This window comes from Hordeum vulgare, chromosome 6H, assembly GCF_904849725.1.
Source record: "Hordeum vulgare subsp. vulgare chromosome 6H, MorexV3_pseudomolecules_assembly, whole genome shotgun sequence".
Lineage (NCBI taxonomy): Eukaryota > Viridiplantae > Streptophyta > Magnoliopsida > Poales > Poaceae > Hordeum > Hordeum vulgare.
The window spans coordinates 100,514,421-100,586,509 of record NC_058523.1 but is presented as its reverse complement, the minus strand read 5'-3'; the positions used below and the strand labels follow the sequence as shown (position 1 = coordinate 100,586,509).

The window sequence follows — 72,089 nt, the reverse complement described above, 5'->3', positions numbered from 1 at the left end:
TCTCTCGTAGATATGAGATTGTCCATCTACATCATGTCATCTTGCTTAAGGCGTTATTCTGTTCTTTTGGACTTAATACACTAGATGCATGCTGGATAGCGGTCAACGTGTGGAGCAATAGTAGTAGATGCAGAAAGTATCGGTCTACAAGTTTTGGACGTGATGCCTATAGATATAATCATTGCCATAGATGACGTCACGACTTTGCGCGGTTCTATCAATTGCTCGACAGTAATTTGTTCACCCACCGTCTACTTGCTTTCATGAGAGAAGCCACTAGTAAACACTACGGCCCCGGGGTCTATTCACACCTATCGTTTCCACTTTTGCTTTTACTTTGCTTTGTTACTTTGTTGCTTTTAGTTCTCACTTGGCGAACAATCTATAAGGGATTGACAACCCCTTCATAGCGTTGGGAGCAAGCTTTTTGTGTTTGTGCAGGCTCTTGTGATACTCCTTCACTGCATCGATACCTTGGTTCTCAAACTGAGGGAAATACTTACCACCGTTGTGCTACATCACCCTTTCCGCTTCGAGGGAACACCAACGCAAGGCTCCAAGGCCACGGGGGAATCCTTTGCATATTTGCCTAGGAAGTCCCTTAAGGCATAGCCGTAGCAGAAGGATTCCTGGTGTCGTCGACACACCTATTTCTGGTGTCATTGGAAGGTCTTTTGTTGCAGTAGCAGAAGTATTTCTGGCGCCGCTGCCGGGGAGGAGAGATCTATCCAAGTAGGTCTCACAGACTCATCTCTTGCATTTACTTTTTTTGCCAGTTGCCTCTCGCTTTCCTCTCCCCACTTCACATTTGCCGTTTTCATTTGCCTTTTTCCTTTGTCGTTTCTTTTTGCCTTTGCCCTTTTCCTTTGCCGGTTTTCTTGCTTGCTTGTGCGCTTGTTTGTTTGTCAAAGTCATCATGGCTGAAAACACCAAACTTTGCGACTTCTCGAGTACCAATAATAATGATTTTATTAGTACTCCGATTGCTCCCGCCACTAGTGCGGAATCGTATGAAATCAACGCAGCTTTGCTGAATCTTGTTATGAAAGAGCAATTCTCTGGCCTTCCTAGTGAAGATGCCGCATCCCATCTCAATACCTTCATTGAGCTTTGTGATATGCAAAAGAAAAGAGATGTGTATAATGACGTGATTAAGTTGAAACTTTTTCCTTTCTCGTTGCGAGATCGCGCAAAAACTTGGTTTTCTTCTTTGCCTAAAAATACTATTGATTCTTGGGATAAGTGCAAAGATGCTTACATATCCAAGTATTTTCCGCTGGCTAAGATCATCTCCTTATGTAACAATATCATGAATTTCAAGAAACTTGATCATGAACACGTTGCACAATCTTGGGAGAGGATGAAGCTTATGATTAGAAATTGTCCCGATCATGGCTTGAGTTTGTGGATGATTAGACAAATCTTCTACGCTGGCTTGAATTTCACTTCTCGCAATATCTTGGACTCCGCCTCAGGTGGAATGTTCATGGAAATCACGTTAGGAGACGCTACAAAACTCCTAGACAATATCATGACCAACTACTCTCAGTGGCATACTGAAAGGTCACCTGCTAGCAAAAAGGTACACGCTATAGAAGAGATTAACTCGCTTAGTGCTAAGATGGACGAGTTGATGAATTTGGTTGCTAGTAGAAACGCTACTGTAGATCCTAATGACATGCCACTATCTTCTTTGATTGAAAGTAGCAACGCTAGTTTGGACGTGAATTTTGTTGGTAGGAACAATTTTGGCAACAACAATGCTTTTAGAGGAAACTATGTTCCTAGGCCTTTTCCTAGTAACCCCTCTAACAACTATGGCAATTCCTACAACAACACTTATGGAAATCACAACAAATTACCCTCTGATTTAGAGAGTAATATCAAAGAGTTCATCAACTCTCAAAATATTATCAATGCGTCCATAGAGGAAAAACTACTCAAAATTGATGATTTGGCTAAGAGCGTTGATAGGATGTCTTGTGATATTGATGCTTTGAAAGTTAGATGCGCTCCTCCCAAGGTCAACTTGGATGAAACTTTGAAAGCTGTGTGTGTCTCCATGAATGAGAGCAAAGAAAGAACCGCCCAAATTCGCGCTAGGCATGAATGGTTTAAAAGGTTGCGTTCTAGTGATGCAAATCACGAAGATCGTAAAGTGCTTGGTGTGTCTCCTCTTGAATCTTTGTTTTCGCGTGTCAAACCTATTGATGGAGGGGCTGGATATGAATCCACTTTGGTTGAAAAACGCCCCAGTGATTCGGAGTCCACCCATCTTGATGATAAAGGTGTGGAGAGTGGAGTAGTAGAAATCAAAATTTTGGGTAGTAATGAAACTCCCACTTTGGATTTCAAGGAATTCAATTATGATAATTGCTCCTTGTTTGAATGCATTTCTTTGATGCGATCCATTGCAAACTCTCCACATGCTTATAGCCAAAGCAAAGCCTTTACCGCGCATATCGTAGATGCTATGATGAAATCTCTTCAAGAGAAGCTCGAACTAGAAGTCTCTATACCTAGAAAACTTTATGATGAGTGGGAACCTACTATCAAAATCAAGATCAAAAACTATGAGTGCAATGCTTTGTGTGATTTGGGTGCTAGTGTTTCCGCGATTCCAAAGTCTTTATGTGATATTCTTGGTTTTCATGAGATTGAAGAGTGTTCTCTTAATTTGCATCCTGCGGATTTTACTATCAAGAAACCCATGGGGAGGATTGATGATGTTCTTATTGTTGCAAATAAGAACTATGTACCCGTGGATTTCATTGTACTTGACATAGATTGCAATCCTTCATGTCCCATTATTCTTGGTAGACCTTTCCTAAGGACTATTGGTGCTATCATCGATATGAAGGAAGGGAATATTAGATTTCAATTTCCTTTAAAGAAGGGCATGGAGCACTTTCCTAGAAAGAAAATAAGATTGACTTATGAATCTATGATGAGGACTACTTATGGTTTGAGCACCAAAGATGACTATACGTGATTCCATCACCTTTTGCCTAGCTAAGGGTGTTAAAGAAAAGCGCTTGTTGGGAGGCAACCCAACGAATTTATCCTTTTTCTTTCTGTTTTGTGTTTTCCACACTTTCATAATTCTGTTATGATTGTGTTTTTTGTGTTTCTTTTTGCGTTTGTGCCAAGCAAAACCATTATGATTAGTCTTGGGGATGATCGTTTGGTCATGCTGGAAAAGACAAAAACTTTCTGCTCACGAAAAGAATTTTAATTTTTTTCTGTAAGAGCTTTCGAGTTGATTCTTTTTGCTTCTGATTGCTACGAAAATTCTTCAGAATTTCGTAATTGTTAGGAAGTTTTGGAGTAACATAAGTATACGAAATATACAGATTGCTACAGACTGGTCTGCTGTTAACAGATTCTGTTTTTGTTGTGTTGGTTGCTTATTTTGATGAAACTACGGATAGTATCGGGGGGTATTAGCCATGGAAGATTGAAAATACAGTAACGCAACATCAGCATAAGTAGAATTTAAGTACTCTTCAGTACCTAAGGAAGTGGTGGTTTGCTTTCTCATACTAATGTTATCACGAGTTTCTGTTTAAGTTTCGTGTTGTGAAGTTTTCAAGTTTTGGGTGAAGTTCTTATGGACAAAGAGATAAAGAGTGGCAAGAGCTCAAGCTTGGGGATGCCCAAGGCACCCCAAAAGATTCAAGGATGCCGTGAAAGCCTAAGCTTGGGGATGCCCCGGGAAGGCATCCCCTCTCTCATCTTCAATCCATCGGTAACATTACTTGGGGCTATATTTTTATTCACCACATGTTATGTGTTTTTGCTTGGAGCGTCTTGTATTGTAGGAGTATTTTATTTTTGTTGTGTCACAATAATCCTTGCTGCACACCTAGAGAGAGAGAGGCATGCACTCACCGTGATTTTGTCGAGCTTCACTTATATCTTTTGGTAGACAATTCAGCTCACATGTGCTTCACTTATATCTTTTGAGCTAGATACTTTTGCTCTGTGTGCTTCACTTATATCTTTTAGAGCACAGCGGTGCGTGGCTTGGTAGTTGATCTATGCTTTGAAAGTAGTCTCAAAAGGGGTAGTTATCCAAAGGGATACGAAAACTTCCACCTTCATGTGCATTGAATAGTTAGAGAAGTTTGATTCATCTCAATTAGTTTTGAGTTGTGGTTTTGGTAATATTGAAGTTATGCTAGTAAGGTGTTGTGGATCTAGAAATACTTGTGTTGAAGTTAGTGATTCCCGTAGCATGCACGTATGGTGAACCGCTATGTGATGAAATCTGAGCATGATTAGTCTATTGATTGTCATCCTTTGCGTGGCGGTCGGGATCGCGCGATGGTTTATACCTACCAACCCTTCCCCTAGGAGTATGCGTTGAATGCTTTGTTTCGATTACTAACAAAACTTTCGCAACAAGTATATGAGTTCTTCATGACTAATGTTGAGTCCATGGTTTAGATGCACTTTCACCTTCCACCATCACTATCTTCTTAGTGTCGTGCAACTTTCGCCGGTGCACAAAACCCACCATTAGGCTCCCTCAAAACAGCCACCATACCTACCTACTATGGCTTTTTCAAAGTCATTCCGAGATATATTGCCATGCAACTACCACCATGACATGTGCCATTACGTCTACATTGCCATTGCATGATCTTAAGATAGCTAGCATGATGTTTCCATTAATGTCTATGCCATGCTAGATCATTGCCACGGTACACTACCGAAGGCATTCCATATAGAGTCATAGTTGCTCTAAGTTTTGAGTTGAAAGTGTGATGATCATCATTGATGGAGCATTGTCCCATGTGAGGAAATAAAAGAGGCCAAAGAATCCCACCAAAAAAAGAGAGGCCAAAGAGCCCACAAAAAAAGAGAGAGAAAAAGAGATAAGGGACAATGCTACCACTTTTTCCACACTTGTGCATATTAAGCACCATGATCTTCATGATTGAGAGTCTCTCGTTTTGTCTCCACCATATAGATAGTGGGAAATTTTCATTATATAACTTGGCTTGTATATTCCAATGATAGGCTTCCTCAAAATTGCCTTAGGTCTTCGTGAGCAAGCAAGTTGGATGCACACCCACTAGTTTTCTCTAAGAGCTTTCACATACTCTTAGCTCTAGTGTATCATTTGTATGGCAATCCCTACTCATTCACATTGATATCTATTGATGAGCATCTCCACAGCTCATTGATATGCCTAGTTAATGTGACCATCTTCTCCTTGTTTTGTCTTGCAACCTCCACCACACTCCCACACCATCTATAGTGCTATAATCATGGCTCACGCTAATGTATTGCGTGAGAGTTGAAAAGGTTTGAGAAAGTAAAGGTGTGAAACAATTACTTGGCCAATACTGGGGTTGTGCATGATTTAAATTCGTTGTGCAATGATGATAGAGCATACCCATACTATATGCTTTTGTAGGGATAACTTTCTTTTGGCCTTTTTATTTTGAAAGTTCATGATTACCTTGCTAGTTTGCTTGAATTATTATTGTTTCCACGTCAATAGCAAACTATTGTTTTGAATCTAATGGATCTGAACATTCACGTCACATAAGAGGGGTTACAAAGGACATCTATGCTAGGTAGCATGAAAGCATCAAAAATTCATTCTTTATCACTTCCCTACTCGAGGACGAGCACGAGTTAAGCTTGGGGATGCTTGATACGTCTCAAACTTATCTATAATTTTTGATGGTTTCATGTTGTTATCTTGTCATCTTTGGATGTTTTATGTATATTTTATATCTTTTTTGGGACTAACTTATTAATTCAGTGCCAGTTCCTGTTTTTTCTATGTTTTTTGGCTCTTTTCAGATCTGATTTTGGAACGGATTCCAAACGGAATAAAATCCCCGAAACGATTTTTTGCCGAACGAAAGAAGATCACGGAGCTTGTGGGCCAAGGCAGGAGGGCTACAGGGAGCCCACAAGCCCCCACTCCGCCACCAGGGGCGGCGGTGGGCAGGCTTGTGGCCTCCCTGGTGCCCCCCTGACCTAGATATTACGCCTATATATTCCCTAAAAAACATAAAAAAATAAAGGGATCCACAAAAATACTTTTCCACCGCCGCAAGCTTCCGTTTCCGCGAGATCTCATCTGCAGACCCTTCCCGGTGCCCTGCCGGAGGGGACTTTGGAGTTGGAGGGCTTCTTCATCATCATGATCGCCCCTCCAATGACTCGTGAGTAGTTCACTTCAAAGTAACGGGTCCGTAGTTAGTAGCTAGATGGCTTCTTCTCTCTCTTTGATCTTCAATACAAAGTTCTCCATGATCTTCATGGAGATCTATCCGATGTAATCTTCTTTGGCGGTGTGTTTGTCGAGATCCGATGAATTGTGGATTTGTGATCAGATTATCTATGATATATATTTGAGTATTTGCTGATTTCATATATGCATGATTTGATATCCTTGTAAGTCTCTCCGAGTCTTGGGTTTTGTTTGGCCAACTAGATCTATGATTCCTGCAATGGGAGAAGTGCTTGCTTTTGGGTTCTTACCGTGTGGTGACCTTTCCCAGTGACAGTAGGGGCAGCAAGGCACACATTGTGTAGTTTCCATCAAGGGTAACAAGGTGGGCTCTCTCGTAGATATGAGATTGTCCATCTACATCATGTCATCTTGCTTAAGGCGTTACTCTGTTCTTTTGGACTTAATACACTAGATGCATGCTGGATAGCGGTCGACGTGTGGAGCAATAGTAGTAGATGCAGAAAGTATCGGTCTACAAGTTTTGGACGTGATGCCTATAGATATAATCATTGCCATAGATGACGTCACGACTTTGTGCGGTTCTATCAATTGCTCGACAGTAATTTGTTCACCCACCGTCTACTTGATTTCATGAGAGAAGCCACTAGTAAACACTATGGCCCCCGGGTCTATTCACACCTATCGTTTCCACTTTCGCTTTTACTTTGCTTTGTTACTTTGTTGCTTTGAGTTCTCACTTGGCGAACAATCTATAAGGGATTGACAACCCCTTCATAGCGTTGGGAGCAAGCTTTAGTGTTTGTGCAGGCTCTTATGATACTCCTTCACTGGATCGACACCTTGGTTCTCAAACTGAGGGAAATACTTACCACCGCTGTGCTACATCACCCTTTCCGCTTCGAGGGAACACCAACGCAAGGCTCCAAGGCCACGGGGGAAATCCTTTGCATATTTGCCTAGGAAGTCCCTTAAGGCGTAGCCATAGCAGAAGGATTCCTGGTGCCGTCGACACACCTATTTGTGGCGCCGTTGGAAGGTCTTTTGTTGCAGTAGCACCTATATACACATGATCATTGTCGTGGAAATCGCATAACTATTCGCTTTTCCGTCAATTGCCTAACAGTATATTGTTTACCCACCATATGTTGCTTTCATAAGAGATGCCACTAGAGAACAGTATGGCCCCGGGTCTATTCACTTATATATTCAGAAAACTTATAATTTCCTCGCTGTTCTTATTTGTTTTTTATTTTATTTTGCAAGTTACAATTCTCTACAATTATCTAAACACCTCATTCGCTTGCAACTAACGAGATCAAGGGGATTGACAACCCTCTTGCCCACGTTGGCTGTAAGTTGTTTGCTCCTTTGTGTGCAGCCGCTGAAGACGGTTGGGGATTGATATTCCTATTGGTTCGATAAACCTTGGTTTCTTAACTGAGGTAAATACGTACCTATATTGTGCTGCAACTTCCAGTTCCTCTTCACGGTAAACCCAACGCAGATCACAAGTATCAGGAAGGATTTCTGGCGCCGTTGTCGTGGAATACCATCACCAACTATCAAGTAACTTCACAAAAATTATCATTCACTTGTTCTTCTTTTTATTTTCTGTTATATTTAGCTTTCTTTAAAATAAAATCAAAAATACAAAAATATTTACCTTTGCTTGTCACTAGTTTACTCCTTTGCTCGCTAGTTCACTTTTCCTGCTTGTTACTTTGATTGCTCGGTCACCATGTCTCAAGATACTACTAAGTTTTGTGACTTCTCAAATACTAATAATAATGATTTTATTATTACTCCTATACCACCCGCAACTAGTACGGAGGCTTTTGATATTAATGTTGCATTGATAAATCTTGTCATGAAAGAACAATTTTCGAGAAGTCCTAGTGAGGATCCCGCTGCTCATCTTAATACCTTTGTTGAACTTTGTGATATGCAAAAGAAAAAGGACATGTATAATGATATTGTGAAATTCAAATTATTTCCTTTTTCACTAAGAGATAAAGCTAAGGCTTCGTTTTGATCTTTACCACATAATAGTATTGGAACATGGATAAGTGTAAAGATGCTTTTATTGCCAAGTATTTTCCTCATGCTAAGATCATCTCCCATGGAAATCAAATAATGAATTTTAAACAGCATGATCATGAACATGTTGCACAAGCTTGGGAGAGTATGATATTAATGATTAGAAATTGTCCTACTAATGGTTTAAACTTTGGGATGATTATCCAAAACTTCTATGCTAGACTAAACATTGTATCTAGAAATGTTCTAGATTTTTCCGCAGATGGTACCTTCATGGAGGTGAACTTAGGAGAGGCCACCAAACTTATGTACAACATCATGGCCAACTATTCTCAATGGCATACCAAAAGAGCTCCAACTAGTAAGAAGGTAAATTTTGTTGAGCAAATCACTACTTTGAGTGAAAAAGTGGATGCTCTTATGAATTTGGTTGCTAATAAAAATGCTCATGTTGATCCTAGTGGCATGCCCTTGTCTACTTTAATTGAGAAAAATATATAATTCCATAGATGTGAATTTTATCTCGCAAAATAATTTTAATAACAATGCCTATAGGGGTAATTTCAATGTTAGGCCTTATCCGAGTAATCCCTCTAGTGGTTATGGTAATTCTTCTGGCAATTCTTTTGGGAATCCTTCTACCAACAATAATAAGTTCTGCTCTGTTTAAAACACCATTAAAAAATCATTAATCCTTAAAAAATCAATACTATGGTAGAGGAAAAGCTACACACAATCAATAATTTGGTTAAAAACATGGGTAGAATTGCTCTTGATGTAGAAAATCTTAAAAGTAAAGCTTTTCCACCCAAGAATGATTTTAATTATACTACTAAATCTATCCAAATATCTATGAATGCAAGCAAGGACAGGACCGCTGAGTTGAAAGCTAAGCGGGAATTCCTAGAAAAAGCTCCCCCACTTGATTCTAACCGGAATCATGATGAAGACCTTAAAATGATTGTCACTTCTCCAATTGATTACTCATTTACTTATTTGAATAAAAATTATAAAGGGTCTGGATATGAGTCAACTTTAGCTAGAGAGCATGTCGTGTGCTCAGAGGGTGATGATTCTAATGCTAAAATTCAAAAAGTGGGTTTGGAGAGGTCAAAACTTTAACTTGCGATATTCCCACCATCTTGGATTACAAGGAATTTAATTACGAAAGTTGATCTTTAGTATAATGTATTTCCTTGTTTCAAACCATTATTACATCACCCAATGCTTATGAACAAAACAAGGCTTTCACTAGTCATATAGTCGAAATAATGATAAAAGCATATGATGAGAAACTTGAACTTCAGGTTTCTATTCCTAGAAAATTGCATGATTTGTGGGAACTTTCTATCAAAATAAAGATAAATAAATATTAATGCAATGCTTTGTGTGATCTTGGTGATAGTGTTTCAACAATACCCTAATCCCTTTCTGATGTGCATGGTCTCACTAATATTCAAGAGTGTTCTCTAAACTTGCATCTTGCGGATTCTAAAATTAAGAAACCCTTGGGTAGAATTAATGATACTATCATTATTGAAAATAAAATTTATGTTCATGTAGATTCATTGTGCTTTATATTGATTGCAAACCTAATTGTCCAATAATACTTGGAAGACCTTTCCTACGAACTATAGGTGCAATTATTGTTATGAAAGAGGGATCCATAAGGTTCCAATTTCCATTAAAGAAAAGGATAGAACACTTCTCTAGAAACATAATAAAACCACCTTATTAATAATACTTATGGATTGAGTGTCAAAGATGACAACACTTGATCATATACATTATGCCTAGCTAGGGGCATAAAAGAATAGCGCTTATTCGGAGGCAACCCAATAGTTATCTTAATTTTTTGTTTTTACTTTAAGTCTTGATGTGATTACATGTTTATTTCCTATGTAATTAATGTGTTGTTTTGTTTAAATTATTTTTTGTGCCAAGTAAAATCTTTGGGATGACTTGTATGATAAGTAGAATTGATACGATGCAAAAACATTAACTTTGACGTCCAATGCAAAATTTCTTCGATTTTACGGGAACGTCTTTTTAAGCTGGATTTTTTACAAAGTATTTGTGTAAAAATTCCTCAGGTCTTCCGAATTGTTGTGAACTTTTGGATTTATGAAAGTTACAGAAGTATATGTTCATGACAGATAACTACAGACTGTTCTGTTTTAGACAGATTCTATTTTTACTTGCATAGTTTGCTTGTTTTGATGATGATATGGATTATATCGGCAGGGGGCGGGGGGGTATAATCCTTGAGGAAGTTATAATATAGGACCTATTATTCAATAATGAAATATGAATCAATTTATAACAGTACCTAAGTATTTGATATGTTGCTTATACTAATGTATCTCACGAGGTTTTATTGAGTTTTGTGTGATTGAAGTTTTCAAGTTTTGGGTGTTGTAGTGATGGACAAAGGAATAAGAAGCGGCAAGAGCCTAAGATTTGGGATGGATAAGGCACCCCAAGGTAACATTCTAGGAATACTCATGCGTCTAAGCTTGGGGATGTCCCGGAAGGCATCCCCTCTTTCGTCTCAATCCATCGGTATGACTGGAGCTACATTTTTATTCGTCACATGATATGAGCATCGTTTTCTTTAGTTTGATTTTTATTTTTAGTTTGCCACAATCATCACTAGATGTACATACCAAATTTAGAGAGACACACATTCATCGTGATTTGTTAGAATACACTATGTGCTTCACTTATATCTTTTGAGCTTAGCACTTGCTCTAGTACTTCACTTATATCTTTTTGAGCACGGTGGCGTGTAGATTTTATAGAAATTTTTGCACTCTCGTTCTTCACTTATATTTGTTTGAGAGTTAATAAATACTAATGATAACTTGCATGGGTCGTCAGGCTAGTCCAAAAATAACAGGTATTTAATGAATGATAATCAAAACCATCATGTAGCACACAAATATAAATTGTGGGTTCATGATATTGATGTGGTAATATGAAAAGGTGTGAGTGCATCATTATTGATTAGTAGAACTATCAGTATTAAGAGGTGTTAATTCTTGTTTGTCTGAATATTAAAAATGCATGGCGGGTATGTGTGAGCATTTCTATTCCTCATTGAAATCCTACTGTTATTTCGAGTCGGAGGCGCGCGATGGTTAACTCCTCCCAACCCCCTCCCTGGGGGCATGCGAGTAGTGCTTTGATTTGTGACGAAACTAACAAAACTTTGCAATAATTATATGAGTTCTTCATAGCTAATGTGAATCCATGGACATACGCAATCTCACCTCCTCTTGCTAACCTCTTCGGTACCGTGCATTTCCCATTCTCACCTCAAGGATCGGTGCAAACTTCACCGGTGCATCCAAACCCCGTGCCATGATACGCTCTGTCACACATAAGCCTTCTTATATATTCCTCAAAATAGCCACCATACCTACCTATCATGGCGTTTCATAGCCATTCCGAGATATATTGTCGTGCAAATTCCACCGTTACATCACATGACTCGTTCATTCATCATCATATTGCTTTGCATGATCATATAGAGCTGGCATAGAATTTGTGGAAAACCCCCCCATTCATTATATTGCTGATACATGTCATGCTAGATCATTGCACAGCCTGGTACACTGCCAGAGGCATTCATCTTCAGTCATATTGCTTCATATTGAGATTTCATTGAGTTGTAAGTAAATGAAAGTGTAATGATCATCATTATTAGAGCATAGTCCAAGTGAGGAAAGGATGATGGACACTATGATTCACCCACAAGTAGGGATGAGACTTCGGACGAAAATAAAAATGGGGGAGGCCAAATGATCCCACCATAAAAAAATGAAAAATGAAAAAAATATATGAAAAAGTGAATGAGAGAAAAAGAGAGATGGGACTTTGCTATTATCCTTTACCAAACTTGTGCCTCAAAGTGGCACCTTGTTCTTCATATATAGATTCTCATGATATGTCATTTTTGTATGCTAATGGGAATCAATTTTCCAGTATTATAAATTTGGCTTGCATATCCCGATCACGGGCTTCCTCAAATGCCCGAGGTATTCTTGAGAAAGCAAGTTGGATGCACTCCCCACTTAGCTTCATTTGAGATTTCATACACTTATAGCTCTAGTGCATCATTTGTATGGCAATCCCTACTCCTTGCATTGACATCTATTCTGCTGTATGCTATGTCCATAAGGGAAGCATGGTCATAAAACACCAGAAGAGAGTATGCGAGGAAAGCGAATAAGCAAAGAACATAATTATACAAGATAACCCAACATTATACATGGCAAGCTAGTATGGGGAATATCATGACTAGACTGCTCATACGGCAGTTGACATATGCAAAGATGCATGCTCAACAACTCCAGCCTCTACTCTAGTGGCGTGGATGGCAGGAACAGTGATAGACTGAAGACTCCTCGTCATCTGATCCTGAGTCTGAGTCGGAATTGATGATGTGGATCTCATCCTCCGGATCAAAGGAAACACGACGATGTTGTTGGGACGGTTCTCCTTCCGGGGAAGAAGGAGCATGATGCCTCAGCATCGGAGCAGCTGGAGTGGCTAGGAGTGAGGCCCACTTTGTGGGTGTCTCGCGGCGGCTGCCATACGAACATCCTGGTGGCACCGTAGAGCTAGAAGGAACATCAAACCTGGGTGGAGGTGGAACTGGTGGTGGATATAGAGGTGGGAAGATAGGTTGAGGTGAAGGTGGCAGTGAAGTCGTGGCAGCAAGTGCCGCCTAGACACAAGACAACTCCTTAGTCAAGGATACAATCGTACAATAGTTGGCGTTCAGATAGCAAGACAGCACATCAGTCGCACGATCACATGCCGGGTCAACATGAGCAAAAAATGACTCGCCCTATCGTAGGCGACAGGGTGGGATAGTGGAAGAAACCTGGATGAGTCTGCATCTCAACCTCGTGGAAGTGCAAGTCAGTGAGAGACTCCATCGTGGCAAACTAGATTGCCAACTCCGGAGTAGAAGCCGTTCCGCCCTTAGCAGAGCTAGAATAGCTACCAAGGTTCGAGCTTGCAGCCAAGTAAGCCTCTGCGTGGTACTCGTACACGGACTCAGCAAGCTGCTCCAAAAACACTTGGTACACTAGATCTTTGTCGTGAGGGTACAGTCAAAGTCAGACGTTCCGGAGCAGTACTGGAAAGGTGGATGGTGCAGGCTCATAATGTAAGTGCTATGGAATTGGTGCCTTCTACACTCACAATGCCAATGGTTAGTAAAACAATGAATCATGATGCATGCCATGCAGTAATCAAATGCAGCAACAAAATGCAGCAATCATATGCACACTCAAGGCCCTATACTACTCGTGATGCTAACGCAGGTTAACTAGGGTGTCCTACAGTCAGCGTGGCTCTGATACCAAGCGTTGTGGAACCCCGGCTCAGATAACCGGATTACCAATGTTTCCGGCCCAAAGATCATGTCTTCTAGAAACAAACAACAACCTGGAACATAATTGAACTGACTTTATTGATAGCTTTCGGGTACAAGCTCATATTTTACAATGGTAGCCAGGCCAAAGGCACTCTCGGTGCTGCGACAGTATCTACATTATTTATGAAGCATAGCGGGGCCTCAAAACTACTAAGTACTTCTACGGCGTAGCAGAACATAGCGGCAACTCCATCCACAGGGACATTGTTGTGGACATATCCTGGTTAGCGTAGTACGAACCATCAGGACCTCCGTCCTCGACTTCTCCTGCGTCTGGCATGACACGCCAGGTAAGTACTTTGAATGTACTCGCAAGCTCACGACAACCAAGTAATGAAGTAAACAATAGCATGGAAATCAATATGTTAATTACTAAAGGAACTTACTAACTATATCAGTTACCAACTTACTCTCATGCGGTTGTCCCACAACACCCGGAATACTCATCGAGCATCTCCGATCATGCGAAGAGTTCTTCCATCATTACTAACATCGATATGGTTGACCATCTACTGAGGTATGGACGGGCTGTCCAATACCGTGGACACGGCTATTCGAATAGATTTTTCACTCTGTAGAGGTTGCACACTTTACCCACACCATGGAGCGTCTGACCTCGTGTCCCATTCGTGTAGACCAGTGTTGCTCCAACGAAACTTGTCTAACCCGTGACTCTCCCATCGTACCACCAGCATTCATCCTCCCCTAGAGTCCTGCCTTGGGTGGCCCCTGTGTCCTCATGACACCTGCCACCGTCGTGGCCAAACTAAACTGTCCCAAACGGGGACGGGCCCGAACAACTCAACTGGGCTCACAGGGTTATCACCGCCTACCAGATGAGGGTAGCGTGCGTGCATAACCCTCCCTCTTTGGAGGTATCGGTGAAAGAGCACGCGACCAGACCAAATCACGGTCGTCCCATACCGGCAAATGCGGTTGCATGGTTAAGCCCGGAGAGGTGACTCAAGATCAACCACTAGGTTTATTTCAAATATAGTGGTTCATAACAATGAGCAACTAAGTATTTAAATAATTTACTATGAATTATCCTATAGCAAATAAATAGGTATAATGTATGAAAGTATGCAATGCTATGGAAATACTACATGGCATGGGTATCATGGCTTGCCTTGCTCTGTTGAGTTGTTCAAACACTCGTGGTCTTCAAAATCACCAAAGTTCCCTTCTGAAAATATTTTTGAATTGCAAAGAGGAAATGTCACATAATGCATTTTTGTTAACCACAAACTCTGCAAATATTGGAAAATACCAACTTTGGTCATAAAATAAAAGAGTTCAATACAAACTCAATGCAAAAAGAATCAACTCGATTGGACCAATAAATAAAAAGTTAGGTGTGGTCAAAGTTATTGGTCAAACCTGTTTGAAATTGGATTTAACTAAATAGAGAAAAACCCACAGCTGGCCACGTCAAAGGCATAAAGTGGAGGGGCGTCTCCACTTACCGCTTCAAGCGCGCGGGGCTGAGCCGCTGTTAGGTGGGGTCGGCCCTTTTAAAAACAGAGGGAGAGAGAAGGGATCGAGGCGGGACGATGCTCCGGTGACGGTCGCCGGCGATAGAGAAGGCGACAGCGCTCGGAGTTGAGGGGGATAAGACGAACACACACGTATCCGCAGCGTGACGGGAGATGGCCGGATGGCGTTGTCCCCTTCCTCTCCAGCGGCGGCGGCGTTTCGGGTGGTCGTCGGAAAAGACGATTCCGACGATGATTGGCTTGGGCACTGGGTCTAGGAGCACCAGGGGAATGCCCTGATCTCTAGGGTGAGGTTAAATGGGCTCGGGGTGGAGTAGGGATGTTGGCGACGAAGTGGCTATAGGCGGCAGAGCTCCGGTGAGACTCGAGGCCACAGGGCCTCTTGGCCGTGGCTCGCTCCTCGGGAGGAAGATTGATGGTGGAGGAGGACAGTTGCCATGCTCGGAGAGGCTGGGCACGACCTTGAATCGACCAGCAACGAGCGTTGCCGATCTCTCCCGAAGCGGCAAGGCTTGGGCCTGCCACTGGAGAAAGGACAGCGAGCTGGCTGTCGTGGCATGGAGGTGAGGTGATGGAGGATGGTAGGGGAGCGACAGGACGGGTCCGGCGCCATTAATGACTCACGGACGACCACAATGGCCGAAGCCCACTATTCTGCCCATGGCGAAGCGACGGCAGCCTTCTCCGGCAACCCGGAGGGTTTGGGAGACGCCACGCGTTCGCCAAGGAGGCTGTCATCACCAATGACAAGGGGGCAGCGAGGGACGGCTTGGGCGAGCGCATCCGATGTTGGCACCGTGCAGAGCGCGCGTTGTGGCATGCTAGCACCATGCTCACCACGGGTGCAGCTAGCAGGAGGCCACGTAGGGCTAGCGCACCCTGTCCATAGTGTAGTCCCTCGACCATCTAGCCTCCCTATACCACTGGCTCGACCAGATACACTCTCCTGTGAAGTGTAGCCTAAGTTACAGCTTCTGCCAGCAATCTTGAGGAGGTTCTGAGGTGGAAATGAGATGGATATGGAGCTTGAGGATATGTCTAGGGTTATCTACCTTGGAAGGACTACAAACTCGCAAAGTTTGGAGAGATTTGAAGGAGATTTGGACATAGCTCCTTTGGAAACCACCATTCTGGTCCAGAATCAAAATGAGCTTGAGGCACTCTCATGAGTGCCCTACTAAGGATGAAACATGGTGGAGGGAAGTTATTTGGTAGTCCACACATGCCATAAAAAATTTAGATCAATTGTGCACCCCTAGCTGGTACTTCCTTCACAAAGGTTCAAAATCAGCAGAAACTTGACACGGTCCTACTGCTCAAAATTTGTACTGGACCAGATGATGTATTTGGATATTGTGGCTATATAGGATCCCTAGGAGCTTGGGGAATTTATTGGGAATTTTCTAGGATAGGAAGAATGGGGTTGCTTCACAATGGGGCGATTCTGGCCAAACTTTTTTGCATTGGGCAATGGAATATTTTTGGAGATCTTGGAATCATATGATGATAAGAAGATGTGGAAAAAGTTTGGGAATTTATTGATCATCCAAACTATAGGTTGCTTCACAACCCATAGTGATGCCATAATTCCCCAACTAAAGGAAAGAGCTTATTGGAAAAGCCTAAATATTGAAAATTGATTAGGGGAGATGTAGACAGGTTTTGGCAAGATGATGAGGGTTTGGTGTTACTTGGAAAAAGATTCAAAGATTCACAGATCCAAATCGGTTGAAAAGATTTGAAAATCAACCAGGTTTGCACGTAAAACCCAAAAGGTTTTGGAAAGAAAAAGTTGCGAAAAATCAGGGTGTCACGATCCCAGTGACAGAAGGGGACAAGTTGCATCTTTGTGTTGTTACCACTAAGGATAAAATGATAGGGATTATTCATATTGGTTGAGTTTACTTTGTCTACACCATGCATTACTCTGTTTGTCATGAACTCAATACATAGAGAGGCAAGCATAGAAGCGCTCTTAAAGTGGAGTAATAGTAGTAGGTGCACGCAGGAGTCGACCTATTTTCTTATGGACGTGATGCCTATATACACATGATCAATGCTGTGAAGATCGGATAACTATACGCTTTTCTGTCAATTGCCCAACAGTAATTTGTTTACCCACCATATGTTGCTTTCATGAGAGATGCCACTACAGAACACTATGCCCCGGGGTCTATTCACTTATATATTCAGAAAACTTATAATTTCCTCATTGTTCTTATTTGTGTTTTATTTCATCTTTCAAGTTACAATTCTCTACAATTATCTCCACACCTCATTCTCTTGGAAATAACAAGATCAAGGGGATTGACAACCCTCTTGGCCGCGTTGGGTGCAAGTTGTTTGCTCTTTTGTGTGCATCTGCTGAAGACGGTTGAGGATTGATATTTCTATTCGTTCGATAAACCTTGATTTCTTAACTAGGGGAAATACTTACCCATATTGTGTTGCAATTACCCGTTCATCTTCATGGAAAACGCAACGTAGATCACAAGTATCAAGAACACTTGATACATGTCTTGCATGTGGATACTTGTAGTGGCAATGGGTTATTCTATTGAGTGATTTGATGTATGTTTTGGTAATCGACTTGCTGATTCCTAGGACCTTGGGGTGATCTATGCATATGGGTTGATACACGTTCTTGTCCTACTTTTTGCAATATAAATCACAGGGTACTCTTTGAAGTTATGTGTGTTGTATTGAATATGATGAATATGAAATTGTCTGATGCACATGTTGAATAATCAACTCACGGATACTTGTGGTGACATTGGAGTATCTAGGTGACATTAGAGTTGGTTGATGCGCATCGTAGGTGTTATTCTAGTATGAACCCTAGGGTTGTTTGTGCACTTATAGGAATAGGTCAATAGATTGATTGAAAAGGGTAACTTTGAGGTGGATCTAATACCTACAACAATTTCACCTTATGTTCTCCGCTATATAGGAAATTTGGAGTGATTCTTTGTCTCATGTTGAGGGATGGTTATATGATTCAGTTATGCTTCATCATTGAGAGATTGCACTCGTGAAAGTATGAACTCTAGGCCTTGTTTACAAGCATTGATATAACATTTTCCTTGCTGTCTACTACTTCTTACCTTGCTTCTTTTATTATTTCAGATTACAAAAACCTATATCTACTATCCATACTACATTTGTATCAGCATCTCTTCGCCTACCTGGTGCACCTTTATAGTTTACCATTGTATTGGGTCTGCTCGGGACACAAGAGATTTGTTGTATCTGATTGTAGGGTTGTTTGAGAGAGTCCATCTTCATCCCACACCTCCCACAGATTGATGAACCTTAGTTCATCCACTTGTGGGGAATTTGGTGTTGTCCTACAAAACTCTACACTTGAAGGCCCAACAACGTCTACAAGAATAGAGTTGTGTAGTAGACATCAAGCTCTTTTCTAGCGCCATTGTTGGGGAGGTGAGTGCTTGAAGGTATACATTTAGATCTTGTAAATAAATCATTTAGATTCTTGTTTATTACTAGTTTGGTTCATAAAAAAACTACAAAAATGGAATTTAGGTTGCCTCAAATGCTTCGTATTTATAATGTCTTATGTGAAAATGATGGATCGAAAAATTATGCCAAAGTGTTAAAAGAAGAGTTTAATAAAATATTTGGCATTAAATCCTTGAGTGATAAGCATGATTGTTTTAGTATGAGTTCTATGAATATAAATAGTAATAATCATGATTGCAGTAGTAATGACAAAAATGTTCCTTATAATCATGTCAATTTTTGCGGAGTGCATAATGTTTGTGAAAACATGCTTTATATGGATGATAGATTTTGTAATAAGCATAAATATGATAAACCAATTGACGGCTTAAAGTGATAGATGAATGTTTTATAAAATTATGCTCTCTTCATCATATTACTTGTGAACTTTGCAATAGGGTTGACCATCTTAATTTCCAATGCATACTTTTTCATGATCGAATCGTGACCAAATATTGTAATAGATTGATCACCCTTGAAATTTCTAATGAACATTGTTTATTTTTGGGGTGTAAACAATTTTCAGAAAAAATAATAGTTGTCTTGAGTCATTCCTATTCACAGATTATACTGAAAGTAATCTACAGGAAATCTATATGTTTTGTGTAGTAAATTGCAATGAGAATGCTTATATTGCCAACTATAGACAGACGGGAAAACCAATAGATTATAAAAGGAATAATAATGAAATGGTAAAAAATTCCAATTTCCCTCGTATTGTCTCTCATGATGAAATAGGTGACTAGAAGGAGCTTCCTATCCAACCAATTTCATCAATAAAAAGCTCGGAAAAATTGATTAAACCCACACATGAGGTGGTGAAGAAGAAGAAAAGAATAAAAGTAGAGGTAAAAGGGTAAATCTTCCAAATAATGTTGCTCTTATCATTGTTGAGAATGAATGTGATAGTATTGTGGATGATGATACACTTGATGATTTTGTTATGCATATGATTTGTCATGATAGTTATGATTGGGAAGACAATGATACTCCTTATAATATTGAAAATCTTTTTGGCACCAACTTGGGAAATTATGGTGATAATAATTGCTATACTGTTGGTGCTATTGCTAATGATATGCAAACCCACAAGCTTGGGGATGCTATGTTTGATGAGAACGACATGTTTGGGAATTTATTTGCTGCAAATAATGTTTGTACCAAGCTTGGGGATGTAATGTTATATGAATATGATCTTTTTAGTTCCCCTACTTTCAATGATCAAATTTATTATGATGATTGCATGCCTCCTATTTATGATGATTGCAATATTTATGAAAGTGGGTTTGGAAGAGTGTAAACTTTAGGTGATTATTATCCTACTATATTCGAGGATGTTGAATCTTATTATGATGATAAAAGTGGATTTATATAGGTCATGACTTTATTTAGTAATGAATCCACTATCTTGGAAGAGGTTCAATTGATTATGATGAGAACAAAGTTGCTACTTACGACAATTATTGTGATGATACTCATGTTATAAAAAGTAGCGATGATTATCATTATAAAACTTGTCATGATTATGAATATCATTTTTTGAGCATTACTATTTTAATGTGGAAACAATATTTAGTATTCGAGTTCATATGATACTCACACTATTATGTATGATACATTTGCTTATGTGGAGAGTAATGAATTTTCTATGCTTGTGGATCATGAAGATAATCTTTATGTGATATTTATATTGTTTAATTCCTTCATGTTCCTACTGAAACTTATTATGAGGGAGGTACATATTCTTGTAGGTATTGCAATAATATCAAGTTTTCTCTCTATGTTTTAAATTTTTTGAAGTTATGCTTGTTTTGCTTTACTTTGCAAGTTGATTCTTGATACAATAAATTGTTTGCTTCCAAAATACTTATGCATAGTAATTGAGTTAGACTTAAATGCTCTTGCCCTGTGATTCATGATTCTCTCTTGTATGTTTCACGTACTATCCTTATGTGAGCATCATTGAAATCATCATGCCTAGCTAAAAGGCTTTAAGAAAAGCTCTTGTTGGGAGACAACCAAATACTTATAGCTACTGTTTTTGTGTGATCACATGATTAATATACTGTAATAATCATGTTTTGTGTCTTTTATTTCAATAATGTGCCAAGTAAATCCTTTGGGATAGTGTGGATACTTGTTAGTTTGGTTCTATGCAAAAACAGAAACAGTTTTGTGTCCAGTCTAACAATTCTCAGATTTTACTAGAACATCGAAATATTCTGAATTTTTTACATAGTATTTCTGCAAAAATTTCCTACATTGTCCCAATTTTCCATAACTTCCATACATAGGTAAGTATGGTTTTAGTCCAGATCTTTAGTGACTTTCTGTTTTTGTCAGATTCTTTTTTGCTACATAGTTTGCTTGTTTTAGTGTTTCCATAGCATATATTTAGTGATATAAATTATGGGAATGATATAATATAGTAGGTATTATGTGATAAAAAAGTATTAATATTTTCATTACAGTACCTAAGTGAATGATCTCTCTTTATTACACTAGCCCATCTCACGAAGTTCCGTTAAGTTTTGTGTCATTAAACTTTTCACGTTTTGGGTGAGATACTAATATGAGGAACATAAGGAGCAGAAAGACCCCAATATTGGGGATTCCCAAGTCACATCAAGGTAATATCCAATGAATACTCAAGCATCTAAGCTAGGGGATGCCCCAGAAGGCATCCCCTCTTTCATCTTCAACACTATCAGTATATTTTACTTGGAGCTATATTTCTATTCGTCACATCATATGTGTTTTGCTTGGAGTGTCATTTGATTTTTATTTTTACTTTCTTGATGTTATTTATACTCATGTTTTTCAATAAAAAGTACTAATAATTGTCTTGAGGATGCTTGAATTGCATGTTTGTTGTGTGCTATATAAAGACAGAAACTTTTGGTGTATGGTTTAAATTTATTTATTTTACTCGAATGTGAAAAAATTCTGAAATTATTACATGGTACTGTTAGAAAATTTATTTATTATTTCCTAAATTTTCATAATTTTTGGATATACATAAAGTTTTTGAATTAATTTCTACAAATTGTTCTGTTTGGACAGATTGATATTATAGTTTTGTTATCTACTTATCCTAGAGCTTTCATTGCTTATATTGGTAGATATAAATTGTGAAAATGATAGTATACAATACCAATTTTTTTAGAATTATTATGCAACTTGTCTTGGCGGTAGATGAAATGTTGATTTATTCTTATGTGTATTAACCTATCTCGCGAGTTTTTTTTAAGTTTTGTGTGGATAAAGATTTTGAGACTTAGGTGAAATCGGGATATGAGACGAATTAACAAGACACATAAGATCAAGCTTGGGGATTCCGAAGGATCCCTAAGTCAATATTACAAGAAGTCTCAAGCATCTAAGCTTGGGGATGCTACGCATCCCACCTCTCTTCGTCAACAACTATCGGTTAGCCTATGTTGATCCTAAGCTTCTATTTGTTCACTTGATATGTGCAATTTTGGAGTATCCTTTGTTTTCTTTGTTGTTTGAAATAAATCTCAGATCTGAAAGTCTTTATTGAGAGAGAGAGAGAGAGTCCTCACATAGCTACTTGATTTTTTGACTACTTATTGATCTTCACTTATATCTTTTGCGAGTAGTTTGTTGTTTACCCTTGTGCTTCACTTATATCCTAAGACTAAATTGTGAATAAATAAAATATCATAACTATGAAATCACCCATGTGGTTTATGCTTAGTAGTAGTTTCACATTTGGTTTAGATAGTAAAATCTATTGAAGTTTGACAATCGCAATATTGTTCATGCAAGCAATTCATGAATGATTAGTATAAGGAAGAGATCTTTCGCATACAAATACATTATCTTGGACATATTTTATGATTGTGAATACCCATTAATTATTTTCAACCTTGATCAAATTAGTTGAAGTTGGACAAGGAAGACAATGTATGAGTTATTTTTGGGTATATTTACATAGAAGTTATATTTTTATGGATCCTCCAACATGTGGTGCTTGTTCAGAAACTTTTGCTAGCCAAAACTTCATCCTAAGTGGAGATACTACTTGTGCATCCAAATCCTTGAGCAAAGTTTCTTTCATGAGAGTCCACCATACCCTACCTATATATGCTATTTCACTGCCATTCCAAGTAAATTTGCATGTGCCACCTCTAAACCCTTCAAATAAACATCCGTTTTGTGTGTCATACCACTCATGGAGTGATCAGGGCGATCAATATCTTCCATGCTAAGCGGTTTATTCTCATGATAAGTGTTTATTCACTTGTCCTTGCACGAGAGAGGCTGATAAAAAGGATGCCCAGTAATGCATAATACAAAATTAAATAAAAAATAACTCCCTCTAGAAAGTCAATTGTTTGGAGGGCACCCGTGGATACGACTAGCCATGGCATGTGTTCTAATGGTTGAGGAGGAGTAAAATTTCAATTCTATTCTCGAACCACCAATAATGTGATAAGCATGGAGGATATTGAAATCCCTTGTCGTGACATTGACAGGAAAGGCACGCCACCCAAAATATATTCATCTCTGTTCTAAGCAATGAGCTTTGGCATCTCTACAAATCCCCGCTTCCCTATGCAAAGGGACAATCAATTTACTTTTATGTTATTTAGTTTCATGTTATTTACTTTTCATGTTGAGACAACTTCTTATTTCAACCTCAACATATTATATTAGTTGGAAAGAATCATGTGGTGGGTAAATATCCAGTCATATATATCCATTAAAATAAATTTGATCATGAGTCATTATTCTTGATAATAATCTTTATGATAAGTGCATTAGGAGGCGAAACATTAAGCTCATATCTTTATCTGTGTTGGCTGGATGATGTTTTTTCTAAAAATATGCTTTGAGTATTATCAATCATAGAATATTATATGATAATTGTGTACGTGGAGCTCTTACTTAGACTTTGTTGAAAATAATATGCATTGTAATTGGTTGGTGATTAAGAACATAGGTTGTTAAGTTGTAAGAGAATGCATTGTTGAACCATAACATGTGAATTGATTGCTACTTTATCATGATGAGTTTTATAATGAAGAGTTGTTGTTATGATGCTAGAAAAGTGATTGAAATTATCATTGATTAAAATTATTTACTATGCTAGCATTCACACTTCATAAATTACTTCGTTTATCATTTACATACTCGAGAACGAGTAGGAATTAAGCTTGGGGATGCTGATACGTCTCCAACGTATCGATAATTTATGAAGTATTAATGCAATTATTACCCATGTTTAAAATAATTTTGGATGGTTTTGATGCACTTTTATATGATTTAATGGAACTAACCCAGATTGACGTTGTTTTCGGCATAATTACTATGGTGTTGCTTTTGTGCACAAAATAAAAGTTCTCAAAATTGCCCGAAACTTTTTGACGGTTTTTTCAGGAAGGAAAAGGACCCAGGAAGAGGGTGTACCAGAAGACCTACAAGGGCCCCACAAGGTATTTGGGCACGCCCAGGGGGTGGCCGCGCACGGATACCTTGTGGCCCCCCTATGGTACGTGTTGGCTTGATTCCAATACTGAAAAATCCTATATATTCGGAAACCCCCAAAATTTAAACTAGAACTTCCGCTCCACCGCTTCAAACCTCTATTTCCAAGCGATCCCATCCAGAGCCCTATTCTAGCACCCTCTCAGAGGGGGGAATCACCACCGTAGGCCATGTTCATCATCTCGGTGGTCTCCATGATGGAGGGAGTAGTTCACCCTCAGGGTTGAGGGTATGTACAAGTAGATATGTGTTTGATGTCTATCTCTCTCTCTCTCTCTCATGTTCTTGAGATGGCATGATCTTGATGTATCATGGGCTTTGGTAATATAGTTGAATCATATGGTGTCCTTCCCTTTCTATCTTGATGTGATGAATTGAGTCTTTCCCTTTCAGGTTGTGTTATGCTCGATTGGTTTGATAACACTTGATGTATGTCTTGCATGTGGATACTCGTAGTCACAACAGGGTATTCTATTGAGTCACTTGATGTATTTTTTGGTAATCAACTTGCGTATCCCCGTGACCTTGGGGTGATCTATGCATATGTGTTGATACACGTTCTTGTCTGACTTTCTCCAATAGAAATCTTGGCGTACTCTTTGAAGTGCTTTGTGTTGCATTGAATATGATGAGCCTGAAATTGTTTGATGCATGTAGAATAATCAACTCACGGATACTTTTGGTGACCTTGGAGCATCTAGGTGACATTAGAGTTGGTTGATGTGTATCATAGGTGTTATTCTAGTATGAACTCTAGGGTTGTTTGACACTTATAGGAATAGCTCAACAGATTTATCGAAAAGGATAACTTTGAGGTGTATCTACTACCTACAACAATTTAATCTTATTTTCTCCACTAGATAGGAACTTTGGAGTGATTCTTTGTCGCACGTTGAGGGGTGGTTATATGATTCAATTATGCTAGCATCGTTGAGAGCTTGCACTAGTGAAAGTATGAACCCTAGGCCTTGTTTCCAAGCATTAATGTAACATTTTTCTTGCTGTCTAATAATTGTTACCTTGTTGTTTTTATATTTTTCATATTACAAAAACATATATCTACTATCCATACTACACTTGTATCACCATCTCTTTGTCGAACTAGTGCACCTATACAATTTACCATTGTATTTTGTATGTTGGGGACACAAGAGATATCTTTTATTTGATTGCAAGGTTGTTTGAGAGAGACCGTATTCATCCTACACCTCCCACGGATTGTTTGAAAAAATTCACTCCAATAATAGCACATATCATGTGAACAAATACTTAGGCTCAACATAGGCTAACCGATATTTGTCGATGAAAAGAGGTGGGATGCGTAGCATCCCCAAGCTTAGATGCTTGAGACTTCTTGAAATATTTACTTGGGGTGCCTTGGAAATCCCCAAGCTTGAACTTTTGTATCTCGTTCAATCCTCTCATATCCCGGTTACACCTAAGTCTCAAAAACTTCATCCAGACAAAACTTGGAAAGAACTCGTGAGCTAAGTTAGTACACATAAGAATAAATCAACACTTCATGTCTTGCCAAGACAAGTTGCATAATAATTTTCAAACATTAGGTACTGTATACTATCATTTCTAGAATTTTTATCTACTAATATAACATATGCAAACTCTAGGATAAGTAGATAACAAAACTATGGCGGCAATGTGTCCAAGCAGAATGGTGTGTAGAAATTTATTTAAACAGTGTACTTCTACAAATCCAAAAATTATGAAAATTTAGGAAATGACAAAAAAAAATTATTACATAACTGTAAAATTTAAGAAACTTTTCACATTCCAGAAAAATCTGATAATTCAAATACTACAGCAAAAGTTTCCGTTTTTGTAGAGCACACATCACACATGCAATTCAAGCATTCTAAAGGCAATTCTTGAAATATTTTATTGAAAAGCAAGATTTAGAAAAAATAACAGATAAAAACAAAATAAAATGATGCTCCAAGCAAAACTCATATTATGTGATGAATAAAAATATAGCTCCAAGTAAGATATACCGATAATGTTGGAGACGAAAGAGGGGATGCCTTCCGAGGCATCCTCTAGCGTAGACGCTTGAGTTTCCTTGTATATTAACTTTGGGGTGCCTTGGTAATCCCCAAGATTGTATTATTTATGCTCCTTATTCTCCTCATATCGATATCTCACCCAAAACTTGAAACTTCAATCACAAAAAACTTAAAGGAACTTTGTGAGATGGGTTAGTGTAATAAAGATAGATCATTCACGTAAGTACTATCAAGACAAGATTCATAATTTTATCACATAATAGCTACTATATTATAAAATTACCATAATTTATATCACTCGATATAAGCTATAGAAACACTTAAAACAATCAAAATGTGTATGCAAAAACAGAATCTGTCGAAAATAGAACAATCCGTGAAGATCTCAATGAATGCCATACTTCCCTGACCCTAATTTTTTTGGAAAAATAGGAAAACTCGGAGAATTTTCATGGAAAAAATGTGCAAAAATTTCAGATTTTTTGACTCTCCAGTAAAATCAGAGAAATTCTGAACTAGACATAAAAGTTTTTGTTTTTGCACAGAATCAAACAAGCAAGTATCCACACTAACCCAAAGGCTTTACTTGGCACCTTATTGAAATAAAAGACACAAAACATGATTACTACAGTATCTTAATCATGTGAACGCACAAAACTAGTAGTTATAAGTATTGGTTTGTCACCCGACAAGCGCTTTTCTTTAATGCCTTTTAGTTAGGAAAGATGATTTCAATGATACTCATGTAAAAAATAATGAACTGGAACACAATGAGCATCATGAAGCATATGACAAGCAAATTTAAGTCTAACCCACTTACTATGCATAGGGATTTTGTGATCAAACAATTTATAGGAGCAATAATCAACTAGCATAGGAAGGCAAAACAAGCATGACTTCAAGATTTTCAACTCGTAGAGAGGAAACTTGATATTATTGCAATTCCTATAAGCATATGTTTCTCCCTCATAATAATTTTCAGTAACATCATGAAGGAATTCAACAATATAACTATCACATAAAGCATTATCTTCGTGACCCACAAGCATAGAAAATTTATTACTCTCCCCATAGGCAAACTTCTCATACATAATAGTGGGAGTATCATGCGGAACTTGAATACTAAAAATTGTTCCCACACTAAAAGAGTAATGTTCAGAAAAAGGGTATTCATAATTATGACAAGTTTTATAATAATAATCATCACTACTTTTTATAACATAAGTATCATCACAATAGCCATCATAAGTAGCAACTTTTTTCTCATCATAATCAATTGAAACCTCTTCCAAGATAGTGGAATCATTACTAAACAAAATCATGACCTCTCCAAATACACTTTTGTCGTTATAATAAGATTCAACACCCTCCAAAGTAGTGGAATAAAAATCACCTAAAATTGACACTCTTCCAAACCCACTTTCATAAAGATTGCAATCATCTTAAATAGGAGGCATGCAATCATCATAAAAAAATTGATCGTTCGAAGTAGGGGGGTTACAAGGATCATATTCCTTAAGAATAGCATCCCAAAGCTTGGTACAAACATTAATTGCAGCAAATATATTCTCAAACATATCATGCATAACATCCCCAAGCTTGTTGGTTTGGATATCATTAGCATAATCACTCTTATGATCAATAGTAAGGATGGCACCAATAGTACAAAAATTATCATCACAATTTTCCACATTGGTGCCAAAATTATTTTCAATATTATAAGTAGTATCATTATATTCCCAATCATGCTCATCACAACAAGTAGTAGGCATAACAAAATAATCATCAAGTGTGTCATCGTCCACACTACTTTCGTATTCATTCTCAACGATTATAGGAGCAACATTACTTGGGAGAGATACATTTCTACATTTACTTTTCCTTCTTTTCTTATTCTTCACCACTTTATGTGTAGGTTTAAGTAATTTATCTGATCTTATTATTGAAGATATGGGAAGCTCCTCCTTGCAACCTTATTCATTACAAGAAACAACAAGGGGTATTGGGAGACCTTTCCGGTTGCATTAGTATTCCTTTTATATCCTATTGGTTTTCCCGATTTTCTATACTTCCAAATATAAGCATTCTCATTGCAATTCACTATGCAAAACATACAGATTTCCTGTATATTATTTTCATTATTATTAGTGATAAGAACTATATCAAACCAATCATTTTTATGTTACAATTCTTCACACCCCAAAATAAACAAACTTCATTATAGACTCCACGGGAGATCAGATTATCACAATATTTGGAAATGGTTTGATCATGAAAATGCATGCATTGGAAATTAAGATGACCAACCCTATTTCAAATTCACAAGTAATGGGATGGAGATAGAATAATCTTGTGGCAAATTCATCTATCAGATTAAGCCACAAATTGGTTTTATCATGTTTATGCTTCTTACAAAATCTATCATCCCCATATGGCAAGTTTTCACAAATTTTATTCACTCCACAAAAATTGACATGCTTATAGGAAATATTTTTATAATGACTAGTGCAATGATCATAAGCATCATGGATATTCAGAGAATTCATACTAACAATATTTCTATCATGCTCGTCATTCAAGGAATTCACATTAAGCATTTTTATAAATCCTTCCGCTAACAATTGAGCACAATTTTCCGAATCCTTATTTTCACAAAATACATTATAAAGATGAAACAACTGAGGCAACCTAAACTCCATTTTTTTGTAGTTTTCTTTTATAAACCAAACTAGTGAAAAACAAGAAACTAAAAGATTAATTGCAATATCTAAAGGTATACCTTCAAGCACTCACCTCCCCGGCAACAACACCAGAAAAGAGCTTGATGTCTGCTAGGCAACTTTATTCTTGTATACGTTGTTGGGTCTCCAACTGCAGAGTTTTGTAGGACGGCAAGAAATTTCCCTCAAGAGCATGACCTAAGGTTTATCAATCCGTGGGAGGTGTAGGATGAAGATGGTCTCTCTCAAACAACCCTGCAATCAAATACAAGAAATCTCTTGTGTCCCCAACACACCCAATATAATGGCAAATTGTATAGGTGCACTAGTTCAGCGAAGAGATGGTGATACAAGTGTAGTATGGATAGTGGATATGGATTTTTGTAAGCTGAAAATATAAAAACATCAAGGTAGAAAGTGGAAAACGGTGAGCAAAACATTGTATAAATGCCTAGAAATAAGGCCTAGGGTTCATACTTTCACTAGTGGAATCTCCCAACAGTGCTAACATAGTAGAATCATATGATCAACATGGAACAAAGAATCACTCCAAAGTTCATAAGTAGCAGAGAACATAAGATGAAATTGGTGTAGGTAGTAGAACCACCTCAAGGTTATTCTTTCCGGTCAATCTTTTGGTATATTCCTATATGTATCACAAACAGCCTTAGAGTTTGACCTAGAATAACACCTATGATACGTATCAATCAACCCTAATGTCACCTAGATACACCAATGTCACCTCAAGTATATGTGGGTTAATTATACGACATGCATCAAACAATTACAGATTCATCATATTCAATCCAACACAAAGAACTTCAAAGATTACCCCAAGATTTGTATCGGAGAACGTAGTATGAAAACATGCGATCAATCTGTATGCATAGATCCCCAAGGTCACTGGAATCCACAAGTTGATGCCATAACGTGTATCCGCATGCAAGACATACATCAAGTGCTCCCAAATCCAATGTTCCCAAATGTCACTACGGGTATTCACATGCAAGACATACATCAAGTGTTCCCAAATCCAATATTCAATCCAATATAACGAGATTTCAAAGGGAAAGATTCAATTCATCACAACAAGATATCAAGGGAAGAACACCATATGATCCAACTATATTAACAAATCTCGTGATACATCAAGATCGGGATATCTCAATAACATGACAGAGAGAGAGAGAGAGATTGAACACATCGCTACTGGTGCATACCCTCAGCCTCGAGGGTGAACTACTCCCTCCTCGTCATGGCCTCCGTCGGGATGATGAAGATGGCCATCGGAGATGATTTCCCCCCTGATACTCGTAATCTGCGTTGGGTTTTCCATGAAGAGGAACAGGTTATCGCAGCACAAAGTGGGTAAGTATTTTCCTTAGTTATGAAACCAAGGTTTATCGAACCAATAGGAATATCAACCACAACTGTCTTCAGTGGCTGCACACAAAAGAACAAACAGCTTGCACCAATGCGGGCAAGAGGGTTGTCAATCACCTTGGTCTCGTTATTTGCAAGCAAATGGGGTGTGTTGATAATTGTAGATAATTGTAAAACGCAAAATAAAATAAAAGCAAATAAATGGCAGCAAGGTACTGGAGGTTTTAGCAATATGTTGTGAATAGACGCGGGGGCCATAGCTTTCCCTAATGGCATCTCTCATAAAAATAGCACACGGTGGGTAAACAAATTATTGTTGGGCAATTGATAGAAGAATGGATAGTTATGTGATTTTCACGGCAATGATCGTGTAAATATAGGCATCACGTCCATAAACAAATAGGCCGACTCCTGCGTGCACCTATTACTATTACTTCACTTCAAGGGCGCTTCTATGCTTGCCTCTCTATGTATTAAGTTCATGACAAACGAAGTAATGCTTGGAGTAAGATGACATGATATAACTCAACCAATATGAATAAACCCCATTGTTTTACCCTTAGTAGAAGCAACACAAAGAAGCAGCTTGTTCCCTTGTGTCACTAGGATATAGAAACTTGCCACGTTGAACCTACTACAACGCACCTCTCTCACCGAAGAAATATCAATCTAGTTGGCCAAACTATTTCAAATAGATTGGAGAGAATTACGAAGCTATCACAATCATGCACATAACAATCATATTATATATTAGAGGCGACTCAAATATTTATCATGAATAATCTGAACATAAACCCACAATTCATAAGATCCCAACAAACGCACCGTACAAAAGAATTACATCATATGGATCAAAGCGAAGATGCGATAATCATTGTATTGAAGATCAAAGAGAGAGATTGCCATCTAGGTACTGCTATGGACCCGTAGGTCTATGGTGAACTACTCACACATCATCATGAGGGCAGTAAGGTTGATGAAGAAGCCCTCCATGATCGATCCCCTCTCCGACATAGTGCCAAAACGGATCTCTAGATGGCCTCCCGTCGGAATAGAGACTTGCGGCGGCGTAAAAAGTGTTTTGGTACCTCCCTCGAAGGTTTTAGGGTAGATAAGAAATTATAGGCGAGAGAATGGAGTTGGGAGAGCCACGAGGGGGCCACAAGCCATCAGGGTGCCCCCAGGTCGTGCCCTGTTGGCTTGTGGGGGCCTCGTGTGCCCTTCGGCCTTCTTCCGATGCTCTACGGTATTGTTTTGGTCCAGAAAAATTGACAAAAAGTTTCACGTCAATTGGGTTTCGTTTCGTACTAGAACGTGAAAAGTGGAAAAACATGCAGAAAACAATAATTGGCACTGGGCATTGGGTCAATAGGTTAGTGCTAAAAAATAATATGAATTGCTAGATAAGTGAATAAAAAGTGTTCTAAAATGATAACATAATACATGGAACAATCAAAAATTATAGATGCATTGGAGACGTATCACCCCCCTCCGGCAAGGTACTAGAAAGGCTCGAGATGAGTTTTTCATCAATACAAAGAGTTATGGCGACGGAACGGAAGTTCTCTGTTTATTTCTGAGGGTTTCTGTATATATAGAATTTTTTGGCGTCGAAAACACGCTAAACGGAGCTATGTGGGTCCCACAAGCCATCAGGGCGCGCCCTGTTGGCTTGTGGCCCATAGGTGGCTCCCCTCCGGTGGTTCTTCGCTCCAATATTGCTTTCCACAAAAAATTGTCAAAATTTTTTGGGCGATTCCGAGAACTTCCATTTTCTGCACAAAAAACAGCAACATGGTAATTGTGCTGAAAACATCGTCGGTTCGGGTTAGTTCTAAATAAATCACCAAAAGTGCATCAAAGCCATATAAAAATATTATAAACATAGGTGAATATGGCATGAATACTTCATAAATTATTGATACGCCGGAGATGTATCATGCGACCTTGGAGCATGGGCCTACCACAGTTGACGCCTAGTGTGGTGATAAGAAGATCGAATCCGAGCTCAAAGTCGATTCCGAGGAGAGACTCGATGTGAGCTTCAGATATGCGGTCGAATCCATGTTTAAATCCACGGCTTGTGTGGAATTCTCGAGTTGGTCTAATATCCTGCTTTAGAGGGATAGATCACCACGGGAATCAACAACATACTCCATGCTCCCAAATCTAATCGTCTTGCATGAGGCGAAACTTTTGACTCGGTCGAGGTGGCCGGCCGGATATGCATGGAGGGCGAAGTTGTCGAACGCGAAAAGTTGGATGGAGACAAATATGCCCAACATCCAATTTTATTGTTGATGTGAAGACGAGTCATTGATCCTTTGTGACAACACATCGGGACTTGTATGGGCCACCATTGTCGGTGCTAAAACCGGCGGATCTCGGGGAGGGGGTCCCAAGTTATGGATCTAGGAACGATGGGTAAAAAGAGATAAGGGAGACACAATTTACCGAGGTTCGGGCCCTCTCAAAGTGGTAAAACCCTACGTCCTAGTTTGATTGTATTGATTTGATATAGTACAGGGTACAAGATGATCTACCTCGAGATCGTATGATTGTGTTCTAAACCCTAAGGCAGGTAATCATGCCTCTAAAGACTAAACCCACAGCTTATATATGCACTGTGGGTACCTACGTTACACATATGGTCGGTTACCAAGTAGAAATAAGCAAGCTGACTACGAGTGATACTCCTTAACGTACACGCCAAGTCTTCGGTGGTTTTCGTCCTTATCACGCCGAGGATCATAACTTCGGCTGTCATTTCTTCATTGGTCGGCCGGTCATCAGCCCGACCCATCAATGACAGGTCGTATAGGTTAACACCCCTTAGTCCAAGACATCGTCACACATGGCTACTGGTCGAACCACTATGAGCTTCCTATAGGCAAGTCAAGCTACTATCTCGCATAAAGAAAGACATAACTCTGTCGCGAGGATACAACAATCGAGACTCACTAGCTGGCGGTACCCCTACAGCTGTCTCCCATCCGGTAGTGCAGGGTCCACGCATAGCTGCCACATGTCGTGTGTGGGGCACACCTCGCAGGAGCATGGTTTAGAACAAATTGCACGCATTTTCATGATTCTTTTTTGTTGTTTTTGGCTTTTTTGGTTTTGCCTGGTTTTTCGCGGGTTTTGGTGAAAATATATGTTTTTTGTGAAGTGTATTTTTGCTTCTTGAAAAAAAAAACATATTCTATATTTCTCATGGAAGTACAAATTTCCTTCCATGAGAAACACTCACTATGCTTCATGGAGAGGGAAAAGCACAATTATGCTTCCGTAAATAAAAGGAAAGCACAGTCGATGCTTCTATAAAAAAACATTACTTTGCTCCTGCGAGAAGTATGGTTTGTGCTTCCCTAAAAAAGGGAAAAGCATAACTTCAACTTCTAGGAGAAGCACAATCATGGTTTCGCAAGAAGCACAACATGTGCTTTCTCCAAGAAAACAAAAAAAATAGCTTGTGCTTTCCAATAAAAGTGAAAACCGCAAACCATGCTTCCCAGCTTCTGCATTCTTCTTTCAGTTATTGTGCTAAACATTTTTTTCCTCGATTGCCCCCTTTTTAATTTTATCTATTTTTTATTTTTCTTTTTGTGATAAAAATCTTGTCAAAACGTATAAACATGGAATCTAGCTGAAAGATCTCAAAGCAAGAAATCATACAATGAACAAGTTGAATATTTGGGCGCTCGGTTCAAAAGTAAAACATTATGAATAAATGAATCTATATAAAAAAAAAATGGTTGCAACAAGTGGTGCATAAGAAATGCATCATTTTGTCTTCACCTGAGAAGGTGAGGAGTGAGAAAGCTAAACGTTAACTAATGATTTGGAGATGCATCTCTCACTAAGCGACCAAACGAGCCCATGAGCACTAAAAGGAAGAGAAGGGAAGATTTCAGAAACAAACAGATCGAATCAACATTATCGCTTGGCCACGACAGCTCTGAAGGTCGTTTAAGACCTTATACAGTGTAAGGTGTTTAGAGAAGGTGTTTAGCAAAACAAATTAATTTTTTTTCTAAACATCAATGCTTATCTCTATATGAAAGGTGTTTAATTAAGTGTTTACTCTATACAAATAGACACCGATGTTGTAAAAAAACCAATTCATTTGTCTAAGTATCATCCCTAAGCACGTTGAATTATACGCGGCATAAAGGCCATTTAAACACACGAACCAACCCAATGCAATTAGCATTCTCGACCACGGGCCGCTCCAAATCTGAATATTTACAGATGCATAAGGAAAAGCCTATTTAACGCATTTTGCGTCAAATAGTCGGGGTTCCGCACACCTCGTCCACAAGACTTGGGCCGCCCAGTTTCGTTGCAATCGATTTTGGCGTGGTGATGCTAGCGAGCAAAAGCACAGGAACTGCAAGCAAGGGACGGCCCGTTAGCACTTTCATCGATCCTAGTTTTGGGAACCTTCTAGATGTTTCCAGCTGGTTATTTTATTTTGGGGACTTTCTAAAAGATTCCCTGAACCGGTTTTTCTTTTTTTCGTTTTCTTTTTTCTTTACTCTTTTTTGCTTTTTTTCTGTTTCTGTTTCAAAAATATTTTGGATTTTGGAAAAATATTTTAGAATTTGAAAAAATGTTCAGGAATATGAAAAAATATTTTGGAATTTGAAAAAATGTTTTGGCATTTAAAAAAATGTTCCGGATTTCTAACAAATGTTCCGGAATTTTAAAAAATGTTTCGGAATTTGAAATAATGTTCCGTAATTTGAAAAAATGTTCCAGAATTTGAAAACATGTCCCGGAATTTGAAACAATGTTCCTGAATTTCAAAAAATGATCCCAATTTTGAAAAATGTTCCGGAATTTTTACAAAAATGTTTTAGATTTTTGGAAAAAATTGTTCCAGAATATGAAAACATGTTCCTGTTTGTCGCAAAATGTTTGTAAATTTTGAAAAATGCTGATAGTTAGACTTTTTTTAGTAGTCCATAAAAAATGTTTATGTTTCTATTTATTTTCCTATATTTTTCTATCTTTCTCTTTCTATTTTTGGTTTTTTTTAAGGAAATGAAAGTCATTCATAGGGGAATATCGCGAAATAGTAGGTTCTTAAATAGATTAGCGATGCGATATTTGTTCACATCTAGTGAGTCGATCTGGTGGCTATCAGCGCTTGTGGTGGAAACCGACGATGTGGGTTCGATTCCTCTAGATGCTTCAATTTTCGTTTTTGCGATTTTTAGGCTGCAGACACACTTCGCAACATTTCTTAGTGGGCCGGCCCAGCCGCAGGCCTTCTCTGTGCGTCTCAGCGGCTTCTCGCCGCAAAATGCGGCACATAGGTGGTCCTGGTGCACAAGGCATTCCCTATTCGGTGCTGAAGGCATCTGTTAATGCGTATATTGTTAACGGGCGCTGAAGGGCCTCTTACCTGGACCGACTCATATTCATCTTATTTTCTGTAAACTTTAAAAAAGGTAACCATATTTGAATACGCAACTTCTTTGTTCATAGTGAAGTATAATAACCACTAAGACATCAAACCATTGTTTTAATTTTATTTCTTTACTCAGTTCGTGGTTTTTTTTTGGCCGTTTTTATTTGGTTTTTCTTTTTTTACCTTTTTATTTATTCCCCAATTTAATTTTTTATTTATTTCACCTTTTTATTTTTTCTCAAATGCCTGGTTCCTTTTATAATTCTTGAACTTTATCTTAAATTTTGGTGAACCTTTTTCCAAATCCATGAAGTTTATTCATATTTTTTAACTATTTTCTAAATTCGTGAACATTTTTCAAGATCAATTTTTTCTCAATTTGTGATTTTTTGAAGTATGAACTTTTTTCCAAATTCAATGACTTTTTAAAAATAGTGATGAAGTTCTTTTAAAATTGAATGAACTTCGTTCAAATCACTTAATTTTTTCCAAATTCATTTTAATTTTTGCAAATTCATGAATATTTTTTCAAAAACAATGATCTTCTTTCAAAATCAATGAATTATTTTTCAAATTGATGAACCTTTTCAATTTGTGAACAGTTTTCTTAAATTTCTGCACTTTTTTTCAAAACTTATGAACTTTGTACAAATTTGTGAATACTTTTAAAAATTCCTGAACTGTTTTTAGAATTGATGAACTTCTTTCAAATTTCTAAACTTTTTGCAAATCCATAAAGATTTTTTAATTCACGTGTTTTATTTTATTTTATTCAGACTTTCTTTTTGAACTTATTCAAAAGTGAACAGTTGAGCATTGAACTGGTGGATTCTTCTTTTCTTTTGCCATTAGTGAATTCTTCTTTTGAGCGGCCTGAGCGAGTTAGCGTCTTATGCCAGCGAAGGAAACACTATTTGGGCCGGGCCACGGGAGCGGCTGCGAAAGCGCCAGCCAATTAAGAGCATCCAAAGCACACCCCTCGGGTTTTCTTCCAATGTGAATAAGTGATTCAAAAATGATTTAATTTTATATTTATGATTTAAAAATGATTTAACTTTATATGAAAATTAATGTAAAGTTAAGTCATTTTTAAATCACTTATTTTAAAACGGAAAGAGTATATGTGTTTAAATGAACTATTAAGGACATTAATAAAGTTAGCAATTAAAACATGTAATGCATAGATGCTTAAATTGTTGTTTCTAAACTTATTTCATTAATTGATTTAGCAACTAAACTCTTGCATGCATTGGTGAACTTCCTTCATCGACTAGGTTTACGTGTTTAACATTGTTTTTTCTATTCATCTCTTTCCTGTTAATTATCAAACTGATCATTATTTTATTAATTATCTTGTTATATTAATTTTTTTGCTGCATGACAACCTTAACATCGATATAACATGAAGCACGGAGAAAGTCCACAGAAAAACGAGAGTTCTTATTTGAGAACCCCACAGCCCCAGGCACCCTGTTGGACTGACCAATGCGCAGGGTGGGACACCAATTTTTATTTTTATTTTTTTTCTTTTTTTATTTCTAATAATAGTCCAGGATTTCAAATTTGTAAATAATTGCGAATTGAAAAAAATCAAGAAATCATAAAATAATCGTAAATTCATAAAAGATGTTCATGATTTCGAAAATATGTTAAAAAATCATAATATATTCATGCATTCAAAAAATGTTCATGATGTTAAAAGAATGTTTGGATATTCAAAAACCGTTCATGATTTTGAAAAATGTTTGCGTTTTAAAAAAATTACATGAATTTACACAAAACCATTCATGATTTTGAAAAATGTTTGCGTATTTTAAAAAATTACATGAATTTACACAAAACCGTTCATGAATTGTTTTAAAAAAATGTTCATGATGTTAAAAGAATGTTTGGATATTCAAAACTGTTCATGATTTTGAAAAATGTTTGCGTATTTAAAAAAAAATCATGATGTTAAAAGAATGTGTGGATATTCAAAAACCGTTCATGAATTGTTTTAAAAATGATCACAAAAAACAAAAAATATTCAAGGATTTCAAAAATTGTTCCCAAATTTCGATAAAACTTCATCAATTCAAAAAATGTTCGCTGATTCAATAAATGTTCATGCATTTGGAGAAAATGTTCATCAGAACAAAAAATGTCCGTGAATTTGGAAAAACCTTCCCAAATTTCAAAACATAATCATGAGTTTCAAAAAATGTTCACAACTTCAAAAACATGTTCACAAATTTGTAATTAGAATCACGAATTCTAGAAGTGTTCACATTTTTTATAAAGGTTCACTACTTCAAAAATGTTCACAAATTTGAGAAATGTTCGCAAAATCGATAGGAAAAGAAAATAGAAAAAAGGATAAATTGAAAAGTAGAAGGAAAAAGAAAAAGAAGTTTCAGAAGTAAGAAATGTACTCCCTCCGTCCCAAATTAAGTGACTCAAAAATGACTCAACTTTGCACTAATTTTAGTACAAAGTTGAGTCTTTTTGAGATATTTATTTTGGGACGGAGTATGAGATAGTCTATGCCAAAAGGAATTTCAGAAGAAATTACTTCTATTATCATGTGGAGCCACTTGAAGAACAGAAAAAAAAAAAAAGATCACAACAGACTACTAGATACATCAATGGATCTTCAATTCTTTAAGATGCCAGTCAATATGAACATCCAAATCAATATCCAAACCGGAGCTTATCAAATTTACTCTGTAACAAAATAATATTTCGCAGTACAATGTACCATATCAGGCCGAAGAAGGAAACAATTGCAACAAATGAGTGTACAACACCAGCGGAAGAAGAAGAACTAGTATATCTTCTAAGGTCATTTGTATTCTTGGAAATTGACATGGCCGGTGGCTTGCGCGTGTTCCACAGCTTCCTGCGACGTTTAAGGGCTTTCAGTATCCCGATAAAAAAGGTTTCCCCACAGATTGGAAGAAATGTTGTGCGGTGAAGGCATTAAGAGTCTCACCTTTTGACCAATGACACCAATTTGGCACACGCCGCAGCGCAATGTAAAGTTTGCGGTGTCGGTGTAGCTCCTCTTCCTACAAATTGCATGCCCAGCCAGAAGTCAGTAACATTTCTACCAAAATACTATCATGGTTTCTAGTCAGCTGACAGATTACAGATGCTTTCTGACAATCTAGAGACCAGAAGAGGTAAGCTAAAACAACCAGGAAGACAGATTAAAAGGACTAGGAACTAAAACTATTTAGCACCACATTGATTACAGAACAGGTCACCCGCATTTATTTTTAATTATTCTCAGTGCGAATTTTACAACGGGTTACAACGCCCTCCATATGCATTACTCATTAGAATGTTCAGTTCAATTGCTGACCATTGACCATTAGCCACAATCAATGTTTGAAGAGTTAAGAATACAAAGGTTACATGCTGAAATAAGCATTACGTTTCGGAACACTTAAGTGATAATAGACGAATACATACCTATGTGCCTCCTTCGCTAAGTCAAGAGCAAGGCCTTCTGCTGGACCAATGGAACGGTTCTGGTCAACAACGTAGATGGTCTGATCAAATTCTTCTGGTGCCCCTTCAGCTGGAGACATCTGAATTTTTGTTGATAAAAACAGATAAGTTAATACCGCGTTGTGTCGTTTTCAATAGTGGGTTACTATCACAAAAACTTACTGCTAAAGCATCGTAATGCAACCCATCATAAATGAGCATTGCCCTCTCGTTGTAGTTCTTCCCCTGTATCAGTGGATGTAAAGCTAAGAACTAGCAAAAGATTCTGAACAAACAGATGCAAACATATAGAGACACCGACCTGACCATACAGATCACAGCGTGTTGTCTGGATGTCATATGCAGCAATTTCACGCCCATAATATTCTGACAGAATTGAAAGTTCTATGGCACCTTTACAACGAAAAAAGTGAATTAGTGAACTAAGCAGCAGCACACACTGACATCTGATGAAAACTGCAATCGAAGAAAAACTTATATGAAAGTTAGTGTTTGGGCCTGTAACAGCTGTAGAACAGATACACCTCCACTGACCAACAGGAGTGCTAATGTCATGTTGCAAGTGGTTGCCTTGCACCGCAAGAATAACAGAACGTATGAACTAATTACTGCTACCTCTGTAACTAAATATAAGATGTTTTTGCAGTTCAGTTTGAACTGCAAACACGTCTTATATTTAGTTGCGAGGGTAGTAGTATATTACTAAGGGAGGCTTATAGTTTTATGGTAGAGATGCCTAACGAGGAATACTGAGTTCTTGAGTCCTGGCAATTTTCTTAGGACAAGGTCCCCATATTATGTTTTTCTCTTGGGGCAAAGAGGATGTAATTCTGGGAGATGATATGACTGCATCGCTACCAGTCTTCAAACAAAATTGCACAGGAACACTTCAAACTAAGTAGTTTCAGCATCGATATTGCTACACATGAATCATAGCGCTGAAACTCACCTCCCCACTTCTCAGGGTCCAAAATCCAAGCACAATACGCTTCATTTGGTTTGCCAAGAAATGCTTCGTTGTACTTTTCAGGATCACTTGCAACTGCTGCTGCTATGACCTTCAAGCAAACGGGAAATAAAAAGTAGCAAAGTCAGCACTGTAAATTCAGAAAGGTAAGCAAAAAGGCGATAACAAGTACAATCCAACAATTTGTAATACTCCCTCCGTTCCTAAATATAAGTCTTTTAAGAGATTTCACTAGATGACTACATACGAAGCAAAATAAATGAATCTACACTCTAAAGTATGTCTATATACATTCGTATGTAGTCCTCTAGTAGAATCCCTAGAAAGACTTATATTTAGGAACGGAGGGAGTAACAGTTTCTAGCTAAAAGGAACATCATGGTGTACATAATAATGTTTTATTGCTTCATTTATCTGACCTACAGTAAAGTCGTCTTCAATTGTGTTGGCTTTTGTTTTCTACAGATAGATTGTATGGACAGAACACATCTAGTTTATTTACACACATGATTTGAAGGACAAAATATCGCGGAAGTAATTGAAGGACTTGGATGTTTTGAAGCTGCTGGTATGTGAATGATGCATAATAACTTCCGCATTGAAGGACTGAAGCTTATCATTCCAAAATCAATCTAGGGTACTTGATAAGCATGCTATGCTCTTTACACTGTACATTAAATGACCCGTGGTCTCAATTTTCTGTCAAAACCAGTTGTGTGATGACTTGCAACTGCATTGATTGGAACAGCTTTTCTGGACGAGACGGTCTCATGCCGTTTTGACAAAAATACTGAAATATCTTAGAGCCATATATGAAATGCTGGACATCAACTGAACAGATATAGATAAAATTCTTCTAGAACTTATATAATGGCATCTTTTGATCAACTGATGCGATAAGGTTGGCTCTGACAACACAACAGTTTTGCCAAATTGCTAAACAGATATCAGAAGCAGTTACCTGTCTGAGCTCAGGAGCCTTGTTTTTGTTATTCTCCATCACGTAACTGCACCAGGAGAGGTGTCGAGAAGCACAATCAGCGACCACATCATCTGCGAAATCGTTTCCTTGCCAGTACAACATATCACGACAGGCGCAGAATCATACCCGACGGCATTGAAGAGGCAACTGTTGTCCGAAGGGATCACTCTCCTCACGACAGGGCCATCCATTTCCACGCAGCTAGGAAACACGCCTGAATCACTGAAACGGCGAAAATAAAGATTCAGAACCGCGCTCAACTAGGGCTGGTACTGCACGCATCCCAATCGACATTTTCCACTTGGAATCAGACGTCAGATTGAAAAATAACAGCAAATACATAGTACATACATACATGCTACTGGAGACGAGCGTACATTTTCTTTCACTTAGAAAAGGAAGAAGACGCCCAGGTTGACATCGTGACGCAACAACAGCAGGTATCGCGAACGCGCGATCTGCTAATTCGAACCCCCGCGTACTGGCGAGGGACGCCTAAACGACGCCTGCTACCGGCTCGGCGCTATAACGAGGCAAATGAGACGGTGTACCATAACAAGGCAACCCACCCGCTCGCCAACAACCACCAACAAACGAGCAATTCGAACCAATCCCGCACTATCAGGTGGCATGGCAGGCGAGAGGCGTCAAGGGATTGGGACCCTCGCGAGCTGCGGCAGACGAGAAGCAAGCAGGCGGGTTTCAGCGCCGCGGAATCACACACACACATGCACAGGCGCGCGCGCGCGCACACACACACACACGCACACACCTCGCGAGCTCGCGCGCGCGCACACACACGCACACACCTCGCGAGCGTACGTACCGGGAGGCAGGGCGAGGGGTTCGGCTCGGGCGCGTGGCCAGTCGGCCTTCCGGGCGAGGAGGAGGACGAGTCGGCGGCGGCTGCGTCGGAATCCTCGGAGCTCTGAATTGGGGGAGGGGTAAGAGGAGCGCGAGGGAAGGGGAGGGAGATGTATGAAAACGGGCGAGGGACGGAATGGGAAATGAAGAAGGCGACGGGAGGAAGCAAGGAATTAATAACCTGATCTGGAGAGAGGCAGGCAGGGAGAGGCAAGTTGGGCGGATCTGGCACGCCTCTGCTTTTGGTTTTGGTTTTGGTTTGCGCCTGTGGGCGTGGGGCTTTGCTGCGGTGGGGTGGCCGAGCTCCCCGGTCCAGGTGTCCTGCCTGGCGCGAGGCCACCTGCTTTGCCTCAAATGCTATCGGCTGCTTGAGAAGCTGGCCAACGGCAGAGCACCGTCCTCCTCCAGCCAGCCAGCTTGCTTTTCCGTGTCATATATGCGTTTCACTAAGGGCATCTCCAACAGGCGTATGATGAGCGTTGGTAAGTTGGCCACGTAGACTATTTTGATGACATGGCAGGTAATAATAGCAGAGAGAGAACCAAAACGTATGATCCTGAACCGACGCTCCGGACACAAGCTCCGAGGCCAGCCCGTTCCTTTCTTTAGCATTCAAGTGGGGTCGTCTGGATCTGGTGCGAGTAGCCGCCCCAAAATTTCTCCTCTCCTGCGTGTATATCCCGATTTCCTCTTTGGCGCGCCAAATCACTCTGCTGCTCGCGCCCAAATTGCCCTGCTGCTCCCGCCTCCATCAAATCCCCTCTCGCGTTCATCTCTTAATTTCACTTTGCCCCAAACTTCTGGCCATGAGCCGCCAAACTAGGGTTCAAGCGCCGCCGCCGCCGCCGCCGTATTCGTGGCCGGCAACGGCTGTTACCAGCGAACCCACGCTGACTCCCGACGTTGCTGCGTCCTATGGTATAGCTCCTTCCATGCAGACCATGGGCACCTCCACTCCTCCCGGCTATTGGAGTTCGTCAGGATCTCCTCCCCTCATGCCCGTGAAAGATTTCAGGTACGTACACATGTACAGCTAAGTCCATGGTTGATTTTGGTTTCTTCAGTGTGCACTTGTATTCTGAACCCACAGGTGTGGAATGATACAAAAATGTAAAGTACGCACGACAACCATTCGTTATACTCACATGGAGCACTGAGTTTGATAACAGTTCTATGCTAAAAATATTTGCTATATAATAAATTGTCATTTTTTCTGTTCAGTTCTGTTAGCAATCATCTTAAGACGTACATATTTGCTATATAATAATCAGTGCTTCACCAACTGATGTTGTACGGCAACAAGTCAGAATACGGAGGCGGAGGAGCGTTCTCTGAATTTTGGATATAACTAGAAGACAAATATGAGTATTTTATTAATATGAGCATAATTACTTCTTAACCAGATTGTTGATAATTATTTTGCAGTGGAATGGATTCATACCCACCCGGTGGTTTCTTAAGTTATTTTAAAAATCCGTCGATTCCTGCTATTTCATCGCAAACTTCTCATGAGTCACTCGTGCCACACAACATCAGTATTGGTGGTGGTCATCCTCCATGTGCTCCAGTTATGGCACCACATCCATCAATGGCCAAAGGCATGATTCCTGATAATGTTGAAATATGTAGGACTGATAAGCGTTTATCATGGACAAAAGAAGAGGACAAAAGACTGGTAAGTTAATTCAACTCAAATGATAAGCGTTTATCATGTTCGGACATTACTAATTTTTCTTTAAATCATGCAGTTCAGTGCATGGTTGAACAACTCAAATGATCCAATAGCTGGAAATTGTAAGAAAGCTGACCGATATTGGCAAGACGTCACTGCTACGTACAACAGCACCACTCCAAAAAATAGAAAGAGGGAAATGAACCAAGTAAAGGATCGTTTTCATCGTCTTGCAATCTCGCTTCTCCATTGTGCGTCGTCCAGCACGATTATGGTCGCGAGCATCTATTGGAAATATTATGAAAGCATGCATCATTCTTCACAATATGATAGTTGAAGATGAGAGGGAAATGGTCACCACTCCTCTTGACTTGAATGAGACTCCGGGGTCATCAGTTGTGTTACCTCCAGAAATGAAGGTAGGTGGTAACACATGCTTTGCTGATGTTCTTCGGAGAAATGCTGGAATTCGTGATCGCTCAACACATACGCAACTCAAGAGGGACTTGGTTGAGCACATTTGGAAGAGATTTGGCAATTAGCTAAATAATTAGGTATAGCTTCTCTATAGGAAAAAAACATTTCCTCATACTCTTAGAATGTGATATCTTATTTGTACAACTGAAAAAAGTTAAGAGTAGTCGTGTGATTGTTCTTTTCTATCTCTTATTTTTCAGGCTGGGATTGGCAAAGTCAAGCGATTCATGGCATTTAGAAAAATGAAGAGGTTCATGGCAGCTTATTGGAGTTTGCAACCGCAGGAAACCTTTGCCTTATTTCATTTAGTTGATTACTCTTTTGCGAATCAGTCTTTTTGTTTGACCTTGTGGCCTTTTATGTAAGAACAAAAATAGAGTGCACTGGTACTATGTTATTTTGCAAGAATTTCTACTTTTGTTAAACTTTGTCGGCTGTAGTGCTATCCCAGTTTGAAGATTTTTCGTTATGTATGTGCTTGCAAGCAAGGCATCATCTATGGTTACAAAGATGTGTTGCACTGGTGATCATGTGCTTCCTCTACTAATTTAATGCTTCTGCTATATTCTCTCTCTTAATTACATACAGCTTAACATACGGTCCATTGGAGAGCTTGTATGTTGTGTTGTTGGTTGCTGATGTGGACAGATTTACCAACAACTTAACATACAAACTGTTGCGGATGCTCTAAAAGCAACTCCAACCAACGATCCATTTCGTCCCCCGCAATCCGGTAATGTCATCACGGACAAAAATAAGACCCAACATGTTGACCCATTTTTAAATCGCGTTTGCTCCCCGTTTGCGCAGATTCATTTCAAGCTCAAATTTAGAACTAAAATGCGTCGACGCGGATATGAAGCGGACGTCGCTCGTCCACACGTGATGTCCGGTCAATAACCAACGGTGTCTTTATTAACAACGATCGCCCACCTTGGGCCCACGCGCCAGCGACCCCAGACGTACTTTTTAATCCGAGCGTGCGGGGGTCAGCCTCATCCTCTCCCAGAAGTCATCCCCATCTAGCCACCCGATGCTCCCGCGTCGGTGACAAACCCTAGCCACCATCATGGGTTTCTTCTCCGGCTCGAGCTCTCGCAAAGACAAGGGCAAGTCCCCCGTCGTCCCTGTCCGCACGCTCCCCTCGTCGGTGTCTTCCCGTCCGCCTCAGCATCGGATCAGCGTACCAGTGCACCATGCAAGGTGGCACTGGGAGCACCGCATCCCCCTCCCCAATCCCGACGTCATGTTGTCGCACGACTGTCATTGGGATCCAGAGAGGATTCCAGTGTCAGCGGTCCCGTGGTCGGTGCGGGCGCATGCGCAGGAGGTGAGGCGTCGACGACAGCAGGTGTCGCCAGAGCAGCGGCGCAACCCCGTATACGCTGCAGACTATCTCGAATGGGAGGCCTGGTTTGTGTGGGAGCACGAGGAGAAGCGTCGGCATGGCGTCTGTGACATGGTGGCTGGACCGCCCTCGCCCCTCGTCATGCGCGAAGAGGACCAGGAGGCGGAGGCCGCGTACCAGAATGCGTTGGTAGCCGTCCTACGTGCAAGCGAGGAGGAAGCGCGCCTCAAGGAGGAGGAGGAGGTGGCTTACCAGGCATGGATGGCGGAGGCCATGGCGCTCTCCGCTGTCGGCGACTGCGTCGTGCCGCCGCTGGCCCCACCGTCCCCCGCCAAGGCCGAGCCAGGGCCGCTGGCCCTCAAGCCCAAACAATATGTTTGGGACGGGGTGGTGCGCGAGTGGGTCAGCGCGCCACTCATCTGGTTGGGTGCGATGTTGGAGGAGGAGACGGCCTACCTAGAGCACTGGCGGCAGCGGCGGCTCGCGAGGAACGTGCAGAGGCCCAGCGGCTCGAGCAGCTGGAGCATGAGGATGAAGCTGAGGAGGACGAGTGTTGTGCTGCCCAGCCAGCACCGGTGCAACCACCGGCGAACGACGTCGCCGCTGCCTGGGAGACGGCCGACCTTTGGGCTGGCCCGGCGCCGACGCTCGTCGACCTCACTAGCCCCGATGACTACGATGAGGAGGACGCCTAGGGCAGCACGCCTCCTCGTTTTTAGCTTACTTAAATTTTCTATTTAATGCAATGTGGACTTGAGAGACTACATCCGACCTTTGAGGACAGCATTAATGTTTAATTAACGGTTTTTTATATTTCCAAAATATTTATTATGTTTTTTTTGCTGCCTAAAAATGGGTCATGACCACGTTGGATGTAAGCGCCGACCCAATTATAGAAGCGGGCATGGATGCCCGCCGGGACGACCCAAACGGACAAAATGTGAACAAACCGCGCGCCCGTTTGGGTCATGAGCAACTCCAAACGCGCGACAAAACGGACGCGCTTTGTCCGCCTTTTGTTCATTTGGGTCGGCGTGTCTGCCCCTTTTTGTGAATGAGTCGACCGTGCTGCTGGGGAATGTTGCATGGGAAATAAAAAATTCCTACGCACATGCAAGACTTATCCATGGTGATGATCATCTATGAGAGGGGAGATCGGATCCACATACCCTTGTAGATCGCTAAGCGGGAAGCGTTAAGAAACGTGGTCGATGTAGTCGAACGTCTTCGTGATCCGAATCGCAAGCTTCCCACGAACTCTGTCCCGATGTAGCACCGAACGTACGGCACCTCCACGTTCAGCACACGTGCATCTCGATGACGATCTCCACCTTCTTGATCCAGCAAGAGAGACGAAGAGGTAGCTGAATTCTCTGACAGCACGATGGTGTGGCGGTGATGGTGGTGGAGCTATGATACGTCCACTTTGCATCATGCTTTCATGTTGATATTTATTGCTTTTTGGGCTGTTATATTACTTGTGGTACCATATTTATGCATTTTCTCTCTTATTTTGCAAGGTTTATTTGAAGAGGGAGAATTCAGGTAGCTGGAATTCTGGACTGGAAAAGGAGCAAATCCTAGTCCGCTATTATGCACATCTCCAAATGCCCTGAAAAGTTACGTGGATTTTTTGGGATTATATAAAAAATACTGGGCGAAAGAACTACCAGAGGGGGGCTGCCAGGGCGCCACAAGCCCTGACACCGCCACCCCCCTGGTGGCGGAGTGGGGGCTTGTGGGCTCCCTGACGGCCCACTAGCCCCCCTCTTTTGCTATATGAAGCGTCTTGGTCCAGAAAAAATCAAACGGGAGCTTTTTAGTGGTTTCGTCGCCGCCACGAGGCGGAACTTGAGCAGATCCAATCTAGAGCTCCGGCAGGACGATCCTGCCGGGGAAACTTCCCTCCCGCAGGGGGAAATCTTCGCCATCGTCATCACCAACACTCCTCTCGTCGGAGGGGAGGCATCTTCATCAACATCTTCATCAGCACCATCTCCTCTCCAATCCCTAGTTCATCTCTTGTAATCAATATCCGTCTCACGACTCCGATTGGTATTTGTAAGGTTGCTAGTAGTGTTGATTACTCTTTGTAGTTGATGCTAGTTGGATTACTTGGTGGAAGAGTTTATGTTCAGATCCTTGATGCTATTCATTACACCTCTGATCATGATTATGATTATGTTTTCTGAGTAGTTACTTTTGTTCCTGAGGACATGGGATAAGTCATGTTAATAATAGTCATGTGAATTTGATATTCGTTCGGTATTTTGATATGTTGTATGTTGTCTTTTCCTCTAGTGGTGTTATGTGCACGTCGACTACATAACACTTCACCATATTTGGGCCTAGAGGAAGGCATTGGGAAGTAGTAAGTAGATGATGGGTTGCTCGAGTGACAGAAGCTTAAACCCCAGTCTATGCGTTTCTTCGTGAGGGGCTGATTTGGATCCACTAGTTTAATGCTATGGTTAGACTTTGTCCTAATTCTTCTTTTATAGTTGTGGATGCTTGCGAGAGAGGTTAATCATAAGTGGGATGCTTGTCCAAGTAAGGGCAGTACCCAAGCGCCGGTCCACCCACATATCAAACTATCAAAGTAACGAACGTGAATCATATGAACATGATGAAACTAGCATGACAGAAATTCCCGTGTGTCCTCGGGAGCGTTTTTCCTCCTATAAGACTTTATTCAGGCTTGTCCCTTGCTACAAAAGGGATTGGGCCACTTGCTGCACCGTTGCTACTACTTGTTACTTGTTACTTTTTGCTTGCTACGTTTCACCTCGCTACACAATCACTTGTTACCACTACTTTCAGTGCTTGCAGTTATTACCTTGTTGAAATCCGTTTATCAGAGCCTTCTGCTCCTCGTTGGGTTCGACACTCTTACTTGTCGAAAGGACTACAATTGATTCCCTATACTTGTGGGTCATCAAGACTCTTTTCTGGCGCCGTTGCCAAGGAGTGAAGCGCCTTTGGTAAGTGGAAATTGGTAAGGAAACATTTATATACTGTGCTGAAATTTATTGTCACTTGTCACTATGGAAACTGTTCCTTTGAGGAGTTTGTTCGGGGTATCTTCACCACAAACGGAAGCACGAGGAGTTGTTCCTCAACCTGAGGTACCTACTGAAAATATCTTTTATGAAATTCCTTCGGGTATGCTTGAGAAACTGCTGGCTAATCCTTTCACAGGAGATGGATCTTCACATCCAGACTTGCATCTGATCTATGTAGATGAAGTTTGTGGTTTATTTAAGCTTGCAGGTTTGCCTGAGGATGAGGTAAAGAAGAAAGTCTTTCCTTTATCTTTGAAGGATAAGGCGTTGACATGGTATAGGTTATGTGATGATACTGGATCATGGGGCTACAATCGGTTGAAATTGGAGTTTCAACAAAAGTTCTATCCTATGCATTTAGTACATCGTGATCGGAACTTGATTTATAACTTTTGGCCTCGTGACAGGGAAAGCATAGATCAAGCTTGGGGGAGGCTTAAATCAATGCTATATTCATGCCCCAATCATGAACTCTCGAGAGAAATCATCACTCAAAACTGTTATGCTCGGCTTTCTCATGAAGATCGTACCATGCTTGACACTTCTTGTACCGGTTCTTTTATGAAGAAGGATATTGATCACAAGTGGAATTTATTGGAGAGAATAAAACGCAACTCTGAAGATTGGGAGCTGGAGGAAGGTAAGGAGTCAGGTATGAATTTCCAGTTTGATTGCGTTAAATCTTTTGTTGAGACAAACACTTCTAGAGATTTTAGCGCTAAGTATGGACTTGACTCTGAGATAGTAGCTTCTCTATGTGAATCTTTTGTTGCTCATGTTGATCTTCCCAAAGAGAAGTGGTTTAAATATCATCCTCCTGTAGAAAGCAACATAGCCAAAACCAATCTAGTTGAGAAGAAAGTCATTGCTTTTAGTGATCATGTTGTTCCTTGTGCTTACACTAAGAAACCACCATACCCTGCTAGGATAAAGGATTATTCTAAAGCTCCAACTGTGATACGTAGGGGTTACATTAGACCACTTGCACCCCCTGAAGAGATTAGAGTTGAACCTAGTGTTGCTATTATCAAAGATCTCTAAGCCGAAGAGATAGATTGGCATGTTATCAAATTCTGTGAGGACTCTGCTAGAATTGCTAAACCTCACGCGAAAGACAAACACGGACCTGTAGTTGGCCTGCCCGTTGTTTCTGTTAAGATAGGAGATCACTGTTACCATGGTTTATGTGATATGGGAGCTAGTGTTAGTGCAATACCCCGTTCTCTATATGATGAAATCAAAGATGAGATTGCACCTGCTGAGTTAGAATCCATTGATGTCACTATTACGCTATCTAATAGAGACACTATCTGCCCTCTGGGAATTGTGAGAGACGTAGAAGTCATGTGTGGTAAGACGAAGTACCCTACTGATTTCCTCGTCCTTGGTACTGCACAAGATAGCTTTTGTCCCATCATATTCGGTAGACCCTTTCTCAACACTGTCAATGCTCACATTGATTGCATTAAGCAGACTGTCACAGTAAGTTTCGAGGGTGTGTCTCATGAATTTAACTTCTCCAAGTTTGGAAGACAACCCCATGAAAGAGAGTCGTCTGGTAGAGATGAAATTGTTGCTCTTGCCTCTATTGTCGTACCTCCTACGGATCCTTTAGAGCAATATCTTCTTGAGCATGAAAATGATATGCATATGGAGGAGAGAGATGAGATAGATAAAATTGTCTTAGAACAATATCCTATTCTCAAGAATAATCTGCCTGCTGAACTGCTTGGGGATCCTTCCCCACCAAAGGGTGATCTTGTGTTCGAGCTTAAACAGTTGCCTGATACTCTTAAGTATGCCTATCTTGATGAGAAGGAGATATATCCTGTCATTATTAGTGCTCTCCTCTTAGAGCACGAAGAGAAGAAGTTACTAAGGACTCCGAGGAAGCACCGCGCTGCTATTGGATATACTCTTGATGATCTTAAGGGTATTAGTCCTACTCTATGTCAGCACAAGATTAAAACCGATCCTGACTTTAAACCAGTTGCTGATCATCAAAGGAGATTAAATCCTAAGATGAAAGAGGTCGTTAGAAAAGAAATATTAAAGATTCTGGAAGCAGGAATCATTTATCCTGTTGCTCATAGTGATTGGGTAAGTCCAGTACATTGCGTACCTAAGAAGGGAGGTATCACCGTCGTTCCTAATGATAAGGATGAACTAATCCCACAAAGGATTATTACCGGCTATAGAATGGTGATAGACTTCCGGAAACTGAACAAGGCAACCAGGAAAGATCATTATCCTTTGTTGTTTATCGACCAAATGCTAGAAAGGCTATCCAAACACACACACTTCTGCTTTCTAGACGGTTATTCAGGTTTCTCACAAATACCTGTTGCACAATCTGATCAGGAGAAAACCACCTTCACCTGCCCCTTCGGTACCTTTGCTTATAGACGCATGCCTTTTGGTTTATGCAATGCACCTGCCACCTTTCAAAGATGTATGATGGCTATATTCTCTGACTTTTGTGAAAAGATTGTCGAGGTTTTCATGGATGACTTCTCTGTTTACGGGTCTTCCTTTGATGATTGCCTCAGCAACCTTGATCGAGTCTTACAGAGATGCGAAGAGACCAACCTCGTATTGAATTGGGAGAAGTGCCACTTTATGGTTAATGAAGGCATCGTCTTAGGACACAAAATCTCTGAAAGAGGCATTGAAGTTGATAAGGCTAAGGTTGATGCAATTGAGAAAATGACTTGCCCCACAGATATCAGAGGTATACGAAGTTTCCTAGGTCATGCTGGTTTCTATAGAAGGTTCATTAAAGACTTCTCTAAGATTTCTTGGCCTCTTACCAACCTCTTGCAGAAGGATGTTCCTTTTGTTTTTGATGAGGATTGTGAGGAAGCCTTCGAAATACTTAAGAAGGCTTTGATAACCGCACCTATTGTTCAACCACCTGACTGGAACTTGCCCTTTGAAATCATGTGCGACGCTAGTGATTATGATGTTGGTGATGTTCTAGGACAAAGAGTTGACAAGAAGTTGAATGTCATTCACTACGCTAGTAAAACTCTAGACAGTGCCCAAAGAAACTATGCCACTACGGAGAAGGAATTTTTAGCAGTCGTGTTTGCATGTGAAAAGTTCAGATCTTACATGGTTGACTCCAAAGTCACTATTCTCTCTGATCATGCTGCTATTAAGTACCTCATGGAGAAGAAGGACGCTAAGCCTAGGCTGATCAGATGGGTTCTCCTACTACAGGAATTTGATTTGCACGTCGTTGACCGAAAGGGTGCTGATAACCCTGTAGCAGATAACTTGTCTAGGCTAGAGAATGTCCTTGATGACCCACTACCTATTGATGATAGCTTTCCTGATGAGCAATTAAATGTCATCCGCACTTCACATAGTGCACCGTGGTATGCAGATTATGCAAACTATATCGTACCCAAATACATACCACCCAGTTTCACCTATCAGCAAAAGAAGAAATTCTTCTTTGATTTGAGACATTACTTTTGGGATGATCCTCACCTTTATAAGGAAGGAGTAGATGGTGTTATTAGACATTGTGTGCCTGAACATGAACAGGGACAGATCTTGCAGAAGTGTCATTCCGAAGCCTACGGGGGACACCACGCTGGAGATAGAACTGCCCATAAGGTATTGCAATCAGGTTTCTATTGGCCCACTCTCTTCAAGGATGCCCGTAAGTTTGTCTTGTCTTGTGACGAATGCCAAAGAATAGGGAACATCAATAAGCATCAGGAGATGCCTATGAACTATTCACTTGTCATTGAACCATTTGATGTCTGGGGCTTTGATTATATGGTACCCTTCCCGAGTTCCAATGGGTACAATCACATCTTAGTTGTTGTGGATTACGTTACTAAGTGGGTAGAAGCTATCCCCACTAAAAATGCTAATCACCACACCTCTATTAAGATGCTTAAAGAAGTCATATTCCCAAGATTTGGAGTCCCTAGATACTTGATGACGGATGGCGGTTCACACTTCATTCATGGTGTTTTCCGCAAGATGCTCGCTAAGTATGATGTCAACCATAGAGTTGCATCTCCTTATCATCCTCAGTCTAGTGGTCAAGTGGAGTTGAGTAATAGGGAGATCAAGTTGATCCTACAAAAGACCGTCAATAGATCTCGAAAGAACTGGTCTAGCAAACTTGACGATGCACTATGGGCTTATAGGACTGCTTATAAGAATCCCATGGGCATGTCACCGTATAAAATGGTTTACGGTAAAGCATGTCATTTACCTCTTGAGCTGGAACACAAAGCTTATTGGGAAATCAAAGAGCTCAACTTTGATTTTCAAACTTGCCGGTGAGAAGCGGTTGTTTGATATCAGCTCGTTAGATGAATGGAGAACCCAGGCATACGAGAATGCCAAGTTGTTCAAGGAAAAGGTTAAGAGATGGCACGACAAACGAATACAGAAACGAGAGTTCAATGTAGGTGATTATGTCTTGCTATACAATTCTCGTTTGAGATTCTTTGCAGGCAAGCTTCTCTCTAAATGGGAAGGTCCCTATGTTATCGAGGAAGTATATCATTCCGGTGCCATCAAAATCAATAACACAGAAGGAAATTTTCCTAGAGTGGTAAATGGGCAAAGAATCAAGCATTACATCTCTGGTACTCCCATAAATGTTGAGACCAATATCATCAATGCCATAACTCCAGAGGAGTACATAAGGGATGTTTATCATCCTGTTTTAGACCTTGAAAACAAAGATGTATCTGTTTCGGTAAGAAACTGGACTCCGATGCTTTTCCAATAGGAAATTTCCACCGTTTTGGAATTTTTGGAAAATTAGAAAAATAAAAAGCAGTCCAGAGAGCGAACGAGGCGGCCACAAGCCCTGCCACCGCCCCCTATCCCCTGGTGGCGGAGGGCAAGCTTGTGGGCACCTCGTGTGCCTCCCGGACTCTGTTTTTTTGCGGAGGACTCCTTCTGGCCCAGAAAAAATCAATATATACTCACCCGAAGGTTTTGATCTCCGTATCGCGCAGTTTTCCTCTGTTTTCGTTTCGAGCTTGTTTTCTGCCGCAGATTTGGAGCAAAGATGTCTCAGGAATCTGTTGGGGAGAATGATCTTCACCAAGTTCATGAGGAAGTAGATGCTGATATGAAAAGAGTAGAAGTCACGGAAGCCAGGACCAAGCTAAGGAGAAAACCCAAGCTAGGGAGGAAGTTCAACCTATGTTCAACATTGAAGACGTTGAAGGAGTAGATTTTCTCCAACCCTTCCTCCACGTGCTGTCTCCATCCTTGATTGAACTCTTGAGGTTTTGCGAAACAACTCGTGCTCGCAATATTTCTCTTTCTCGTGAAGTTGTTTTGCTGGAAAACCATGTCACAGATCTCAAAGGTATAAATCAAAGATTGATAGCTCTCTTGGAATCAAACAACACCACCATCACCACCAAAGGAAGGCAACTAAGCATTGGTATGGGCAATCCCCTTGGCTTCTGCCAAGCTTGGGGGAGTTGCCCTGGTATCGTATCACCTTTATATCTTTTACTTTTACCTTTGTTTTAGTTCTTTCCTTTTTAGTTTTTATTTCTTCTCTTAGAGGAATAAGTCTTTAGTTTTTAGTTTGAGTCTTTTGCTTTTGTCTCTCCCCCGATGTATTCAATCTTACGAGCTATATAATAAAGAGTGTCTTAGTCAAGGGCTTTGCTTTGTGCCATGATGAAAAGTATGAAAAGAACGATAGCATGAAAGATCGTGAGACGATCTTATGGAAAGTGATAACTTCACTTATGACACGTATGATGATTGAAACTTGTTGAGAATAAATCAACATAGACCTCAGTCATTGTTGCAATTAATAAGAAGTAATAAGGAAAGAGAGGTTCACATATAAATATATCATCTTAGACACTTTTTACAATTGTGAGCACTCACCAAACTATTACATGCTTAGGAGTAGATGTTGGACAAGGAAGACAACATAATGAATTGTGTTTGCTTGGTTCCAAACAATGTTATATGATTAGAGATCCCTTAGCATGTGACGATTGCTTCCACCTCATTTTAGCCAAAACTCCCGCACCAAGTAGAGATACTACTTGTGCATCCATAAACCTCCAACCAGTTTTGCCATGAGAGTCCACCATACCTACCTATGGATTGAATAAGATCCTTCAAGTAAGTTGTCATCGGTGCAAGCAATAAAAAATTGCTCTCTAATATGTATGATCTATTAGTGTGTGTAAAATAAGCTTTGTACGAACCTGTGATGAGGAAGACATAAAAGCGATAGACTGCATAATAAAGTTCTTTATCACAGGAGGCAATATAAAGTGACGTTCCTCCACACTAAGAGGACACGCATTCAAACCTCCAAAGCGCATGACAACCTCTGCTTCCCTCTGCGAAGGGCCTATCTTGTACCTTTACTTTTTGCCCTTGTAAGAGTCATGGTGATCATCACCAATTCCCTATTTTTGCCTTTGTCTTGGCTACCGTCACATGCTTGATAAAGATCTATATTCATATATCAACTTGGAGTTGAGTACTTATGCTTTATTGTTGTTGACTTTACCTTTGAGGTAAATGGTTGGGAGGCAAAACTATAAGCCCCTATCTTCCTCTGTGTCCAGCTGAAACTCTGACACCATGAGTACCACGTGAGTTGTAACAATTGTGGAAAACAAAAGAGATGATTGAGTATGTGGGTTTGCCTTACAAGCTCTTATTTGACTCTTTCTGATGTTGTGATAAATTGCAATTGCTTCAATGGCTATGGTTTATTGTTGGTTACTTCTCGGTAAGGTTTTTGCTTCATGCTTTGCTTTGTGAAGGAATTGTTACTTTCCCATAAGAATATTTATGATGTATTGTTGTCCTATGTGTGATCATGATGCCCTCATGTCCGTATTATGTTTTATCGACACCTTCGTCCCTCAACATGTGGACATGTTTATGGAACTTGGTTTTCGCTTGAGGACAAGCGAGGTCTAAGCTTGGGGGAGTTGATACGTCCATTTTGCATCATGATTTCATGTTGATATTTATTGCTTTTGGGGTTGTTATATTACTTGCGGTACCATATTTATGTCTTTTCTCTCTTATTTTGCAAGGTTTATTTGAAGAGGGAGAATTCAGGCAGCTGGAATTCTGGACTGGAAAAGGAGCAAATCCTAGTACACTATTCTACACATCTCCAAATGCCCTGAAAAGTTACGTGGATTTTTTTGGGATTATATAAAAAATACAGGGCGAAAGAACTACCACACGAGGGCTGCCATGGCGCCACAAGCCCTGACACCGCCACCCCCTGGTGGCGAAGTGGGGGCTTGTGGGCTCCCTGACGGCCCACTAGCCCCCCTCTTTTGCTATATGAAGCGTCTTGGTCCAGAAAAAATCAGACGGGAGCTTTTTCGTGGTTTCACCGCCGCCACGAGGCGGAACTTGAGCAGATCCAATCTAGAGCTCCGGCAGGACGATCCTGCCGGGGAAACTTCCCTCCTGGAGGGGGAAATCTTCGCCATCGTCATCACCAACACTCCTCTCTTCGGAGGGGAGGCATCTTCATCAACATCTTCATCAGCACCATCTCCTCTCCAATCCCTAGTTCATCTCTTGTAATCAATATCCGTCTCACGACTCCGATTGGTATTTGTAAGGTTGCTAGTAGTGTTGATTACTCTTTGTAGTTGATGCTAGTTGGATTACTTGGTGGAAGAGTTTATGTTCAGATCCTTGATTCTATTCATTACACCTATGATCATGATTATGATTATGTTTTGTGAGTAGTTACTTTTGTTCCTAAGGACACGGGACAAGTCATGTTAATAATAGTCATGTGAATTTGATATTCGTTCGATATTTTGATATGTTGTATGCTGTCTTTTCCTCTAGTGGTGTTATGTGCACGTCGACTACATAACACTTCACCATATTTGGGCCTAGAGGAAGGCATTGGGAAGTAGTAAGTAGATGATGGGTTGCTGGAGTGACAGAAGTTTAAACCCCAGTCTATGCGTTGCTTCGTGAGGGGCTGATTTGGATCCACTAGTTTAATGCTATGGTTAGACTTTGTCTTAATTCTTCTTTTGTAGTTGCGGATGCTTGCGAGAGAGGTTAATAATAAGTGGGATGCTTGTCCAAGTAAGGGCAGTACCCAAGCGTCGGTCCACCCACATATCAAACTATCAAAGTAACGAACGTGAATCATATGAACATGATGAAACTAGCATGACAGAAATTCCCGTGTGTCCTCGGGAGCGTTTTTCCTCCTATAAGACTTTGTTCAGGATTGTCCCTTGCTACAAAAGGGATTGGGCCACTTGCTGCACCGTTTCTACTACTTGTTACTTGTTACTTTTTGCTTGCTACGTTTCACCTCGCTACTCATTCACTTGTTACCGCTACTTTCAGTGCTTGCAGTTATTACCTTGCTGAAATCCGTTTATCAGATCCTTTTGCTCCTCGTTGGGTTTGACACTCTTACTTACCGAAAGGACTACGATTGATCCCCTATACTTGTGGGTCATCAAGCTACTCCGACAGGGCTTCGTTGTACCGTACCGAACTAGCTACGGGGTGTCACGAAGTGGTGGAGGGAGAGAGGGCTGCGCTATGGCTTGAGGTGCCAAAAGCCTCTCTCACCTCCACTATATATAGGAGGGAGGAGAGGGTGGCGCCCTAGGGAAAAACCCTAGGGTTTGACCGGCGCAAGAGGAGGAGGAGGAGTCCTCCTCCAATACATCTTGGAAGGAGGAGTCCTCCTTCCCCAATTCGATTTGGCCCACCCTCCTTTCCTTTTCTTCCTTTGCTGAAATAGTCCTCTTTGGGCTGGCCACCATCCCACTAGGGGCTGGTGCGCCACCCTTGGGCCTCTTTAGTTCTCTCCCGGGTGGGTGGCCCCTCCCGATGGAACTCCGGAACCCATTCATCACTCCCGGTATTTTACCGGTAATGTCCGAAAACCTTTCGGAAGCCAAATGGATACTTCCTATATATCAATCTTCGTCTCCGAACCATTCCGGAAACCCTCGTGACATCCGGGATCTCATCCAGGTCTCCGAACAACATTCGGTTACCAACATCAATAATCCAACTATACCGAAACGTCACTGAACCTTAAGTGTGCAGACCCTGCGGGTTCGAGAATTATGTAGACATGACCGAGACACTCTCCGGTCAATATCTAATAGCGGGACCTGGATGCCCATATTGGATCCTACATATTCTATGAAGATCTTTATCGGTTGAACCTCTATGTCAAGGATTGAGTTAATCCCGTATAACATTCCCTTTGTCCTTCGGTATGTTACTTGCCCGAGATTCGATCATCGGTATCTCCATCCCTATTTCAATCTCGTTACCTGCAAGTATCTTTACTCATTCCATATACAAGATCCCTTGACTAACTCCTTAGTCACATTGCTTGCAAGGTTTGTTGTGATGTTGTATTACCGAGTGGGCCCCGAGATACCTCTCCGTCATACGGAGTGACAAATCGCAGTCTTGATCCATGCTAACTCAACAAACACCTTCAGAGATACATGTAGAGCACCTTTATAGTCACCCAGTTACGTTACGACATTTGATACACACAAGGTATTCCTTCGGTGTCAGTGAGTTACATGATCTCATGGTCATAGGAATGTATACTTCACATGCAGAAAACAGTAGCAATAATATAACACGATCACATGCTATGTTCATAGTTTGGGTCTTGTTCATCACATCATTCTCCTAATGATGTGAACCCGTTATCAAATGACAACATTTGTCTATTGCTAGGAAACCTTAACCATCTTTGATCAACGAGCTAGTCAACTAGAGGCTAACTAGGGACAGTGTTTTGTCTATGTATCCACACATGTATTTGCGTTTCCATTCAATACAATTCTAGCATGGATAATAAACGATTATCTTGAAATAGGAAATATAATAATAACGGGCGGACTCAAATCTTGTCCTTGCGGCAGGCCGACATTCATTTTTGATCACACATTATTTTTCTGGTGTCCAAGAAATGAGTCGGACGACATGTAGCGGGCAGTAGTCGCACTTTATGAACGGCAATGGTGAGTCGGCAAGCCTGTGGGCCAGCACTGAGCCAGGGCGACGCCCGACAGTGGCTTTGCTGGAGGACCGACGACAGTATATGTTCGATCAGGTAGAGATGGATTGAGTGCGTGCATGCGGCACCAATGCATTGCCCAGACTAAATAGACCGTACCTGACCAATCCAGGGCTAGCGCGGTCCGCCGACGGTCGGATTTGCCAAATCCCTTCAGCGGTGTTAGAGCATATTTCTCCATATGTGGTTTTGGTAATTGATGACAATCCCTATGGACTAATGGTTGCCTTAAGTTATATTCAAAGGATTTGTCCATAGGCACTTCTTGAAGTCCATCTGTTGGTGTCAAGGAGTTTATATGATGACCAAGGTGGTATTCAAGGTATTATCCAAAGATTGGTCATAAAGACACAACGTTGATCAAGACTAAGCAAAGAATAAATCAAGATGATCAACACACAAAGTGTACAAGATGTACCGAGAGGGATCAAGTGATCCCATGGTATGGTAAGCATTGTCCATAACACTTTTGTGTACTAACCCATGGTCCTTGTGAGAGTTCTATGTGGGGTTAGGTGTGTCTCCATGGGTTTGCTTTAAGAGGAAGATCTCATTCAACCTATGAAGGATGACATCAAGTGGTGATCGTCATCAATATTGTGGTGTGCAAGTTCAAGTGGAGCATCACGAAGATATCATGCTTGAAGCTTGCCGTCCATGTGGTGGCAATGGACTTGTGAAGATGTGCTAAAGAGTGGCTCACCCATAGTGAGTATGGGGAGCAATCAACTAGTCTTCATTAAACCAAGGCAATCAAGAAAGGTGGTCCATCTTGAGGAAGCCAAGATCATCATCATCTAGCTCAAGAGGACTAGGTGCAAGGTACAGGTTTGCCCTTGATAGGTTTTCTATTTTAGGATAGATTGCCGTACTGTCTAGGGGGGCTCTCAAGTGAGTAGATTGATCGTATTGTTCGTTGAGAGCTCAAACCATTTGCATCCTTACATCATACTTCTTGGTTCTTGTTTTGTGTTTCTCTTTGTGAGTATTAGAGCTTATGGTCATCTTTATGACAACCTCAAGTTCATCGAAAACGGAGTCCATATGCATCTTCTATGATGTTTTCGATGTTGGAAGTTTTTGCCGGTTCTTCATTCATAGAGGTCTCACTTCTCTATATCATTGGCATTTTCTAGCTGCATGTTATTAAGATTTTATGACGCTGTTGGATAGCTCTTGTCGTTGTGAATTCAACAAGCTTGAGTTTGCTCGATTCGGAGTTCGTATGCGAAAGTCAGAGCGGTTTCAGTACCCAACGGTAGTACCGCTCCTGGTGCGAGCGGTAGTACCGCTCCTAGAGCGCTAGTACCGCTCTAGGAGTGGTAGTACCGCCCCCGGAGTGGTAGTAATTTTTTACTACCGCTCCCGAGCGGTAGTATCGCTCTCAGAGCAGTAGTACCGCTCTAGGAACGGTAGTATTTTTTTACTTCCGCTCCCTAGAGGTAGTACTGCTCTAGGAGCAGCAGTACCGGTCTAGGAGCGGTAGTACCGCTCCGTCGGACTTTATTTGTGCATCCTTTTTGGCCTCAGCATGGTTGGTGAACCTACCGAGAGGTAGTACCGCTCCCATGAACGGTAGTACCGCTCTGTGCAGGGTGTGAAGCATAACAGTTGGATTTTCCCCCACCTATAAAAGGGGGTCTTCTTCCCCATTGAACCTTATCTCTTTAGCTCGTGTTCTTCCCCCATTGTTGACCTTCTTCGAGTTTGCTAACTCTCAATCCCTCCAACGATTCTTGCTAGTTCTTGAGGGAAAAGAGAGAGGAGATCTAGATCCACATTTCCACCAATCACTTTCTCCTCTAAGTGAGGGGGACCCCTTGGGTCTAGATCTTGGAGTTCTTCGTGTTCTTCTTTGTTATTCCTCTCATTTTCCTCCCTAGCATTAGTTTCTTTTGTGGGATTTGGGAGAGAAGGACTTGGGCACTCCTTGTGCCCTTGCCATTGCATTTGGTGCATCGGTTTGAGTTCTCCATGGTGATACGTGGAAGTGAGAAGTTGAGAAGCTTATTACCCTTGGGTACTTGGTACCCCTAGAAGCTTGGCGGTGCCTCGGAGCTCAATCATTGTGGTGTAAAGCTCCGGGAAACCGTCGGGGTCTCCAATTAAGTTGTGGAGATTGCCCTGAGCATTTGTCGTCACCTCGAAGCCATATGCCATTGTGGTGAACCTTCGCGGTGTTGTTGGGAGCCTCCAATTAAGTTGTGGAGATTGCCCCAACCTTGTTTGTACGGGTTCGGTGACCGCCCTCAAGGGTCCCTTAGTGGAATCACGACATCTTGCATTGTGTGAGGGCGTGAGGAGATTAGGGTGGCCTTAGTGGCATCTTGGGGAGCATTGTGCCTCTACACTGCTCCAACGGAGATTAGCATCCGCAAGGGTGTGAACTTCGGGATACATCATCGTCTCCGCGTGCCTCGGTTATCTCTTACCCAAACCCTTCACTTATGCACTTTACTTTGTGATAGCCATATTGTTTCTTGTCATATATCTTGCTATCACTTAGTTGTTTATCTTGCTTTGCATAAGTTGTTGGTGCACATAGTTGAGCCTAGTTGTTTTAGGTTTTGTGCTTGACAAATTAAACGTCAGTTTTATTCCGCATTTGTTCAAGCCTAAACCGTAATTATTTTAAAGCGCCTATTCACCCCCCCCCTCTAGGCGACATCCACGTCCTTTCAAGCGGGATGCGGCAAATCTCGTTGTTGTCGCACCGTCCTTCCACACTGGCAAGAAGGAGGGGGCTCGCCGGTGGATGTGCTGCTGGATGGAGGAGGGAGGGGGCTAGAGATCAAGGTGGCGGAGAAAAATGGGCGCTGGCTTAGGGTTTGTGCACTTGCTGGCGATGGGTGGGGAAGGGGATCAAAAGGGCGAGACTATGTCGCCGACGGGTGGGCCACGGGAAGAAGAATCGTACGAGGCACAGTACATTCCTTGTCCACGTCGATGCAAATGCGGCCCAAGTTTAGGCGTGGAATGGGTCACGGGCGGACAAAAAGCGTACGTGCCCATTGGGTCGGCGCGTTGGGACGTGTTTTTTATCCGCGACGATCCAAACGGACGTGCACGGACGAAATGGGTCGCCCGGTTAGAGTTGCTCTAATGGTGGAATTTTTTTAGAGCAAACGCGTCGATTCAAACTGGCGCACACTTTTTTCGTTTAGATCGGTTGGACGCTTGTTGTTCGCCTGTGTCGGACTGAAGCTTCCAACCAGACGATCTAATTCTCGTCTGCACATAAAATAATGTAAACTTAAAAAAGGTCTGCGACCAGAAATCATGCGAGCGAGATGCCATCGTCCAGAATTCATGCCGACGGTGAGGACATCGGTTAGCATACATGCCAGCCTCCAAAAAAACACCACACAGTTTATGCTGACGCATTTTCCAGTGGCCGACACACATGTCAGCTCGCAAAAAAGGATGAGAGTTCAACAACGCCATCTCGGTCGTTGTCATGCTGACACACTAGCTGACAAACAAAAAAATGGTGTTCTTAACCATAAATCAATCATCAAGGTTGAGCATACCAGCCTGCATCATTTTGAACCAAGTCCTCTTTCTCGGGGACATCATCCTCAACTCCAAGGTCATGATCTCCAGCTCCCTCGTCATGCAAGCGAGTGCCATTTCTTTTTTCTTTGGTATTGGCCTTGGTAGTCTCGATCTCGAGCTTCTTGGCTTGGATGTCCTCATCCATCTTAAACTTCTTGTCATGCTTGTCAGTCTCCATCTCGAGCTTGCTCTCTTGCATTTCGTCCTTCATCTCGAACTTCTTATTTTGGAGCTCCATGTAGGCCTTCATTTGCTCTTCTTTATCTTGCTAATGTTTTTCCTCCCTTGTTTTGTTTTGGGTAATCACGCATTGAAAAGTTTCTTGCAAGGAAATTGACATCGCATCTCGCTTGTCCTCTTTCCTAGAGTTGGTCTTTCCCCACGGTCGCGGCTTCTCTCCCTCATCATGTTCCTCGATGACATGTTGCCCTCCATTCTTCCCGAGGGCTTCATATTGCAAACAATGAGTGAGGGTGAACGGTTTGTTTCCATGTTGGGCTTTGAATACTTTCAAAGTTTGAAATACCTAAAAAATAGACACGGATGTATATTCATATGTGCAATGGACCTGCAAGTATGAAATAACAGAAAGGAAGATGGAGGAACGTATACCATGTCTTTGATGTCGAGGCCACTCACGGGACAGACCTCGATGCTCTCAAAGGTGTCATAAAACTTATTGCACTCTTGTTGTATGGACCTCCAACGCTTCGAGAGGGACACCCATGAAAGCACATATGCTCCCTTGGTGGTTTTGATAATTCATGACAACATACATTGTCTCTTGTACTAACACCTTTACCTAGTATATTTCAAATATAGCCCACACAGAGCTTTGGCTAAAGGATTGTGAGGAGAAGCCCCTTGATGCAAGGAAAGGAATAGGATTGGCTCAAGCTTCAAGCAAGAAGACACTACATTTTACATTTGTGAGAAATCACTTTTGAGTCAATAGGAAAGCCAATACTATTAAAAAGGGGGTGAGGTATTATGATGAATTGGTTGCTCAAGTGCTTAGAGATAGCCACCAAAAATATCGAGTCATTCTCCCATAAATATCTCTATCCCAAGCCAAAATAGCAAAATTGGTGCCACCAATTGTACCACTCGGCCCTACCGATTTTCCGAGTGACAGATCCTTTGCCAAACCCTAATCTCTCGGTACCACCAAGTTTCATATCGGTGCCACCGAAAGCATGTGACCAATGTTTTGTTGAGTAGGTGTCAAGAATCAGAATTCCCGAGTTTGAAACCGGTCTCACCGAGATTTGGAAACTTTCCTAGGTCATTGTATCGGTACCATCGAGATTTATATATCGGTCTCATCCAGAATTCAAAATTTGCCACGTTTAGTGCAACTCGGTACCACCAAGATCCATTTCAGTGTCACTGAGCTGGGCAATAATGTTGTAATGGTTGGATTTTGGGGGATGCCTATATATCCCCTCCACATCCTCTCATTCATAGAGGAAGCACTCAGAACACACACACACTTGTGGGATCCATTTTTCTGAGAGAGAGCCACCTACTCATGTGTTGAGATCAAGATTTCTAATCCATCCATTTGAAACTTGATCTCTAGCCTCCCCAAGTTGCTTTCCACAAATTCAATTTCTCCTACCCATGCCAATTCTATGAGAGAGTGATTGAGTGTTGAGGAGACTATCTTTTGAAGCACAAGAGCAAAGAGTTCATCGTTCTACCACATCTATTACCTTTTGGAGGGTGGTGCCTCCTAGATCGGTTAGGTGTCACTTGGGAGCCTCCTACTTCATGTTGTGGAGTTGAACCAAGAAGTTTGTATGGACAATGAGATCACCTACTTCGTGAAGACTAGTCCTGTGTGGACGTAAGCCATGGTGGAATAGACAAGGACACTTCTTCGTGGACCCCTTGTGGGTGGAGCCTTCGTGGACTCTCGCAGTTGTTACCCTCCATGGGTTGAAGTCTCCACTAACGTGGATGTACAATAGCACCACCTACCGGAACCACGCCTAAAATCACCGTGTTCATCTTTGCGTTTGATCTTCCTAAACTCTATGCCTTACTTACATGTGCAATGTCTTTACTTTCCGCTACCATATTTGTTGACTAGCATGTGTAGGGTGCACTAGACTTGTTAGAATTGGTAAAATCTGCCAACCATTAAAACTGGGAAAAGGCTAGGATTTTAATTTATGCAAGTAGTCTATTCACCCCCCTCTAGACATCCCTTCTGTCGATCCAACAATTGGTATCAGAGCTTTGGTATCCATAGCCTTGGTTTAAACACCATTGGAGAAAAATGGATGTGCCTAGTTTGGGTTGTATTAGCTGTAGAGTGTCTATTCTCAATGAGGAGCATTATAGACAACGGAAAGATGAAATGCTTGATATATTTGATGAATTCCATTTGTGCAAGTATGTTGAATATCCTTATGTGCCTCCCATTGATCCCTTACATCCTTCTCATGATGAAGACCTTGATATGCTTGGCAATCCTAAAATTGTTAATCTCATCATTAGAGGACTACCAAGAAATGTGCTTAATCAAATGCAGAATTTTGGGTGTGCTCATACTTTGTGGAAGAACTTAGAGAAAAAATATCCAAACTATTCCCTAAAGTCTTGATATCATTTTCCATAAAGGCATTGCCTTCCACAAAATGAAGCAAAATGATCCTAATTTTGATATATGTCTATTTGAGCTTCGTGACCTCATGCTGCTAAAGGATATGTCATTACCATTAACAATATCATTGTTGAAGCCATTCACATGCATAAACTTGAACATTGTGATGGTTAAAATTCTAATGAATCTCTTGATTCCTATGATGAGGATATTCCGTCTGACGATGACAATGTGGAGCATGGCTACTACGATGAAGATGAGGAGTTTGACATCGAGTATGAGAAGACTATGAGGAACCTTAGTCTTATGGAGAATCTTAGAGACTACATGGCCGGGAGAAAAGAGTGGATACTTGACAGTGGATGCACCGATCACATGACAGGAGATAAAGACGTGCTCCATGAGATCACAACAAACCGTGGACCTCGGAGGTATGTGACTTTTGGAGACAAATTCAAGGGTAAGGTACTTGGTCTCGGTAAGGTGGCCATATCTCATGATAGCTCCATTCAAAATGTCATGATTGTTGAATCCCTTGGTTACAATCTTCTTTCTGTATCAAGACTAGCAGACTTTGGTTTCAATGTGCTATTTACAAAAGTTTAGTGCCAAGTGTTTCATAGCGACAATAATAACATGGTCTTTACTGGTTTCCGTAGAGGTGATCTATGCATTGTTGATTTCACTAAAAAATCGAAACCCCGTACATGTCTTATTACAAAACGTTCTAGAGGTTGGTTATGGCATAGAAGGCTAGGACATGTTGGTATGTGTAACCTTGACAGGCTCATAAAAGGTGATCATATTCTTGGTGTCAAAAATGTTATCTTTGAAAAAATAGACTTTGTAGTGCTTGTCAAGCAGGAAAAGATGTTGGTGGAAGTCATCCCGTGAAGAACATCATGACCACAAGAAGGACACTCGAGCTACTTCACATGGATCTTTTTGGTCCCAATGCTTACAAGAGCCTTAGTGGAAATTCTTATGGTTTAGTCATTCTTGATGATTTTTCTAGATTTACGAGGGTATTGTTTCTTGATGATAAGTTGTAGGTACAAAAGATCTTCAAGAACTTTGCCTCGGAAAACCCAAAATTAGTTTGAAGTGAAGATCAAGAAAGTTCGGAGCGATAACAGATCAGAGTTCAAGAACACAAATGTGGATACCTTTCTTGATGAAGAAGGTATCTCACATGAGTTCTTGGCAGCGTACACACCTCAACAAAATGGAGTTGTTGAGAGGAAGAACCAAACTCTCATAGAGATGGCCAGAACGATGCTTGACGAATACAAGACACCAAGACACTTTTGGGCAGAAGCCGTTGAAACAGCTTGTGATGCCATAAACCAACTCTACTTATACAAGATTCTCGGCAAAACGACATACGAGCTACTCACCGGTAACAAACCCAAGTTGTATACTTTCGAGTATTTGGCTCTAAGTGCTACATTCTTGATAAGCATCTGAAAGGGCGTGAATGTCGCCTAGAGTGGGGGTGAATAGGCACTTTAAAATAATTACGGTTTAGACTTGAACACATGCAAAATAAAACCAACATTTCATTTGTTAAGCACAAAACCTAAAACAACTAGGTTCACCTATGTGCACCAACAACTTATGCTAAGCAAGATAAACAACTAAGTGATAACAAGATATATAACAAGAAAAAATATGGCTATCACAAAGTAAAATGCATAAGTAAAGAGCTCGGGTAAGAGATGACTGAGGCACGCGGAGACGACGATGTATCCCGAAGTTCACACCCTTGCGGATGCTAATCTAAGTTTGGAGCGGTGTGGAGGCACAATGCTCCCCAAGAAGACACTAAGGCCACCGTAATCTCCTCACGCCCTCTCACAATGCAAGATGTTGTGATTCCACTAAGGGACCCTTGAGGGCGGTCACCGAACCCTTACAAACAAGGTTGGGGAAATCTCCACAACTTAATTGGAGGCTCCCAACGACACCATGAAGGTTCACCACAATGGACTGTGGCTCCGAGGTGACCTCAAATGCTCGGGTCAATCTCCACAACTTAATTGGAAACCCCGACGCTTGCCCAGAGTTTTACACCACAATATTGAGCTCCGAGGCACCACCATGCTTCTAGGACGACAAAGCATCCACAAAGAACAATTTCTAGGGTGCCAAGTACCCCAAGGGTAACCAGCTTCTCAAACTTCACTTCCACTTATCACCGTGGAGAACTGAAACCAATGCAACTAATGCAATGGCAAGAACACACGAAGTGGTCAAGTCCCTCACACTCAAATCCCTCCACAATAACAAAAGTTATTGATGAATATGAGAGGAAGAACAAGGAGCTCACAAAGAACTCCAAGATCAAGATCCAAGGGGTTCCCCCTCACATATAGGAGAAAGTGATTGGTGGAGATGTGGATCTAGATCTCCTCTCTCTTTTCCCTCAAGAACTAGCAAGAATCATTGGAGGGATTGAGAGTTAGCAAGCTCTAAGAAGGTCAACAATGGGGGAAGAACACGAGCTCAACTGATAGAAAACCAATGGGGAAGAAGACCCCCTTTTATAGGTCCCTCGAAATCCAACTGTTATGCACTCAGCCTGTGCACAAGCAGTAGTACCGCTCAGGTGAGCGATACTTCTGCTGGAACAGAAGTTTCAAGGAAAATCGTGCAAACGACAAAGATCTCGGGGCGGTAGTGCCGCCGGAGCAGTACTACCTTCCGCCCCAGCGGCACTACCGCCCGAGCGGTACTACCGCTCCCGCCAAGCGGTACTAACGCTCAAAATGGAAAAAGCCCCCGTAGATGCGAGAAGAACAATATAAGCGGAAGAGATGCCAGCAGGGGAGGGCGGCAGTACCGCCAGAGCGGTACTACCGCTCTGCCCCAGCGGTACTTCCGCTTGAGAGAGAAAACCTACCCTGAACTTCCATAACTTTCACATATGAGCTCTGGAGCAACCTCAAGCTTGTTGGATGTAGTTATGAAAAAGCCAATGATATAGAGATGTGAGACCTGTGTGAATGAAGAACCGACAAAAACTCCCAATATAAAAAACATCATAGATGCATATGGACTCCATTTTCGATGAACACGAGCTTGCCATGAAGATGACCATAAGCTCTGCAACTCACAAAGAGAAACACCAAACAAGAACAAAGAAATATGATGCAAGGATGCAAATGGTTTGAGCTCTCAACGAACGACACGATCAAGTTACTCAGTTGAGATCCCCCTTGACAGTACGGTAATCTATCCTAAAATAGAAAAACCTATGAGGGGCACACCTATACCTTGCACATATTCCACTTGAGCTAGAATATGAGGATCTTGATTTCCTCAAGATGGACCACCTTTCTTGATTGCATTGGTTCGATGAAGACTTGTAAATTGCTCCCCATACTCCACTATGGGTGAGCCACTCTTCAACACATCCTCACAAGTCCATTGCCACCATAATGGATGGCAAGATTCAAGCATGATATCTTCGTGATTCTCCACTTGAACTTGCACACCGCAATCTTGATGACGATCACGGCTTGATGTCATCCTCCATGGGTTGTATGAGATCTTCCTCTTGACGCAAGCCCATGGAAACACACCTAACCCCACATAGAACTATCACGAAGACCATGGGTTAGTACACAAAGCGTAATGGACAATGCTTACCATACCATGGGATCACTTGATCCCACTCGGTACATCTTGTACGCTTTGTGTGTTGATCAACTTGATTCACTCTTTGACTTAGTCTTGATCAACCTTGTGTCTTTATGACCAATATTTGGGTAAAACCTTGAATACCACCTTGGTCATAATATAAACTCCTTGAAACCAACAGATGGACTTCAAGAAGTTCCTATGGACAAATCCTTCAAATATAACTTAAGGCAAGCATTAGTCCATGGGGATTGTCATCAATTACCAAAACCACATATGGAGAAATATGCTCTAACAATCTCCCCCATTTTGGTAATTGATAACAATCACTTTCAAGAGAGCTTATATAAGGAAATAAGCATAGCTAAGCACACACATGCAAAGAAATAATGCATGGGTTCGAGATGCAAATGCTTAAGCAATAAAAGCAAGACTCTATAAACATATCCAAACTAAACTATCTAAACTTCTCCCCCATTGGCGTCGATTGCCAAAATGGACAAAAAGTTTAGAAAGCCAGTATAATAGGTGTTCCTCCAAAAAGTGTGTACTTCTCAACAAATGAGTGCAAAGAAATACACGTATACACTGATAAGTAGTTGGAGGAAAACAAACTATATAGAGAACCTAAGGATTGCAAAAAGGATCGTATGCCACAAAGACATACAAAAGAGAGAAGCAAGCAATCAAAAGATACCAATAGAAACAAACAATCACTTGGTCCTTCGAACCACATGAATACAAGATATTATGATATGAGCAAATGAGTGTTTTATCAAAACTAGAGAAGCTCCCCATGATTTGTGGACTAATAAGAATTTTCTTTTGATACAAGTGCACAAAATAGGATTGTTGCTCCCCCAAAATCAATAACACACACAACACGTGCAAGAAAGCAGATAAGACAATAAGCATATCACTTGCACAAAACATATGGTTGAGCAATATGTAAAAGAGGCAACTTAAGAATAGGCCCAACCAAAATGATGTGTGTGAGTCATGGCAAAGCACTGAGAAGACTAAGATAAGGATGAGCATTACTTATCAACATAGTCTTGAAGAAATGAGAAACAAAGTGCAAGACGTATCCTTACCCCACACACACGTCATCCTCCATGGGTTGTATGAGATCTTCCTCTTGACACAAGCCCATGGAAACACACCTAAGCCCACATAGAACTCTCACAAAGACCATGGGTTAGTACACAAAGCGTAATGGACAATCCTTGCCATACCATGGGATCACTTGATCCCACTCAGTACATCTTGTACGCTTTGTGTGTTGATCAACTTGATTCACTCCTTCACTTAGTTTGATAAAACTTGTATCTTTATGACCAATATTTGGATAAAACCTTGAATACCACCTTGGTCATCATATAAACTCCTTGAAACCAACAGATGGACTTCAAGAAGTGCCTATGGACAAATCCTTCAAATATAACTTAAGGCAACCATTGGTCCATAGGGATTGTTATCAATTACCAAAACCACATATGGAGAAATATGCTCTAACATCATCGTCGCTCTAAATTTTCTCCTAAATCTCATGAAGGTTTCCTACTTGGTTACGGATAAAACTCTCACACTTATCGTGTCTACAACAGCTTCACTCGAAAAGTTAAAGAGATGGTAGATGTGAAGTTTGATGAATATAATGGTTTGCAAATCAAACAAATGCCAAATGATGTAGGAGATAAGGAACCTTCAGAATCCATTCAAGATCTACCTATCGACAATATTCATCTCATGGAGGTGAATAAAAGTACTTCATCGACTCAAGTGGAAGCTCCTACTTCGCGTCAAGGCGGACCACAAAACGACATGGAAGCATCCATAAGCAGTACACGACATGATGAATAAGAGGAAGAAGTACATCATGAGGAACCACCTCAACCTTCCTCAGCACCACATCAAGGAGATGACACGTCAATGACAACGAACAAGAAGATGATGAGGAGGAAGCTCCACCATCCAACAAGAAGAAGCTATCACGAGTTTGAGCAAGAGTGGACAAGGATCATCCGCTGAATCAAATCTTCGGTGACATACAAACCGGGAAAATCACTCGCTGTAAATCTCGTTTAACTAACTTTTGTGAGCATTGCTCGTTTATCTCTAGCATTGATCCTATGAAGGTTGAAGAAGCCCTTCAAGACCCAGATTGGGTGAATGGCATGCACGAAGAGGTACACAACTTGGAGAGGAACAGACTTTGGACACTTGTGGAAAAGCCCAAGGACGAGCACAACATCATCGATACAAAATGGGTGTTTTAGAACAAGCGAGATGAAGATGGTCAAGTTGTACGCAACACGGTGCGTCTCGTAGCCCAAGGTTACACGCAAGTCGAAGGTATGGACTACGGTGAGACTTATGGTCCCGTTGCTAGACTTGAAGCCATTCGTGTTCTTCTCGCTTATGCCAATCACCATGGTATTACTCTTTACCAAATGGATATTAAAAGTGCTTTTCTAAACAGTGAAATTGAGGAGGAAGTTTATGTCAAACAACCTCCCGGCTTTGTGAACCCTAAGAAACCTAATCATGTTTGCAAACTTCGTAAAGCTTTATATGGACTTAAACAAGCCCTTAGACCTTGGTACAAATGCCTAACAAAGTTTCTCATAGAAAAGGTTTTGAGATTGATAAAATTCACGCAACCTCTTATTCACTAAAAGAGTTAATGGTGAAATATTTGTGTGCCAAATATATGTGGATGATATTATCTTTGGTTCTACTAACCCACACTTTAGTGAGAAATTTGGAAGGTTGTTGTCTGAGAAGTATGAGATGTCTATGATGTGTGAGCTGAAATTCTTTCTTGGTTTGCAAATGAAACAATCGAGATAAGTTACATTTATGTTTCAAACCAAGTACACCAAGGACTTAATCAAGAAGTTCAACATGCAAGAGTGCAAAGGTATGAGAACCCTCATGCCTACTAGTGGACATGTTGACCTCACTAAGGAGGACAAACCGGTTGATTAAAAGGTTTATCGATCAATGATCGGTTCATTGCTATATCTATTTGCATCCCATCCTGATATCATGTTGAGTGTTTGCATGTGTGCCCAATATCAAGCAGCACCTAAAGAGTGTCATCTAAAGGTTGTGACAAGAATTGTGAGATACTTGATACATACACCAAACTTTGGCATATGGTATCCCAAGGGATCTTCTTTTAGTCTTGTTGTATATTCCAACTCGGACTATGTCGGAGACAAGGTTGATAGAAAATACACCCCGGGTACATGTCAATTTCTTGGGAGATCTCTTGTGTCTTGGTCATCCAAGAAACAAAACTCAGTATCTTTATCTATAGCCGAAGCGGAATACATTGCCGCCGGATCATGTTGTGCGCAATTACTATGGATGACACAAACTCTTAAGGACTATGGCATTTATAAGAAACATGGTCCATTGTTGTGTGATAATGAAAGTGTTATTAAAATTGCCTATAATCCCGTGCCACATTTGCGAACTAAACATATTCAAGTGCGACATCATTTCATTCGTGATCATGTCGGTAAAAGAGATATAAATCTCAATCATGTTCGT

General features: G+C 40.8%; 1 protein-coding gene across 1 annotated transcript; it reads right to left on the bottom strand.

Moving 5' to 3' along the window:
* Positions 1 to 38,389: 38,389 nt before the first annotated feature.
* On the bottom strand, positions 38,390 to 42,228 carry LOC123403762 (OVARIAN TUMOR DOMAIN-containing deubiquitinating enzyme 2). The gene is made up of 9 exons (XM_045097674.1): positions 42,040 to 42,228; positions 41,340 to 41,435; positions 41,193 to 41,238; positions 40,214 to 40,322; positions 39,566 to 39,657; positions 39,427 to 39,489; positions 39,226 to 39,344; positions 38,744 to 38,819; positions 38,390 to 38,650 (listed from the first exon to the last, which is right to left on the bottom strand). Exons 2-9 carry the CDS (start codon positions 41,402 to 41,404, stop codon positions 38,594 to 38,596), a joined length of 627 nt encoding a protein of 208 aa, XP_044953609.1. The 5' UTR covers positions 41,405 to 41,435; positions 42,040 to 42,228; the 3' UTR covers positions 38,390 to 38,593.
* Positions 42,229 to 72,089: the final 29,861 nt, after the last annotated feature.

Excerpts from the sequence above, each read along its gene's own strand:
- LOC123403762 (XM_045097674.1), bottom strand. The coding sequence starts at position 41,404 with ATGGATGGCCCTGTCGTGAGGAGAGTGATCCCTTCGGACAACAGTTGC. Across the intron at positions 40,323-41,192 it reads AGGCTCCTGAGCTCAGACAG|GTCATAGCAGCAGCAGTTGC; the intron begins GTAACTGCTTCT and ends GTTTGCTTGAAG. Across the intron at positions 39,345-39,426 it reads TGCATTACGATGCTTTAGCA|ATGTCTCCAGCTGAAGGGGC; the intron begins GTAAGTTTTTGT and ends ACAAAAATTCAG.